Source organism: Erythranthe guttata, chromosome 4, assembly GCF_056151865.1.
Source record: "Erythranthe guttata isolate IM_541 chromosome 4, IM_541, whole genome shotgun sequence".
Taxonomy (NCBI): domain Eukaryota; kingdom Viridiplantae; phylum Streptophyta; class Magnoliopsida; order Lamiales; family Phrymaceae; genus Erythranthe; species Erythranthe guttata.
The window spans coordinates 7,598,453-7,670,541 of NC_142536.1; the positions used below are offsets into that span (position 1 = coordinate 7,598,453).

The 72,089-nt window shown below is 33.4% G+C and overlaps 5 protein-coding genes and 2 long non-coding RNA genes across 7 annotated transcripts; 6 read left to right on the top strand and 1 right to left on the bottom strand.

The window, feature by feature from the left end:
- Window positions 1–332: 332 nt before the first annotated feature.
- LOC105954278 (uncharacterized) lies at window positions 333–2,161 on the bottom strand. Its single transcript, XR_001172503.2, has 2 exons — window positions 1,566–2,161; window positions 333–636 (listed from the first exon to the last, which is right to left on the bottom strand). It is a non-coding gene; the product is annotated as an uncharacterized LOC105954278 (long non-coding RNA).
- A 5,896-nt stretch (window positions 2,162–8,057) lies between these two features.
- LOC105954703 (agamous-like MADS-box protein AGL29) lies at window positions 8,058–9,469 on the top strand. The gene is made up of 2 exons (XM_088817456.1): window positions 8,058–8,767; window positions 9,296–9,469. The coding sequence occupies exons 1-2, from the start codon at window positions 8,078–8,080 to the stop codon at window positions 9,467–9,469; spliced, it is 864 nt and encodes a 287-aa protein (XP_088673582.1). The 5' UTR covers window positions 8,058–8,077.
- Window positions 9,470–15,849: 6,380 nt separating this feature from the next.
- On the top strand, window positions 15,850–16,593 carry LOC105954701 (agamous-like MADS-box protein AGL61). The gene has a single exon (XM_088817648.1). It carries the CDS (start codon window positions 15,853–15,855, stop codon window positions 16,477–16,479), a length of 627 nt encoding a protein of 208 aa, XP_088673774.1. The 5' UTR covers window positions 15,850–15,852; the 3' UTR covers window positions 16,480–16,593.
- A 6,486-nt stretch (window positions 16,594–23,079) lies between these two features.
- On the top strand, window positions 23,080–24,202 carry LOC105954700 (agamous-like MADS-box protein AGL61). Its single transcript, XM_012978381.2, has 2 exons — window positions 23,080–23,622; window positions 24,104–24,202. The coding sequence occupies exons 1-2, from the start codon at window positions 23,080–23,082 to the stop codon at window positions 24,200–24,202; spliced, it is 642 nt and encodes a 213-aa protein (XP_012833835.2).
- Window positions 24,203–27,979: 3,777 nt separating this feature from the next.
- Window positions 27,980–31,491, top strand: LOC148771038 (uncharacterized). The gene is made up of 2 exons (XR_016030793.1): window positions 27,980–28,394; window positions 31,202–31,491. It is a non-coding gene; the product is annotated as an uncharacterized LOC148771038 (long non-coding RNA).
- A 13,604-nt stretch (window positions 31,492–45,095) lies between these two features.
- Window positions 45,096–45,725, top strand: LOC148771039 (uncharacterized). Its single transcript, XM_088817649.1, has 2 exons — window positions 45,096–45,299; window positions 45,390–45,725. The coding sequence occupies exons 1-2, from the start codon at window positions 45,153–45,155 to the stop codon at window positions 45,615–45,617; spliced, it is 375 nt and encodes a 124-aa protein (XP_088673775.1). The 5' UTR covers window positions 45,096–45,152; the 3' UTR covers window positions 45,618–45,725.
- Window positions 45,726–58,551: 12,826 nt separating this feature from the next.
- LOC105954724 (agamous-like MADS-box protein AGL61) lies at window positions 58,552–59,350 on the top strand. The gene has a single exon (XM_012978403.2). It carries the CDS (start codon window positions 58,598–58,600, stop codon window positions 59,219–59,221), a length of 624 nt encoding a protein of 207 aa, XP_012833857.2. The 5' UTR covers window positions 58,552–58,597; the 3' UTR covers window positions 59,222–59,350.
- Window positions 59,351–72,089: the final 12,739 nt, after the last annotated feature.

Sequence of the window (72,089 nt, forward strand, 5' to 3'; positions counted from 1 at the left end):
TACATCACTTGTCCGTGACAGACATTGTCACAAAAAAACGTCTGTCACAAATATTCCATCAGGAACATCGGTCACAAATAATTCATTCAAAACCTCCGTCACAAAATTCTGTCACAAGTATCCCGTCACAAATATGTTACAAATATTTAATTATCTTTCAGTCACAATTCCATCACTGGTTATTGATTCGGGAAGTTTCGCTATTCGCTATTCAAAGCTATTTTAGTTTTTTATATCTATTATAGAAATATTTGAAAACTTCATTCAACTTCAAAATTCTTGATAATCAACACACAGTCTACTACAAAACAAAACTAACAAACAGCAGAAGATATCAAGTAAATTCTCACAGAAAATTCTTAGAAGACCAAATTTACATATGATTCCACAATAGTCAAAAAATATAATACATAGACCGAAAGAAAACTCGAATGAGTTTTGCATTAAAATTGAAGGAAGCCACCTAATTTTTCAATTCGATACAAGCTAAAAATATATTTCTTCTGTAACAATGTTCGAGATCAATATCCTTCTCAGTTACGTGCTCGAGCTTGTTGATGCAGAAAGCTGGTTTCGATCAGACTGTTGCTGCATTGAGCCCTCAAATTTGAACTCGAACAAAATTTACACAAGACCCTGCGAGCAAAGAAATTTATTTAACAATCAGTAAATTCCAATGCGCAGTTCCTCTATACTTACTGATGCGTAATCTATCACAATAGGAAACAAAAGTACTCTTGTCGTCCACGATTATGCATGAGCCATGCAGAGTTTGTGATGAGTTCTTGTTGCTATTGGCATTTGAAAAACAAGAAATGCATGTTGCATCAATATTATTCAGAGGAAACATTATGATTAACCCCCAAAATCGTAAGCATTAGGTAAGGAACGGGGAAAATACAAAAATCCGACCACTAAGATCTTCAATCTAGCTCTTTACTAACAAAAAAATCCGAAAAAAAAAGACAAACTTTTATGCAAAATCATATTTGTCTGAACACTAGAAGCAAACCTGCAATCTTAACTTTTCAAGGACTTGTATGGACAAAGTTTTATTGAAACATTCATTTCAACTTAGTAAAAGATTAAATCTAATTTGAAAACTTGCAGTAGTATAACACCTTCGGCACATTAGTCTAGAAGCAATTGAATAATATTTGGATAGGGCATTGATATCTCAAGATCATTAGAAGAGAAAAATGAAAATTCTGCTAAATGTAAAATCTCAACTCAAATGCATTGGCCATCACTAAAACCAACCTTAAAATCAAATCTCACTACTTAGATGGAAAAAATTCCTAGACTGCTAAAGGCACAATACCTTAGAGCTAATTAGACTTGAAAACACTATTAAAAAAAATAACAACTACAGAAGATAAAAATACGTTAATCTCGAACAATAATTGTTTATATACGGCCTAACAGCAGATCTGGGGAATTAGTTATAACATTTCAATATACATTTGCATCCAAAACTCAGAATTCCTGTAGACACAGATATGTAGTAAAGTACAAAATCAGAAACTAGCCACTTAAATTGCCGGTAGAAGAAATTAGATAAGTACCTAAAATCACTGATGCCAAATCACAATAATTGATTCCCAGTCTACCGCCGTCGATGGTTTCATGTTTGAAACGGAGTTGGAGTTTGAAAAAAAAAACCGTAAATCCAGAAACCCTAACCTTTTCACCGGGTGTTTTGTTGATGTTTTCTGGTGCTTGTTGACAGTGTCCACGGTATTAATTTATACAAAACGTTGAGTCGGAGGCTGTTGGTGGCGGGATTTGGCCAGAGTTCGTCTGGGGTGGCCGGATCTTGGTGGAGTAGGCTGTGGGTTGCCGGAATTTGACGGATCTGGCCGTGGATTGCCGGAATCCGACTGGTTTGGTCGTGGGCTGCCGAACAGATGTGTGGCTGAATATGGATGGAGAAAAAAGGTGAATAAGAAGAAAACAAATTAGATAAGGAAGAGATAGAGAGGGAAGAAGAAAAAAAAATAGAAGTAACAATTAATTGTGAGTAAAAGAGAGGGGATAGGTGCTGAATTTCTTGGGAAAGAAACAGAAGATGAAGGGAAGGAGAAGCCGGCCGCAATGACGAGAGGAAAAGTTAGAGAGAAGAAAAGGGCATAAAAAATATAAAAAAAAAAATGGGTGTGGTGAATAAAATAAAGGTAAGAGTCTATAAAAAAAATAAAGGGGAAGAAAGTGTGAAGATTAAAAATAGTAAAATATTAACATATAATTGAAACAATGCATTTTTTATTATTTATTTTTAGGGTAAATTATGAAAATCCCCCATAAAAAAATACAATATGTTACATATGTAAGTTAATTAATCAATGAAGTTACTTATTAACAAAAATGGATCAAATTTCAAAATTGTGTATCTTACAAACTCGGTCGAAAGTAATTTAAAATCAAATAACAAATATTTTTTGAAGCAAAATAATAAACAAAATTAAACAATTTTCCGAACCAATCCGGTTCGACCGTGACCCGGCAATAAAGCGGTTTGGTCTGACTTTTGAAACCGAAAAAGTCGAAAACTGGGGTCAAATGACCAAAAACCGGTTCGATTGAGTAAAACTCGAGAACCGACGAGTCAGTCAAGGAACCCGGTTTTTTGCCAAAACGTCTCGAATCACCTCTGAGTTGGTTATTTATGGCTAGATTTGAGCGAACCTTCATAGAATTAGTAGTGGGTGGCCGAATTTAGTCATGAGTGGTCGAAGGATTGTCGGATATGATCATGGGTAATCGAATAGGAGTGGCCGATTGCCGCATTTGAAGAATAAGAAATGAAAAATATAGAGTATAACTTATAAGCAATAAAATATAGTAAAAGTAAGGTGAAGTAGATAAAAGTGAAAATAATAAGTAGGATATTAAAAATATAAAGAAAATAATATTTTTAAAACATTAAAATTAATAAAATAATAGCATATTAAAAGAAAATCAAAAACCCGGTTAAACCGGTTCGACCCTATAAACTCGTGACCCAAGTGGTCGTCCGGTTCTATAGTCGGTCCGGTTCTAAAAACATTGCTCCGAATTGTTGTGTTCCTAGATTATTTTAAGTGTTTTTTCTATCACCTGGGCCTAGCCAATAAATAATTAAAAAAAATATCTTAATAGTTAAAGGTTGAACTATTGTCCGTGCATTACAGAATTAAAGAGGAATAGTATGAATTTTGAACAATATTTAAAATATATTAACAGTATTAGCATTAGAATAGTTAATATTTGTTATATTATTATGTTTTTTTAATATATTATAATCAGTTTTAGTCACCATTAAATTATTTTACAAAGATCAAAATAAGTATAAATTAAATGATTAATAAATCAAAATCAAAATGTAATTATTTTTTATCAATAAATATATGTGTCGAATTTATGACCAGGATATCAAAAGTGATGAATTAATGACGAAACTTAAAATGTGACAGATTCGTTACTGAATTACATGTGACGGATTTGTGATTGAATAAAGATAGTGACAGATAAATGACAAAATTTAAAATATGACAGATTTATGACGGAGTTGTGTATGACAGATTTGTGACGGCAATGAAGTAACGACGGATCAATGACGAATTGTGACATGAGACGGATTTACGACTGAAATTTATGTGACAAATTTGAGATGGAAACGGGATTGTGACGAAGTGGTGACCAATACTAGTCAAATTGTTACTTCTTTAAAAATATTATGACCGATTTGTGACCACACTATTTTTTGTCATAAACTATGTCACTGATTTGTGACAAAACTAATTTCTGTCAAACAAGATGTGACTCAAATGTGACAAAAGTTTGGTTGTCACAAAATTCGTCGCAAAATTGGTCACGTACTCGTCACAATCAATTGCAGAGTTTTTGTAATGAAAGCAGTCACAAATTTGACACTAATTCGATCACTAATTGTGACAGATTTAGTGTGTCACAAGTTTTCCGTTACAAAAGCCATGTTTTTTGGTAGTGAAACTAAAAACCATAAAAAATTAATTGGTATCAGAACTATTTGTTGCATATTGTGTTAGCCGATTCTATAGATTCTCGAACACCGGCTAGTTTCTACATGTGGTTTTATTTATTGCAATTTACTGAATTCTTTTTTGGATGTTTGTGCATTTAAATATAAAATCCCGAAAAGGGGTGAAAACATGTGAAAGTTCCCATTATATTCGAATTTGGATTAAGAGATTATAAATTAGGGGTTATTTGAGATAGGCCCCTCACAATGTGGTATAAACCCAAGCCTTTTTATTTTTTGAAAAATCCATTAGTTCTAATTAAGTTTCATTTGATATAAACAAAAATAATAATCTTATACCATTTTCTACCCTTTCAAACCCTAATTAGTGTTTGATTTATTTTATTTTATTTTGATTATTATTAGTTTTATTATTTATGTAAAAAAAAAAAAGAATTCCACCGGTAACCTGGGTGGTTGGAACCCCGGTTAGCCGACTCATCATTAGTTATTAACTTCAATTAGTTGACATTCATTTTTTTTTCTTTTATTTTTTTTATTTTAATATTTTTTTTTCCAGCGGCGCGTCCTCGAAGATCCGGTTAGCTGACTCAACATTATTTAACTTCAATTAGTTGACATTCATTTTTTTCTTTTATCTGTTTTTTTTCTTTCCGGCGGCAGGTCGTCGGAGTTCCTATTACCTAACTCAACATTAGTTAACTTCAATTAGTTGACATTCATTTTACGCGGCGGATTGTCGGAGCTCTGGTTAGCTAACTCAACATTAGTTAACTTTAAACAATTTTTCATTAAGATATATATTAATCTTATTATGGTTCTTATAAATCTTACAACCTAATTAATTCAATACATTTTTCTTTTAACCATCATACAAATTAAATAGAAGAAATTGCAAATCATGAAAGTTGTAAATTTTTCCATGAGATTTTAATTCAACTTGAATTACCAAAATTAATTTGTGTATGAAAAAATTATGATCAAAATACCTGCTCACGTAAGTTTATTTTATTGTAATCTGTGACACCATGATTTATTTGAATCTAACAAATTACAAACATGAAGATTAATATAGCTCTCTTTCTCTATAAAAAAATGTAGTCCTCTTTGTATGTTACATTAAGATTAATATATGCAAAGAAATTTTGATATGATCTAAAATTTAATATTATAAATTGTGAAAGTATAAAAAAATTAATTTTTTATGGGCGTTTTTAATTTAATTTCTCATTAAGAATCTATTATTATGAGCTTTTCAACTGTCTGAGCGGTTGCAGATGTTGACGCGAAAACAACCATTCCACTTCCCGTGCACCCTAAAACTGTGCGGCCGAACCGAGCAAGTTTTTTTAATCAAAATATGTCTTAAAAATAGTTTATGGTGTATACCTGTGTACCACATAAATTTCAACTGCTTAACGTTCCCGCGTTCGGACACATTTCGTGTCGGATTCTCGAGGACGTCTGCCGGACACCTTATTGGCGATTTTGCAATTTCTAAAAAGTTAGAAACACATGTTTGAAACTTTGAATAGCAAATTTCAGATATTTTTTATGCTTCCCTAATTATATACACGATTTAAGAATCAATTGCAAATTGATAGTTAAGAGTTAAATGTATTTTGAATAAGTTTGTATAGTATGAAAATATATAAAAATATTTACACGTGAATATTTACATATTTATAAATATAGCTCTGTAATTTTAATATTTACACATTCCCAAGCTAAGCTCATGTATCCCCATTTGTCGTTTCCCCGTATCTGATTCCCCGTATCACCGTTTAAGTGCGAGCTAATTGCATAGACCCCCTTGTGAAATTTTGAATGGTTAAAAAACCTCTCATGTTAAAAATATTAGCATAGACTCCCCTATATTATTTTTGACAAAGCACACTGGCCCTTATTTCGAAATTATCAATTGACTTTTATGAAATGACTAAAGTAACCCTCATATTGTTTAATAATTTATGTTTCAATTAAATAAATAAAATGCAAAAAGATTAAAAAGAAAGAAAAAGAGCGTCTTCCTCCTGCAACCCAATTCTTCCATAAGCCCTCCGCTGCATCACCACCACCACGTCCGCACCACTGCCGCAACCCAATTCTTCCATCGAGCCCTCCGCCGCCGCATCACCACCACCATGGCCGCATCACCACCACCATGTCCGCACCACCGCCGCATCACCAACACCACGGCCGCACCACCGCCGCATCCCCACCTGCCTTCCCACCCCAAAAAAAAGATATGCTTTATGTTTGATGGGTTCTTTCATATCTTTTGTAAATCAAGATGTTGGATCGAAGTACGTTTTGTGCGTGTGTGTATTGTACTGGGAATTGTGTTTTTTGTGCTTGAAGTGCTTTTTTCTTCCGGCGGGTTTAGATGGAGGAAGCAGCGTTTGTTGTTTTTTCTTCTTTTGCAAATGGACTGGTTATGAAGATGAATCGGTGGTTTTTGTTTGTTTTATTTTTTTTTTATTTGGCGAGCAGCAGATGTGAAGGAGAGGGGAAGAAGATGATGAAGTTTTGAGATATTATGAAAATTGCAATTTGGTTCTATGCAATTTGGAGAGACGGCTTTTCTGAAAGGGCAAATTACCAAAACCCCCCTGAGGTAAGCCTAAATAACGAAAATTCCCCCCACGTTCTCGTAATTACGAAAACCCCCCTGAGGTATGCAGACATCTTACAAATCGCTCTAACGGTGTTAAACTCGATAGAATCTTTTTGATTCTCCCGAATATTCCTCCGATAATACCAATTTTGCCCTTGTACACGAAATTACCCTTAGGGGTAATTGTAAGCATTTTATTTAATGAGGGGGGTCATAATTCATAAATATATGCTCTTCATGAAATATATAAGTGTCTACAAAATACTTATTTTTCTTAAATTAAACCCAAATATAATCAATCATTATGAATGTACAATGTATTTTTATTGGATTAAAAAAATCAATGGATGAGATTTCAAAATTTAATTATTTTTTACATATAAAATTAAATATTTTACAATTCGAGAAATACAACCATGCATCATTCAAGCTAAAAGCCTAAATCCGTATGAATACTCCTTTGGATAAATAAAATCAATTAAAATATATAAATAAAAAAAATAAAAAAATTATAATATCAAATTATCAATACAAATTACAAAGTAATAAATAAATTTATAACAGCAATAAATCATCAAGTGAAAGGGATGTCAGGGGGGATTTTCGTTATTTAGGCTTACCTCAGGGGGGTTTTGGTAATTTGCCCTTTATTTTTTACATATTTAACAGAAGGATATAATAGACATTTCACGTTTTCGGTTAAAAAAATTCGGTCAACCGTTAGTCAAGGGGGGTTTTCGTAATTACGAGAACGTGAGGGGGATTTTCGTTATTTAGGCTTACCTCAGGGGGGTTTTGGTAATTTGCCCTTTCTGAAATTAGTGGGGATTGAATTGAAAATTCTGAAAACTTCATTTTGAGCTTATGAAAAATATTTTGGGTAAATTTATAAATTTCAAAAATTGATTTAAAGGGTATTTAAGTCTTTCTAGTTCCTAAACACGAGGCCCAGTCGCACAAAGCGCGAGTGTATAACACATCGAGCTCGTAGGGTCTTTTTTGGCTTTGACTATTTTTCACAGGGGGTTTTGTGCTAATATTTTTAACACGAGGGGTTTTTCAGCAATTCGAGATTACACATGGGTGGTTTTTGCAAAAAACCCTTTTAAGTGCTGCATAGTGTATAAGTACGTTTTTTTAGTTAAACACTTGTATGCAAGGGAAATTTTTGACGTTATTTGTTAGTCAAGGTTAAACAACAAACTATCACAATCTTTATTTTATTTTATTTGTTCTGTTTAGTAAAAGCATGAATAAGCATTTAATGCGAACTACATGAATGGAAAGTATATAGATGCTGATAGTGTGAACAGATCGATATATGTGTATTATATTAAATATGGTAAAAAAATCGCAACGGGTAAATTCGCCAGAGAAAATCTTCTATAAATCACGACCATCAGAACAAATTCACAATTGTAATTTTCCTTGTCTGAATAATTCTCATCCATCGATCAACCATGGAAAACAACAAAGTATTAACTATTTGCAAGAAAAAAACAATGGGTCGAAGGAAGATCGAAATAAAAAAAATTGAAAAGAAAAGCAGTCTGCAAGTTACATTCTCGAAGCGGAGAATAGGCCTGTTCCGAAAAGCCAGCGAACTCAGCGTTCTCTGCGGTGCGGAAATCGCAATTCTCGTGCAGTCTCCGGCGAATAAGATCTTCTCGTACGGCCACCCCTCCGTAGAAACTTTGATCCACCGCTACCAGACCGGCGGAGGAGGCGGAGGCAGCAGCGCAGCCTCGAGTATCATCCCTTACAGGGAAGACGGAAGGAGTAAGTACGACGAAGCTGTGAAGAAACTCGAGATCGTAAAGAGATCAATGAAGCAAGAGAGTAGCAGTAGTAGTAATACAAGATTCTGGTGGGATGAACCGTTAGATGGCATGGAACTGTACGAACTTGAGGAATATGCCGAAGCAATGGAAGCTTTGAAGGATAACGTCTCGCGCAGAGTCGAGGAGATGCAGAAGCAGAAATCGAACGCTGCTTCTGCTTCCACGTCGGATCTTGATCGTAGTATCCAGATTAATTATCAAGATTTCGATGTAAGTAACTTTCTTGATTTTTCTTTATGTTTTTTAGGGTTTCTAGGGTTTGTGAAGAAGTTTTTCAATTTTTTCAAGAATCAAATCATTAGTGCATATGTGTTCATTAAATTCAGACATTAACGTGAACTGAGTTTTTGATCATTACAAGTAATCTATTCATTAATATTTCTTGCCAGATTCTTAAAACAGTTTCTTTCAAAGTAATTGTTAGTACATATTTTTTTTTATTACTAATTCTTTTTTTCCTTTTATGCTTTAGGGTTTTTTAGGGTTTGAAGAAGCGAATCATGAATACGTATTTTTATAAAATTATGAAAAGTAACTGAAATCGAAGGTTCAATGAATTGATGTTTTATCATTTCATATCCCTTCAATATTTCTTGTCAGAAATTCAATCGCCTACATATATATACATTTGTTCTGTGAGTATATGTTTTTTTTTTTTTGAGTAATTCAAGTCATTACAAGGGGAAGTAGGGGTGGGGGGACTCGAACCCTAGACCTTTTACCCTATTGGTAAGGCTAGGTACATATATATACATTTGTTCTGTGAGTATATGTTGATTATGTTATTACATAAACATTAGTTGACTCGAATTTTTTTTCTACTTGTTAATTCGGCAGGGATGTAAGAGCGAGTTAGAAGAGATGTTGATCAAAGCGGAGGCTGGAGATGATATCAACGCACAGATGGAGAAAGGCGTCAGTGGTTCGATCGACGACAACGACGATGATGTTCTAGACATTGATGAACTATTTAATTTCACTCAAGATCCAACCATCTTTTTCGACCTCTGATCCCAAGCTTCATTCGATAATTGTTAACTATTATTCATAGTATAGGCTAACGATATTGTTCGATTTTTGTTTGGAGTCTGATCAATCAGCTGTGTATATATTCATATATTACATGGTTTCCCATTCAATGTACTTTGCTGAATGTGGAATTTTAATTCATTTTTTTTATACATTCTTGCTATGCAGTTACTGTTTTCAGGTTTATTGAATTAATTATTGTTTCATCCTCATAAGATATAGGAAATATTATATTCATATTTCAAGTATGCTAAAGTTTTTCTAATTTTACCTACTCATACAGTTTAGTACACAACGGTAGTTTTTTTTCATATCATTGGTATAAAAATAAACTAAATTAATTAAAGTACTCTTTAGAAGACATCACTATTTTTTTTTATTTGAACATCAAATAATTTACATTACTATTTCAAAATTAAAACAAATAAAAATAATGTCTTCGATTAGTTTAAATTGAATGAATAATTATTTTAAAATTAATAAAATTCAATAATTGTTTAACAAAATAAAAAGGAACCTCATTAGCTTTTGTTGAATTACACAAACCAAGTACAATTGTTTCATGTAATACAACACGAAATGGGAAAAAAAAACGGTTAATTACATAAAAATGAAAAAAAAAATTAACTTGGTTCATACATGCTGAATATATTGAATGGACCAAGTGAAATTTGCTCGTGCATTACAACCCGGGGGAAAAAAAACACAGTAGTTTGTGTTGAATTACACAAACCAACTGCGTTTGGTTCGTGTAATTCAACACGGACCACTTAAAACTAAAAAAAATTGAAATGTATATGTAACGTAAACGGGTAATATGGTATTTTTACTTCAAATCTATTGTTTTACGAACAATTTCAAGTTTCAACCGAGAGAATATATTTTTGTTGAAAGGGCTTTAAATATTATGTTAAAAAAGCCCCTGCAAATATTTACCCCTTAAAACTTCCACATGCAAGAATAATATATATAATAGATTGCTAAAATATGATCATTCCGTTGTGGACTTGCAGAAAACTGAAAAGAGAAAATAGTTTAGTCTAATTTTATATTATGATTGTGTTTGAATGAAAGCAAGCCAAGATTTACAAATGGAGATAAAAACAAATGCGATGTTAAGTGTCTTTTTTTTTCTTTTTCTTTTTTATAAGATAATGTAAATTTAAGATTATGCATAATATTCTTATACAATTATCAATTTAATTAGCTGATTTAAATTGGTATAGAAAGTCAATTCAACAGTCTACGACTTTAATGTTTTGAATTTTCTCATACTCGAATCAAAAAATGGCTAAAATTATGTTTTAAGTAGACTTATAGAGGGTTAATTAGGACAATATTCGTTCATTCATGAATATTTATATATCTCATCTGACATCCAATTTGATTCAAGTTAGGATTAGAAAGTTAATTCAAATGAATTGGTGCTTTTAGTTTTGACAAATTAGGGAAAATGGGACGAAATCACAGATGTAGTTAGAACAATACTAGTGAAATTGAAACGTAGCACCTCCAGTAAGAAATCAAGTTTATTTATTTTATAGACTGTAATCCCAGTGTCGCCAGACTAAATGTAGAACCTCAAATGTATTGAATCTATTTATGTAGATTCACATAATTTTATCAATGCATAGTAGTATAAATTAAAGATTCAAATATTTTGATGTTTGTGTGCGCATATATCTTATATATAAAAGAAAGATCCGCTACCTTAACGGGCCGTTGAGTTACCATGATTTACATTCCTCCATCAATCCTTGTCGGACCAAGGGATGGGGGCCCTGGGGGCGAGGGATTTCGCCTTTTGGTGCAAGAAACGCTATGCAACCCTAAAAAACCCTAATGGTATTTCTGTAATTATTTATTTTTAATATTTTTTCTTTACTAATTTCTAACTATAATTTTTAACAATTATTAATATCCTATTTTTCACTGATATATCTCAAATCTTAATAGATAAAGCTAGAAATTCGATTTGTTAAATCTTAGTAAATTTATTTGGATATAAATCTTAATTTGTAAGATTTAAAAAAAAACATGAATAGTACTATATTTTTAAATTTTACTTTATTAGTGTACTATATTTTCTTATCATGTATTAAATTTTTTTTTCCACTATTTAAATAATATCCCGTGCATTGCACGGGGGAAAAATGCTAGTATGAATAATAATATAGGAATATGGATTCGTTGATTATCAGTCGAATAAATGTTCTAGGCCACCTTTTATAGGTCGGGTACAATGGCAATCAACTACATTGTAGGTCTGAGAATTTGTATCATCGACCAACTAATATATTTAAAAAAATAATTAATCAATTTTATTATTGTATAATAAGGATTTTATTATATAATAACATTTTTTTCTTAATTATTATCTTTTTAATTTGTCTCAATTTTGAAATAATAATTTATGTTTATAATTCCGTTACTAATTTTATTATCATTTTAATAGAACTTTTATCATAAAATTTTAAATAGTTTGTGCATGGGTAATTATCGGTCAACCGAGTTTCAAAAATATATTGAAAATCACTAACGAACCCATATAGTATGGGTTAGTTGAAGTTACGAGACCAATTATAGTGGGTTGATGACTTCTTCAACCCTACACCCGGTGATAAACATTGGGTGGGTCTTCTGCTGCTACGTGTCCTTTTTTTTTTTTTTTTTTTTTTTTTTTCTTTTTATAATATATTCTCCTGCTAGGGTTTACCTTTACGGGTTTTAGAAAAGGAAAAAAAAAACAAAAAACATGTGGCAGCAGAAGACTCACCCAATGTTTATCACCGGATGTAGGGTCAAAGGAGACGTGGGTTGATAGACATTTAAGTATAGGACAATAAAAATAGATCAGATCGCTTGGTAGATAAAACCATCTAATTCCCAGCGCTATGGAATAATATAAAAATGACACCTACGTTAAGTATAGGCCAATAATTTTTTTTTTATCGAATGCCCATCGAGCAAGGGGTTAGGAAGACCCCAAACTGTTTATAATCTCAAATTATAACCTAATTAATCTAACGTTATTAATATTACAGCCTAATTAATTCGATAAAACTTTTCTTTTAACCATCATACAATTAAATAACAAAAATTGCAAAACGTGAAAATTATAAATTTTTCCATGAGCTTTCTAATATAACTTGAATAAAAAAAAATTGTATGAAAAAATAATTATCAAAATACTTGATCACATATGTTTATTTTATTGTGATTTATGACCAAGATTCAATTTTATTTTTTTTGAAAAAAATGAAATTTATTAGGCTAAACCAGCCAAATTAGAAGGAAGAGAATATCCTTCTGTACAATCCAAAACAATCCAAAATTGAAGAGGTAGCAATAGCATGAGCGAGTTGGTTGCAACCACGCTTTACAAATGAGAAAGAACAATTATGAAAGGTAATGGCAAGAATTTTAATGTTTTCTAGATAGGCTCCGTAAGAAGTGATGGAGCTCCCACCTTCCTGTATAGATTTGATAACCTGTAAATTGTCGCCTTCCACTATAATATCGAGCCATCCATGATTAGCCGCTTGTTGGATCGCTTGGAGCGCTGCGTGAGCTTCGCCATTGACCGGGCTCACTGTTCCCTGTACCCTAACCACACTTCACCACAAAACTTGACCGAGAGATTTCCTCGCTACCATCCCATCTTATAAAAGTCGCATTTTGGGGGTAGTGCAACGTCGAAGTTGACCTTAACAATACCTGTCATGGGAGGTTGCCAATGTGCTTGACTTTCCGAAATCATGGCAGGCAGATTAGGGCCAAGAGCCTGATGGAAGACTTCCAAATAACTCTCACTCCACGGCACCAGCTCACCCACTCCAACTCCGGGATTCCCATGCACATCATTATTTCTCACCTCCCACAACTTTCAGCAGACCACCATTGCCAAGAGAAATAAGTCGTCAGTTAATTCTCTGTGAAGAAAAAGATAACCATGCCAGGAAAGATTGAAGTCTCCGCACACATACAGGTTAAACGGCTCTACCATCCACACCTTCGAAATGTTTCTACAATGAACAAGAACATGCATAATCGTTTCTGGGTGGATCCCACAGTAGCCACAAAACGGAGAGCGAACAACATGTCGCCGAAAAAGTGCCGCGTAAGTAGGGAGGATGTCCGAGATTGCTTGCCAAAGAAAATGTTTGATCTTGGGAGGGATCGAGAGGTTCCAGAACAGTTTTCACTGCCTCTTCCGGTCTTCACAACTCGAGGAGGGACCGCTCCCTACTGTTGCCTTTGGAAAAGACCGATTGCTGTGGATTTGATGGTAGCATGATTTAATTCGGGTGAACAAACTATTTGTAGACAACTTCCACGCAAGGTGGTCTTTCGCATGAAAGTAGCCGATGGGGACTTCCAGAATCCGAGCTCGATCAATGGGCCAGAATGTATCATTGATGATAGTCAAGTTCCAAATTCGTGAATCCGGGTTAATCAAGTCTGCTACCGAATTTGGAAAGGCCGTGTGAGAAGTCCTTTTGGTGAAAATAACTCCACTGTCCCTCAACCACGGTGCACCCCAAATCGAGGTCGAGAGTCCGTCCCCAATTCGAAATTCGAAGTCCCATCTTCTCACAATAACGGCTGATAGCAAACTTCTCCATGTCGCCGAGGGACGAGTACCACCATCCGCTGTCCAGATATCACCCACGGGAAAGTAGCGGGCCTTTAATATTCTCGAGAGGAGCAAATCTGGATTGGTTATGATTCTCCACAATTGTTTTGCCAACGTGGCTAGGTTGAAGCTTCAGAGATCTCTGAAGCTTATTCCCCTGAATTCTTTGGACTTACAAAGGTGCTGCCACGAAGTCCAAGCCATGGATCTCGAGCGACCACTTCCCCACCAGAACTTCCGAATAGCCATCTCGATCTCTTCTACCAATCCATGTGGGAGAGAGAAGCATGCCATAACATATAACAAATTACAAAACATCAAGATTAATTGTAACTCTCTTTTTCTCTATAAAATATGTAGTTGTCGTTGTATGTTACATTAGGATTAATTAGGGGTGTAAATTGGAATGGAATTTGCAAATTCCGCCAATTTCGATTTGAAAATATTTGAATTTGAAACCATATTTGTAATTCCAATTTCCGATTCTTCCGAATTTATTTGGAATGGTATATAGAATTACCGGAAAATCTGATTTCCAATCCGATTTTAGTTTCACATACTTTTATGATTTTTCGAAATAGATAATATAATTTTATAATATAGTTTGTAATTTAATAATATAACTTATGTTATATTTTATATGAAAATTATAAATAACGAAGGGTCAAGTAAATTAAAACCTCATAAAAGATTAATTGGTATAAAAAGAATTATGTTACATTTTTTCTTATAAGAAAATTTATGTTTCAATTTGTTGTTCCTACATGTGTTTTTATTTATTGCGTTTTGTCGAACTCCTTTTTGTGAAGACCGCCATTTCAGTTCCTAGGCAACGTCACTATAAGTTCGCGACCGAAATGAACAATTTTTTTAATCAAATATGTCTTAAGAATATTTTATGGTGTCTACCTACACGTAGCATGAAAATTTCAACTTTTTAATATTTCTGCGTTCGGATACATTTTTGTCGGATACTTGAAGACACTTGCCGGACACCTTATGGGCCATTTTACAATTTCTAAAAAGTTACAAACATGTTTGAATAGCAAAGTTTCAGATATTTTTGTTGTTTCCCTACTTATTTATACTATTTAATGATCAATTGCAAATTGATAGTTGATACTAAAATTTATTTTGAATATGTTTGTATGAAAAATATATATAAAAATTAATTTATATATAAATAAAAACTTATATATATGTTTATATAACATATTTATAAATAAATCCCTATAATTTTAATATTCACGCATTTCCCTCAAGTTCATGTATCCCCATTTCTTGTTTCCCCATTTCTTGTTTCCCCGTATCTGATTCCCCGTATCAGCGTTTACATGCCCGTGCTGCATACTGTATACCTATTTTTTTAGTTAAACAATTGTATGCAAGGAAACTTTTTTAACGTTAATTGTTAGTCAAGGTTTAAACTATAAATCACAATCTTTTTATTTTATTTTATTTGTTCTGTTTAGGAAAACGACCATGAATAAGCATTTAATGCGAACTACAGTATACATGGAAAGTATATAGATGCTGCTAGTATATATATTAAATATGGTAAAAAAATCACAGCGGTTAAATTCGGCAGAGAAAATCTTCTATATATATTATCATGACCATCTGAAGATCGAACAACTTCACAATTGTAATTTTCCTTGTCTGAATAATTCTCATCGATCGTTCAGCCATGGAAAACAACGAAGTATTAAGTATTTGCAAGAAAAAAACAATGGGTCGAAGGAAGATCGAAATAAAAAAAATTGAAAAGAAAAGCAGTCTGCAAGTAACATTCTCGAAGCGGAGAACCGGCCTGTTTCGAAAAGCCAGCGAAATCAGCGTTCTCTGCGGTGCGGAAATCGCAATTCTCGTGCAGTCTCCGGCGAATAAGATCTACTCATACGGCCACCCTTCCGTCGAAACTTTGCTCCACCGCTACCAGACCGGGGGAGGTGGCGGAGCATCCTCGAGTATTATCCCTTACAGGGAAGATGGGAGGAGTAAGTACGATGAAGCTGTAAAGAAACTCGAGATCGTAAAGAGATCAATGAAGCAAGAGAGTAGCAGTTGTAGTAGTACAAGATTCTGGTGGGACGAACCGATGGAGGGCATGGAACTGTACGAACTTGAGGAATATGTCGATGCTATGGAAGCTTTGAAGGATAACGTCTCGCGCAGAGTCGAGGAGATGGAGAAGCAGAAATCGAACGCTGCTTCCGCTTCCACGTCGGATCTTGATCGTAGTTTCCAGATTAATTATCAAGATTTCGATGTAAGTAACTTTCTTGACTTTCCTGTGTTTTTTAGGGTTCCTTGGGTTTGTGAAGAAGTTCAATTTTTTCAAGAATCAAATCATTAGTGCATATGTGTTAATTAAATTCAGACATTCATATGAACTTAGTTTAGGATCATTACAAAGTAATTTATTCATTTATATTTCTTGTCATATTCTTAAAGTTTCGTTAAAAGTAATTGTTATCAATGATCTTTTTTCTCCTTTCTGCTTTAGGATTTTTAGGGTTACGAAGAAACGGATCATCAATACGTATCTTTTTTTTTTTTTTTAAATTCTGACAAGTAACTGAAATTCGAGGTTAAGTAAATTCAGACATTAACATGATGAACAGATGTTGTATTAGTACACGTATATAATTATAAGTTGATTATGTTATTATACGAACACTAGTAATTGACTCGATTTTTTTTTCTACTTGTTAATTCGGCAGGGATGTAAGAGCGAGTTAGAAGAGATGTTGAAAGGGGATGCTGGAGATGATATCAACGCACAGATGGATAAAGGCGTCAGTGGTTCGATTGACGATGACAACGACGTTCTAAACATTGATGAACTATTTAATTTCAATCAAGATCCAACCATCTTTTTCGACATCTGATCCCAATCTTCACTCGAGAATTGTTATTAAATATTATTTATAGTATAGGCTAACGATATTGTTGATTTTTGTTTGGAGTCTGATCAATCAGTTGTGTATATATTCATATATTACATGGTTTCCCATTCAGCTGGATGTGGAATTTTAATTGAGTCATTTTTATACATTCTTGCTCTGCAGTTATTGCTTTAAGGTTTATTGAATCAATTATTGTTTCATCATCAGAAGATATAGAAAATACTTTATTCATATTTCAAGAATGCTAATTTTTTTCTAACATTACCTTCTCATATATCATTGATATAAAAATAAACTAAATTAAAGTACTCTTTTAGAAGACATCAGTATTTTTTTTTATTAGATTTTTTATTTGAACATCAAATAATTTAGTGGATGTACATACATATTTCTCTAGTTAATTCGTAGTTTTTACATTAGTATTTCAAAATTAAACAAATAAAAATAATGTCTTCAATTAGTTTAAATTTAATGAATAATTATTTTAAAATTAATAAAATTCAATAATTGTTTAACAAAAAAAGGAACCTCGGCTTTTGTTGAATATAATTACACGAACCAAGTACAATTGTTTCATGCAATACAACACGAAATGGAAAAAAAACAACGGTTATATAAATAAAAATGAAAAAGAGAAAACCTTGGTTCATGTTGAATACAACATGGAGAAAAAAATAGTAGTTTGCGTTGAATTACACGAACCAACTGCGCTTGGTTAAACAGTAATTCAACATGGACCACTTAAACTTAAAAACAATTTCAAATATTTATATATATGGTTGTGTATGGATCGGTTTACCATCAACCAACTCATTTTCGACCCATTTAAGTTGGGTCGATAATGTCAACCAACTTATGTGTAGTTTTGTGGGTAATGGTTTATAATATGCTAAACAGTTGATTAATCGGGTAATATCGGCCAACCAATTTTATTTATTAATTTATTATTTATTAATTTTATTTAAAGTGTTTAATATTTTTAATTTCAAATTTCTATTTCATGTCACATTTATCAAATTTTCTAATATCGATCAAAATCCTAAAAACAATAAATCTAACCTAATTATCTAATTTGAACCATTTTAATTTTAAGACATGATATAGCCTAAAATATTTGGACGGTTATTAATTGTTCAATTATTTATGTTTAATTGCAATACATATGTCCCATAATGTTTTGAATCTTGTTTTTAAATATTATTGAACTAGTCATATATAATTATAAAAAGAATAGTGTTGTAACAACTTATAAAATATTAAAAAAAAATCGATGAATTACCCATCAACCAAACTATCAACTTATCCATTAAATTGGTTATCAATCACCACCCAACCCATGTCAATTAGGTCGATAACGGTTTTCAATGTTTACCAAAGTTAGTTAGATGGGTCGGGTTGGTTTCATGGCTAGTTTGTAACCAACCCAACCCAACCAATATAAATATATATATATATATATATATATATAACGTAAACAGGGTAAATATTGCATTTTTACTTCAAATATATTGTTTTACGAACAAAAATATTGATTTTTGGCTCTTTGCATCTTCGAATTTTTTTATAGCACTTTGCACCTTTGAAATACGGTAAATCATGTATAATGCACCCCGAATGAATTCTTAAAGTTAATAAAAGTAATTTAATATTTTTTGTGATCTTTTTTAGGATATCAAATGTCAAATCATTTTTTTTTATTTATCAATCCTTTCGAAACTACGAAGTGCAAAAAAAAAAAACATCTCATCAACATATTAATTATTTTTTTCCACAAAAAAATATTTTACAAAAAATAAAAAGAACAAAAAATAAAAAGAACAAAAAATATCCTTCAGCTATTTAGATATTAAGATATTTGAAAATTATATTTTCTTTCAAAGATTTCTACCAAATAATTTTACTAATATAAAAGTCCATCAATTGAATAATTTAGTGATTTTTTTTTTGGTACGAAAATAGAGGTTTACAGTAATTCTTTGTGATTTTTTTTTTCGTGTTTTGTACACTCGAAATCATGTAGCTGGTGGAAGAATAATAATTTTATTTTTTACACCCCACCCTGTAAATTAAAAAAAAAAGAAATCAATAAAAAATGAAAATACCCTCAATGAGTTTTTAATATTCCATTCATGGTGCATTGAAAATGATTTATTGTGTTTCGAGGGTGCAAGATGCTATTAATTTTTTTTAAGGTGCAATGTGCCAAAATACCACATTTTAAAGGTGCAAAGTGGGATTAAGCGAATTAGGATTGTGATTAAATGAAAGTGAGCCAACAATTACAAATGGAGAAAAAAACAAATGTGATGTTAAATGTCTTCTCTTTTTATTTTTTAAGGTAATGTAAATTTAAGATTATGCATAGTGTTCTTATGCAGTCATCAATTTAGCTGATTAAAATTAGAATAGAAAGTCAATTCAATAGTCCGTCACATTAATGTTTTGAATTTTCTCAGACTCGAATCATAAAATGGTTAAAGTTATGTTTTAAGTCGACTTATTGTGGGTTAGGATAATATTCGTTCATTCATGCATAATTATCTCATCTGACATCCAAATTCAAATTAGGATTATCAAGCTAATTCAAATGAAATTTGGTGCTTTGAGTTTGGACAAATTCGGGAAAAATGGGACAAAATCACATTTGTAGTTAGAACAATACTAGTGAAATTGAAAATTAGCTCCCGCCGTAAGAAATCAAGTTTTTTTTTTTTTTTAGCCCATAATCCCAGTTTCGCCGGACTAAATGTTGAACCTAAAATGTATTCATGAATATATTTTTGCATATCCAAATTCAATTTTATCAATACATTGAAATTAAAAATTCAAATATTTTGACGTTTGTGTGCGCATATATATGAATAATAGGGTAGGGAATATGGATCGGGTAAGTTGATTATCAGTCGAATAAATGTACTATTTAGAATTGTAGACTATACTTTGAGATCAACATATCAATATAAGAAGATCAAGTATGCCCAGTGACGAAATAAAATCCAATTAGTCGAGTTGATGCCTGAATAATGACCAATTTAAATTATTTATGCAAACCGTTTAACAAATATGATGTCCAATGTAGCCAATTCATCAGCGTCAATGAACATGAAAATTTTTGTAACGGAGAAGCGCAAGAGTGTCTCGAATCGAAATAAGGACAGATTGTAAGGTCCAATAACCAATGTTCAATACCATGTCGCCATTGGCGGAACATAGAAGGGGCTGGGGGGACTCTTGACCCCCCAAGATTAAAAAAAAAAAAATTGTTTAGGTATTTTGCCACTGTTTTTTTTCAATATTACTTTTAGCCCCCTAAATTTTTTGCAAATATGTATCTTAATCATTAATTTTTTTGTTTCCTATCCATATATATATATATATATATATATATATATATATATATATATATATATATATATATATATATATATATATATATATATATATATATATATTTCATATAAAAATATAAAATAAAATGGTGAAAACTTGTATAATTTGAAATAAAATTTATGAATATTTACATATTTTTGAATTTTTTTATCAATAACTCTAAAAATTAATATGAGATGATGCCATGAATCCCCAAAATATTAAGTACAATACATTATTAAAATAATTTGAATTAATTTAAATTTTTTTGTCATGCTAAATACGATAATATATATATATATATATATATATATATATATATATATATATATATATATATATATATATATATATATATATATATATATATATATATATATATATATATATATATATTTATATATATATATATATATATATATATATATATATATTTATATATATATATATATATATATGACATTTGAATTAAAACATATCTATACAAACTTATATTTGCAATGTCTTATGAACCTAAAACAAAATTTCGGGGCGCTGCCCCGAACCCCGAAATTTTGGCTAGCCCCCCTACATATTCATCCTGGTTCCGCCCCTGCATGTCGCAATTCAATTGCACGTGGTTCAAAATGTGGTACAACATTTGAATGTGAAAAAAATCGAAAATTGCATATTAACCACTTCAATGAAAGTTAATTATTTAACATAGGGTCTGTTTGGTTAAGCTTATTATAAACAGTTGATAAAGTCTTACATCCGATAAGATGTTTTAAGAGCTAATAAGCTGTAAAATCTTTTATTTTTATCATTAATTATTAAAGTGTTTGGATAAAAAGCTTATATGTAGTTTTACTCATTACAAGATTTTGGGTTAACTGCAAAAAAATCCCCTAAATTTTGGACCCTTTTGCGCTTTACCCCTGAACGGAAAAAAATTGCACGGGCATACCTAAACTCTATTGTTCTTAGCACCGACGAATGTCAATTTTTGGCCAAAATTGACCGGAATTGAAATCACGTGCCTTACGTGTGAATATAGCTTGGGTAAATTAGTCTTTTCCTTGTACACCCATTGTCTTCCTTTTATTTTTAATAAATATAAAAACATGAAAAAATGACGCCCTTTTTTGATCTTGCCCACTCTTTGGTTCCATTGCCGCTGCTCCAGCACTACTCACCCCCAGAGGATTCCCCAAACTCACACGCACACTACACACAGTAGCTATATCTTTGTTTTCTATTTTCTCCTCACTGTGTTGTGTGTTTACTTAGGGTGCATTTGGATGGTGTGGGAGGGATTTCAAATCCATAATAACAAATTCATTAAACTTGTTTGGATTGATGGATTTGAAGATGGATTTCAAATCCACATCCCTCATTTAATTTTTACTTGATTTTGGAGCGATAATAGTGGATTTCAAAAGACTCCAAATTAGAGTCAATTCAAATCCCTTCCCAAAATCAAATTCCCTACAAATTCCTCCATCCAAATGGACCCTTATTATTTTCGTTTTTCTCTTGGGATTTGAGTTGAGAGCAATGGCGACGGCGTTTGGAACAACAAATGCCTTGGCAACGGGGATTTAGGGCTCTGATTACCTGACTAAGCATTAACTTACACCAGACTGTTTTACTGTTGAAGTCAGGTAACCGTAGCTCCGATCATCAGCCATAAGAGGGAAGAAAAAAAAAGGTTGAATGTCAACTAATGTTGAAGTTAAGTAATGTTGAGATACCTTATTAATTGAAGATCCAACGACCTGCCGCCGGAAAAAAAAACAAGTTGTCAAATAATGTTAAAGTTAACTAATGTTGAGTCAGCTGACCGGAGCTTCGACCTACCAGCAGTATAAAATTGAAAGAAGAATAATAATAAAAGGAAAAAAAAATGAAATGTCAACTAGTGTTGAAGTTAAAAAATACGGAGTCAGCTGATCGGAGTTCCGACAGTCCAGGCCACTGCCGCTAAAAAAAAAGGTCGGGTCGGATCGGGTCGTACCGGGTTGGCGGGGTGAGTTGGGCTTATGTCAAAATAGAAATATGTAGAATTATTTGGAAATTTTTTTTTCGTAGAATTATTTAAAATGGAATTAAATAGTGTGTTTTTTTTTTGTTATCGGAAAATTTATTTTATTAAATAGCGCAAGGTGTGCAAAGTATCAATTTATATTACAAGCACACCACCTCACAAGTCGACAAACTCGCTATATTTTGAGCTTATATCACTCGTAACTCCTCTTATAGTTTTCCCAAACAATTGTTATGAGAGACACTCCATTTATGTGTCCGTGCTGCGTAGTGTATATGTGTAACTATATTTTTTTAGTTAAATACTTGTATGGAAGGATTTTTTTTTAACGTTAATTGTTAGTCAAGGTTAAACTATAAATCACAATCTTTATTTATTTTATTTATTCTGTTTAGGAAAACCATGAATAAGCAATTAATGCGAACTACAGTGTACATGGAAAGTATATAGATGCTACTAGTGCGTATCACTTAAAATATGGTAAAAAAATCACAACGGTTAAATTCCGCAGAGAAAATCTTCTATAAATCACGACCATCAGAGAAGATCGAACCACTTCACAATTGTTATTTTCCTTGTCTGAATAATTCTCATCCATCGATCAGCCATGGAAAACAACAACAAAGAATTAACTACTTGCAAGAAAAAAACAATGGGGCGAAGGAAGATCGAAATTAAAAAAATCGAAAAGAAAAGCAGTCTGCAAGTAACATTCTCGAAGCGGAGAACGGGCCTGTTTCGAAAAGCCAGCGAAATCAGCGTTCTCTGCGGTGCCGAAATCGCAATCCTTGTGCAGTCTCCGGCGAATAAGATCTACTCGTACGGCCACCCCTCCGTCGAAACTTTGCTCCACCGCTACCAGACCGGCGGTGGCGGAGGCGGCGGCGCAGCCTTGAATATTATCCCTTACAGGGAAGACCGCAGGGATAAGTACGATGAAGCTGTAAGGAAACTCGAGATCGTAAAGAGATCAGTGAAGCAAGAATGTAGTATTAGTAGTACAAGATTCTGGTGGGACGAACCGATGGAGGGCATGGAACTTTACGAACTTGAGGAATATGTCGATGCTATGGAAGCTTTGAAGGATAACGTCACGCGCAGAGTCGAGGAGATGGAGAAGCAGAAATCGAACGCTGGTTCCGCTTCCACGTCGGATCTTGATCGTAGTTTCCAGATTCATTATCAAGATTTCGATGTAAGTAACTTTCTTGACTCTCCTTTATGTTTTTAGGGTTTCTAGGGTTTGTGAAGAACTTCAATTTTTTTCAAGAATCAATCATTAGTGCATATATGTTCATTAAATTCAGACATTAACGTGAACTGAGTTTTTGATCATTACAAGTAATTTGTTCATTAATATTTCTTGCCAGATTCTTAAAAGTAATTAATTGTTAGAGCATATTTTTTTTATTAGTGATTTTTTTTGTCCTTTCGCTTTAGGGTTTTTAGGGTTTCAAAGAAGTGAATCATCAATACGTATATTCTTATAAAATTATGACAATAAATTGAGACAGTAACATGATGATCGAATTGATGTTTTATCATTACATATCCATTCATTGTTTCTTGCCAGATTCAATCGTCTACATATATATACTATTGTTCTGTATAAGTATAAGTTGATTATGTTATTATATTGACTCGATTTTTTTTCTTTCTAATTGTTAATTCGGCAGGGATGTAACAACGAGTTAGAAGAGATGTTGAAAGTGGAGGCTGGAGATGAAGTTTCTTACATGTTGAAAATCGGCAGAAAATGTGGAAACCTTTGTTAGCATGTGTCATATGATATGGAACTGTGGACTCTTAGGTTGTGTTTGGGAAGTACTTCTATTTTATGGTTACGGAAAGGAAATTAGATGCTATACCTGATTATTTACATTGGGTGAATTTGAATTGTAGATCTATACATAATTACACATACATCCACGTGTATTTGTACTGATTGGATAGTTATTTAATCTAATCTACGATTCAAATCTACCCGGTGTAAATAGCTAGATGTAGCATCTAACTTCCCGGAAAATTAGATGCTACATAAATGTTACATCAGGAGATACGTGTTACAAATACACTTTATAGGAAAGTGTTGCATATTGTTGTTATTTCTATTGACTTCCTAATATAATTCTATTGTACTCGCATTTTAGAATGTATGTAAAACATTTTATACATTTATGAATTTTTAGAAAGGCACTCTCAATCATAGTATTAATTCAATCACTATCATCAATTTGAAACGCGGATACATAGTATAAATATGAGTGTTATTTCATTTGTAAAGTCACGGTGCTTGCTAAAACTATAAAGAGCCACCATCTAAGATAACCTTTTATTTTCCTTTTGCAGAAATTAAAAAAATAAAAGGAAAATATAATAACATGACTATACATTAAGAATGGATTGCACAAATTAAAAAAATCAATAAAAAAGAAAGAACAAACCATGATAGATGATATCAACGCACAGATGGAGAAAGGCGTCAATGGTTCGATTGCGGATGACGACGATGTTCTAAACATTGATGAACTATTTAATTTCAATCAAGATCCAACCATCTTTTTCGACCTCTGATCCAAAGCTTCATTCGTGAATTATTATTAAATATTATTTTTAGTATAGGCTAACGTACGATATTGTTGATTTTTGTTTGGAGTCTGATCAATCAGTTGTGTACAACTGTATATATTCATATATTACATGATTTCCCATTCAGTATACTTTGCTGGATCTGGAATTTTAATTGATGTCTTTTTTCTGCATTCTTGTTCTGCAGTTACTGTTTAAGGTTTATTGAATTAAGGGTAAATTACACTAACACCTCTGAGGTATTCTAAAATAACTTTATGATTTTTTTGTGATAAAATAAGAAAATAGGATAAAAATGAACAAAAAAAGAGTTTTTTTTGCATTAATTTGAATTTTTTTATGAGCTAATTAATAATCATTTTTTGCTAATTTGAAATTTCACAAATTATTTAATTTTGACCCAAAAATTTTTTTTTCAATTTTTTTTGTTCAATAAAACTTTTTTTCCCGCCGGATCACGGCGTTGATCGGCGGTCGACGCCGGTCTCCGTCGTTGAATTTTTTGATTTTTTTTTTTTACTTTTCTTTCTTTCTATAACCTTTTTTTTCGTTTAAACAACAATATTGATGTGATTAACAGTAATATTAACTATGTTACTGTTAAACACAGTAAAATTAACTAAACTACAGTTTAACACAGTAATATTGCTATATTAATCTCCAGCACAGTAATATTAACACAACAAAACTCATTATTGTTGTGTAATAGAGTAATATTACTGTTGACCGTTCAACAAATCTAAACATAATAAAAAGGCAAAAGAATTAATATTACTGTGAGTGACAGTAATATTACTATAACAACAGTAATATTACCGTCAACCACAATAATATTACAATAATAGACAATAATATTATTATGTTACTCCGTGAATAACTCAAACAAACAAAAAAATTCAAACAAAATAATAATATTGATGTGGTTGACATCAATATTACTATAACAACAGTAATATTACCGTCAACCACAGTAATTATTGTGTTTAAAGTAATATTACAATAATAGACGATAATATTATTACGTTACTCCGTGAATAACTCAAACAAAACAAAAAACCCAAAAAAATAATAATATTGATATTGGTGACAGTAATATTATTGTGTTTACAGTTATTTTACTGTCAACAGCAGTAATATACTTACGTTAACTTGTCAACAAATCAAAAAAAATAAAAAAATAACAAAAAATAAAAAGTAATAATATTACGTTCATTTACTGTCAACGGCAGAACAATTACATAAATGTAATATCAACGGCAGTACAATTACGTTAATTAACTGTCATTGACAGTATAATTACATTAATTTACTGTCAGTGACAGCACATTAATTACGGTCAACGTTTAGCGGCGGACTAAAAAAAAAATTAAAAAAAAAACTAAAAAAGTCAATGCCGGAGATCGCCGGTCAACGCCGTAAACCGGCGAAAAAATCCGAAAGAAAAGAAAAGAAAAGAAAAGAAAAAAAAAATCAACGCCGGAGACCGGCGAAAAAATCTTAAAAAAAAAATCGAAAAGTCAACGCCGGAATCCGGCGGCAACAAAAATTTGAAAAAAAAGGTTTTTGAAAAGGGGCGTGCTAAATCCTACACTAAAAATTACGGAATCACGCACACAAATTACAAAAATTATCCCTCTATCCTAAAATATTTCTCACTCTAACCATTTTCTCTCTCACTTCTCTCTTACTTTATTTTCTCTCAAAATTATTCAAAATCCTTTTTTATTGACATAATAATCATATAAATCATTTTTACATAATTATCAGTTTATTTATAAATCAATTATTAAAAAGAATTATTATGTGCATTTATGCAGTTGGAAATTATTAAAAAGAATTATTATGTGCAATTATTTTGAAATATTTTGTGTGTGATTTTGTGGTAAAAGATGGGTAGGGATTTTTTGTGTAGGAAGATTTTAGAGAGAGAAAATATTTTAGTTGTGTGCGTGATAAGGTAATTTCCGTGCGTGATTTAGCATTTCAGTTTTGAAAAAACTAAGTCAAATTGAATTTTTGTGGACAAAATTGATTAAATTGAGGTTACAATTTAGAATTGGGAATAAATGGTTGGGGGTAATATTGACATATACATGAATGTTTCCTTTATTTATAATAAATATTAAAGGGATGGGCTTATTGGTGAAAGAAATATAGCCCTTAAACCTAGAATAATAAATATGCTTGGTTGGGGACTTATGCATAATCCCTAAATTTAATGATTAGAATGATTTTATTTCTCTTAAACTCTTATGTGTATAGTAGAATTTTCAAGACATGAATAAATTATTAAGTTTAAATTAAATTATCCTTAATTAACTCAAAAAATATATTATATTGTATATTATCATTATGTATAAAGTTCTCCCAAAATGTATAATAATATACAATGTTTAATATATATTTCAAATCAAAAATAAATTTTATTATAAAATAAAAGATTAGATAAATAGATAATATTAGGTTTAGCAAATTAATTGGATGATCCTAATTACTTTAATATAATACACTAAGGTCTCGTTTGGTTGTCAAGATAATATTAGCCAAGATAAGATAATTCTCCCAATAAAATAAGAGTGGTGTTATTTCCACCTCCGAAGTCTCTCAATTCACCACAAATATAAAATATCATAAATATCCCTCGAATTTCTAGTCAACCACCCTTTCTTATATTCGCTGAATCCTTATGTGTTCTAATTTATGTCTATTTTTTTTGGCAACTGAAATTGTAACACCCCACATTTTCATAAGCATATTATAGGGATTTATTGAATAAATTATCAATATGAACTTTTCTATACATACATTACCTTTCATGAATTAATTAGTAAATGCTATGCACCTTAGTTGCTTATATGCATTATTTTAATATTATATATAGGTACATATATATCTATAGATTTTGTGTGTGCATGTGCTTGAGTGTTGTAAAATAGCCGTGTGTATGTGTTGTGTGTGTTGGATTTGTGGTGTGCTTCCAAGTGTCCTAATTTCCCTAATTGCAATCTACACCCTCTTGTCTTCTATATTACAAGTAAGTCCCTCTACTCCCATATAAATTGACCCTTCCTCTTCACTATTTTCAGCATAAATACATCAGCCTAAAAATCAGCCCCAAAAGGAAGAATTCATCTTCCACTTCCAAACCTTCAAGATTCTTCATAAAAGTCTCTCTTTTCCTCTTCTAAAATCCTCTCAAAATGCCTCTCTCTCCCTAAATTCGAGATTCCCCAAATACACTCAAAGAAACAACCATATAATCTGTCAAAACTCATCTCCAAAGCAATCCAATACCACCCATGTCAAGCCCAAAGACTTCCAAGCTAAAACTCCATGGATCCTTGGTTTCTTCTCCTTCTTAGCCTTTGATTTTCATGGGTAAGGACCTCTTGGTCTTTACTGAAATAATAACCTAATTAATATCAATTTTATGTGTTTAAATAAATTATATGATTGTGGTTTTAATTTTGGGCTTTAGAAGATAAAAATCTTGATGAACACTAATTGAAATTCAGATTCGTAGCCTCTGTTTGTATTGCATGTCTCATCAGGTAATACTTAAGATAAAATTATGAAATTTTACGGTAGTCTGGATAATTGTGTTAGCTTCATTATGATATCAATTATGCCTTAATCAAATTTATATTGTGTGAGTTATGGATCGTTTTCTGAAACTGCACAGTTTCTGAGTCATTTATAAATTATGTGTTTAAAATGCCTTTATACTAATTTGAATTGCGTGATTTACTTGGATATGATTATAGACTTGTTAAATGTCTTCTCTGAAAAATCTCACAGAGTTTGGTTAAAGGTATGAATTAATTAGTATTTTTGAAGTTGATTGCTCTGTTCTGAAAAACTGACCGTGTCACTGAACTAAATTAATTATTTCTCTTAAATGGTTAAGTTTCTTGCTAAACTGTTTTAACAAGGTCTAATATACTTATAGGTGAACATCGTATGAAATTTTCAGGTGTTTTTAATATATTTTCTAATAGATATGAATTTTCAAAGTTGAAATACCAAAACTGTCCGATTTTCTAAAATAAACTATTTTGAACTAGAAAATATGTTTAGAAGTATGGTTTTAAATTCTTGATCCTTAGTTAATAGAATAACTAAGATAATGTTAAGCCAATAGGATAGAATGAACTATAGTTATGGTCATGGAGTATTCAATTAAGTCATTATGTGCTACTATCTATGTGTTTTGATTGATTTAGGTATGTTGGTTTGAGATTCATTATATGTGTGCCGTATGTGTGCAAGTAATGGAAATGGTTGGGATTACTTGTGGACTTATTGGTTAATTACACCGGTTAATGCTATATAGTATATACTATATGTCATACTTTATATATATAAACGAATATATATTTATATATCCTAGCCTGCGTGGTCGTAGGAATAATTCCCGATCCATGGCTTATATACGTATACTATACTATATTATATCTCTATAGCAACCTACGTGGTCGTCGAGTGAAAACTCCGATCCATGGTTTACGTAAATATAAAATATACTATTATAAATTATGTGGGGGTGTATACAGCTATATATGTGTGTGTGGATGAACAATAATCTTTACGTGATTTATGTTTATTGTGCCACACTTGATTGGATATCATTGTCGTGTGTGTGTACAGCCGTGTATGTATTTGTACCATATGTGTGATTTAATTAGTCTATGTGATAATATGTGGTTGGTAAATCTTTGTGTTATTTTATTGTGACATATTTGTGTGTTATTTGTGGTGTTTAAACGTTAATAGGATTATGGTCTAAGTGTTCATGTCCATGCATAACACGTGTTTTGAAAATTGGAAGATTAATGGAATACCGGGTAATAAACAACTCGGATATAGAGGGCCGGTATCCAACTAGGATGATGTGTTGTGGTTTGATTCCACTTAATGAAAACGGGCTCGTAACAGGTTTATTATCCAGGTACAAAAATTAATCTTTCACGGATCCGACAAAATGAAAAATGAATTTTAACACACATTGCATTCATGTGCATTTTGGTCTTAGCATTCATGTCCATGCATAGCACATATTTTTGAAAGTTTGGAAAATTAATGGAAGGCTTGAGTGAATAAACGGGATACGGTGGGCCGGTATCCAGATATTGTTAAAGAGTGGTTTGATCCCACTAAAGAAACGGGCTCGTAACAGTTTATTGGCCAGGTATGGAAATTAATTTTTCACGGATCCGGTAACCGAAAATGGATTTGTTTTTTTACGATTTTTAGGGAAAACGAAAATATGTTTTACACGATTCTTATGGTAAACGAGAAACATATTTTTTCATGATTTTATGGTAAACGAAAACGAGTTTTTAAACTATTGATTAAGGTCTCAAGTATAGCACGTATTCTCTTGAAAGTTTGAAAAATTAACGAAATATTTGGCAGAATAAACATCGGATACGGTGGGCCGGTATCCAATAAAAGTTCAAAATGAGTGGTTTGTTCCACAATAGAAACGGGCTCGAAACGCTTTATAGTTTATTGCTTGAGTACAAAAATTAATTTTCCGCGGATCCGATAAAGTGAAAATATTTTTCCATGCATTGCATTCACATGCATTTTGGTTATTATGCATAATAAAGTGAATTATGTGGGTATAGTGTGCTTTTATGACTTATGTGTAATAATGTGCTTTTGTGACCCGTGTGTTGTCGTATATTACCTAAATGTTTAGATGTCACGTTGGGGTTCTGATAAGGATCCGGTTGCGTTGCATTTATATGCGTAAAGTCTTAAATTGATACTTAAGGGACTTCATGTTCGTGAGCTATATAAAGATTTTATATCCGTATAATACGAAAGAGGACTATGTGTCCAATATACCAAGATTGAGGTAAACAATATTATATGTTTATATGTGGAGCTATATGTTAGACTATGTGTTATGATAATGTTCATACTTTTTTGTAATCGTATGTGATGTTATGTGCTTTCTCGTATGTGATTGAATGTCTTGGTCTAAACAAATAAATTGAATATAGAGGACATAGTAGAAGCTGCAGGATTATCCCTACACAAAAGAACATAGAGACGAGGAATTTAGGACCCTTATAGGACGTGAGTGACACGTTGAGAGAGACGTGAGTATCGTCAGGCTAATGTTCTTACTGAGCCAGTGGTTGAGCTCACGCTTTATGCGAATTTCCCCTTTTCAGGTTCTCGAAGTAATCAGAGTGCGCAGCGGAGCAGAGTTCGAGGAATCACGAACCTTGAGGCCTTGCACGTCTTACCCGGATTTCGTAAAAGATCCATGTTTTCACTTTCGTCTATAAAAGGGTCTTGTGTAAAAACGGATATTTTTATTTTACTTTGATTTTAGGAATCCAGTCTATTAAACGGGGGTATTTAAATCAAGTTTATTTTCCTTCCCGCTGTCTTACAAGTTTTCTTTTCAAACCCCGATGATGTTTAGGTAGCACTCTTTATGAAAATCGTAACTTTGATTTTGTGGGTTATATTTTAAGTAAAGGGAAATACTTTTAAAGTTCGAAATTGGGTTTCTCAAGTGTCAAATTGATCCGAAATTTTTAAAGTCCACTAAAATATTTCTTCTTTAACTAAAATTCATGGAGGGTGTTACAAAAATATTTATTACAAGATATTCAATCTTTCATATCGAATGACGTGCATATTATGTAACTTTTTTTAGGAAACGAAATTAGATTAAGCCGAACAGGCCAATTATCGAGAAGTTGAGGACCTTCGAGACAATCATAAAGTTCAGGGCCTTCCTTACAAGCATTCTTAATTTATTTCTTCAAGAGTATGAATTCCTGCTCTCTTTGATCATTTGAGATGTTTTTCTCTCACTAAAGTATTGTTCACTTAAGGCGGAGAGGGTGAGATTTTGCGGTAAAGATTCACGTGAAAATTGTGGGCTTTATTTATTTTTATTAATTAGTTTAGTAGACGATTTATGAATTTGTACATAATATAGTTGAAAGAAAAAGAAAGGGATAAAATAGGAAATGTATAAAATTTGGTGGTGAAGGGGCTATTTGACAAACACTCTTCATTTAATTTTGACGTCATGATAAATCCATTTTATTAATTGATATGTGACATAAGTCTATTTGACTCAAAATACCTGAAATGCCCCTCTCATACTCTTTCTCCAAAATAATTTCTCACAAATCTCGCGTTACTTCAGATTTTTTCTTCTTCTTTATTTCTCCCAGAAAAAATATGATTTTTTTTAATTTCAATTATAAAACAAAATATTACTTTTATTTTATTTCATTTTCTTTATTTAGGTTTTTATTTTTTCCATCAAGTTTAAAAAATATGATTTATAACGCCCAATTTTTTATTATATTTTTTTGTTTTTCTCTTTCAATCTGTTTTTATTTTTTCCACAAGGTTATGAAAATTATAATCCATTATATACTCATCGAAAACTACTATAAATTTATCGAAAACCAATGTAAAATTATCGTAATATAAAATTAACGTAATCCACTTTAATATTAAACATAATACACAACAAACTTAACGAAATCGACAAAAAACACACGTAATCCACTACTAACACAACTCAAAAAATAAATAACAAAAGAAAAAACGTAAATTCAATATTCGAAAATCCACTATTTGAAACGTAAACCACTAGTATTTTACACCACCACCAACAAGGCCGACGAGGGTCACAAAATCAATATGAACAAGAAAAAAAATAATTAGCAAATGAAAACCAATTTCCAAAAGTAACCTTGGTGTTACACCATCATTGTGTTGAGATAAATGCTTCGATGAATCATGATGATGAAAGATGGTTGATGTTTAATGATGAAATTGCTTGCTTTATCTTAATTGTGATTGAATTTTGGTGAGCTTTTGATTCAAAGTGTCGTAGGAAGGAGTCATTGTTAGGAATCACGAATTATGCCTTGCTTTGGTTGAAAGTTTTGTGTTTTAAAACGTGGAATAAATTTATGATATATCATATGTTGTTCGGTGTTAGAACTTGCCTTACGAATTTACAAAGTGAAAATATTAAATTGTTGAGCAATATGGGAAGTGATTTGGGCTATCTTTGAACCGTTTGAGCCTTTCAAGCCTACCTTTAAATTTTTATCATTCGAACCTTGATTGAGCCTTGGAGAAACGGTGTTCTTTCTTTTAGCCTTGAATAAATGGAGATTCTTGAAAAATTACCCTTTGGAGTTTGGTTGGAAAATTTTATAAGGTCCTTCTTCTTCCTCTAAAAAAAAAAAAAAAAAGAAAAAAAAGAAGAGAAGAAGAAAGAGAGAGAAGAAGAGACTAGAAGGGCGATGAAAGGACTAGTTGTTGAATTTTTTGTTTGAAAGTTCGATCCATTGTCTTAAGAGCAAAAGTGGAGACTTTTGAACTCTTAAAAATCGAGTATATTAAAAGTCCTTAGAGGTGAATTTATGGTTTCAAACGCTTATCTTTCAAAATTTGGCGTAATCACCTCAATTCAAGAAACATAGCCACATATACCCATATTTCCTACCTCGAACCAAAAAGCCCAACATTTGAAAGCCAAAAAGTCCCAATGATCCTAATAGCTCAATTATTTGATATTAGCCGAGTAGAGAAATTTGGTGAGTCTTTGGAGTTGAATATTATTATGTAAGTATAAATTTTCTCCATTTTTAATGTACAAATATGGGATACTTGAAGCGATAGCATGGTTTGTGGTTTTTAGCAATGGTGAGTGAATACGTATCTTTGAATCACGAGCTTGTAAATTTTTGAGAATTGTTATGATAATTGCAAGTTCTGAAAAAAATGAAAGTTGACCATTAATCTATGTGATGAGAGGCAGTTGTTGAGAGTGTTGCTGTGAAAGTTGCTAGTTTTTGCTTGAGGACAAACAAAATATCAAGTTTGGGGGTGTGTTAAGTGTATATTTTTACACTTTATCGTATCTTTTTATTTGAGCTTTTGGTGTGATTTAACGATACTTTGTGCTTAAAAAGTTGATTTATTGTATTTTAGGTAGAAATTGAAGAATTGGAAAAGTTTGGGGTCAAAACTGCAAGTTTGGAGAAAATATGGGCCAAAAGTGAAATAATAAAAAATCTGAAGAATTTGGCATGGGACGGTTGTCCCAGATTTAGACTTAAAACTGGGACGACCGTGCCAACAGCAGAACTGGGGCAGAAGGTTTTGGCGATTCTCGCGCGGCCGTGTGAGAATTACACTGATTTTCGCGCGGCCGTGCTTAAACACGCTGGAGACAATTTTGGACTTTGAATCACACAAGGAAATCTAAAATCATCTACCAAGTTGGGACATCTATTTAAGCCCAAACCAAGCACGAATTAGGAATTTTTTGACACAATCTTGGAGCGAGAGGAGCGAGAGAACGAAGAATCGAAGACGGAGAATTGACAACTCTTCATCACAATTCTTCTTTTATCTATCTTTTCTTAATCTATGTCTTTTAATATTTTTATTGTGTTTTTCGTAGAGAACATGAGTAGCTAAGTTTTTAATCTAGGATTTTGTTGGAACCTTATGTTGGGATGGTGAACTCGTTTTCTTGAGATTATGCAATTATGATTTTATGATTATTTCTTATACTTGTTATGATTGTTAGTGCATGAACCTGACCAATTTATGTGCTTTATCTGTGATTATTGGGATTGATTCGACAGAGCTATTTTGATAGTTAGACGGTAAGTATAAGAACCTTCGAGTAGTTTTCACCGGATGAGTGTGTCAATTGCATGTGGTGTCGTAGACATACATATATCACCTTAGGTAGCCATTTACGAGACTTGTTTGTTAATGCTTTATTCATAATTTGTTTACATAGACATATAGTGAACCGTTTATGAATAATAGACTCATAATACACGCGACAGCGGGTTGTGAGTAAATTAGTGTCTCGGGTTAATAATCATGAATCATATATTTCATAATTGAGGGATTTTGGGTGAGCAATTCTTGCATAGGGGGAAGATAAAATCCTAGGTCCGTTTTATTGATATTTTCTCGTGTTTATTTGCCTTCATAATTAGTTTAATTGTTTAATTGATTTTATTTGACAAACTTGCGTAGGCTGGATAAAAATCATAGTTGTTAAAATTTCGTACTTAGGATTAGATAATTTGAGTATTCCCTGTGGGATCGACATCCGACTCTCACGAGTCCACTTTTACTACTTGTTTGCGATACGTGCACTTGAGTGTTAGGTATTTAGCCCCAACAATTATCATAAACAAATTCTTTCTAACCTTGTAATATGCATAAATCTGTTGAAACGAAAAATGAATGAGGGAACAACAATAAAAACCACTATGTATAAACAACTATATAAACATGAAAATAACTCTGTATAAATTGCTATATAACATGAAAACCAATCAGTGTAAACAACTATATATACATGAAAACCACTCTGTATAAATAGCTATACAAAAAAATGAAAACCACTATATATACTTATCGAAATTCAGTATAAATTTACCGAAAATCACTATGTATACTTATCGAAATCCAATGTAAGATTTATGTTTTACTTTTTCAACAATACAACAGAAGAACAATACAACGAAAACAAACATATAAAATTTATGTTTTACTTTTTCAAAATTAATTCCAGTTCAACGAAAAGTTGTCAATATATTCACAGTACACAAGCAGCTAGCCTCAGCCTTCTGTACGAATTAAAGAAAAATAATTATACTAAGAATTGAAGAACATAATTCTAAGTTTCGTATGAACATTCCCAATTATCGAAGAAAATAAATTATTCAATTAAAAGTTGAAAGACTAAAAAAACAATTAAAGAAAATGAGCAAGAAAGAATCAAAATTCTCCAATTTTTCCATATTACCCATACATCTCATGGACCCACCGCTAAACATCGCCGCCTCTTCCTGTGCCGACTGGGAAGATGGAGATCACATACCTAGAGGACGAAGGAGCCACGGGGCTGACATGCTGGATGATGAGGAGGCAGAGGAGGCGGCCCATCATAGCGATGAAGATGGGGGATGGGGGAGGTAATGGAGTGGGAGGTCTCATCCTCGGCAAAGGAACCGAGCTTTGGTATAAGAGATCGATAATGTAGAGGAAGAGAGGGCAGGGCAGGGCGGCTACCTGTTAAAAGATGAGAATGGAGAAATCAGGAGAAAAAAAAAAGATTGAGAACGTGGGATGTATAGGGTTAGGTGAAGGGTATAATAATTAATTATTTATGGTAATTAAAAAATATTTTGGATTTATCTTAAAAGGGGAAAAATTTTTGGACCTCTCTTAATAAGACAATGTATATTCCTGGTGAAATAAAATATTTTGAGGGTGGATACAGGCGGGCTGTGCTTGGTTGGGTTGGTTAAAAACCAGCCATAAAACCAACCCATCCAACCAACATTGGTTAATGTTGGAAACCGTTATCGACCCAATTTACATAAGTTTTGTGATGGTTGAAAACCAATTTAGTGGGTCGGTTGGTGGTTTGGTTGACGGGTCATCCATCTAAATATGTTTTAATTTTATTTAATATTTTATTAGTTGTTACAACACTATATCTTTTATAAATTAAATGACTAGTTCAATAATATTCAAATAAAAAATTAAAAACGTTACGGGCCATATATATTGCAATTAAACATAAATAGTTCAACACATAATAATCATCCAAATGTTTGGCTATATGTCTTAAAATTAAAATAGTTCAAAATAGATAATTAGGTTAGATTTATTGCTTTTAGGATTTTGATCAATATTAAACAATTTAATCAATGTGATATAAAATAGAAATTTGAAATTAAAAATATTAAACATTTTAGATAAATTAATAAATAATAAATTAATAAATAAAGTTGGTTGACCGATATTACCCAACTAACCAACTTTATAGCATATTAGAAACCATTATCGACCCAACTATACATGGATTGGTTTAGATTGTCGACCCAACTTAAATGAGTCGGTTAATGGTTGATTTTCCGTTACAAATTATGGGTCAAAAATGAGTTAGTTGGTGGTTAAAACCGATCCATGCACAAACCTAGATACAGCATGCCTCTAAAATAATAGGCATATTATTTTTTAAGATGTTTGTTTTTCAAATTTTGAATATTTCATCTCCCCATAATTTAATAGTGTTTGATGTTTAATTTCCTTAACATCAATTCAATTATTTAAAAATGATTGAATTGCCCTTTCTTATTGTACAAAAAAAATTCTTCTTTTTAATATTTAGATTTGGTTATTTTATATTCTTTTGGAAAAAATATTTTTTTCTTCAGTTTCTCGGATATATTTATTTTGAAAATAAAAATATATATTATTTTATATTTTCTGAAAAAAAAATATTTAAAGAATTTGTTTTCCAATAAATTTTTTTTCCAATAAATTTTTTTTCGAAAAAACTATTTTTTATAATTTTTAGTTTTTTTTTCTGTAAAATATTTTCAAATTTCTTTTCCTTCAGTTTTTCCAATATTTATTTTATTTTTCGAATTTTTTTTTCGAAAACAATTTTTTTTTATTATTTTTTGACATTTATCAATATTTTTTTCTGTTTTTTTTTTCGAGTTTTTTTTCGATTTTTATTTTTTATATTTTTTTCGATTATTTTTGCCAAGTATTTTTTTTATTTTATACTAATTATTTAAAAAAAATAATTTAATTTGTCATTGCGATAAAGGAGGAAAACTAGAAGGACAATTTTGTCATTTGCGTATCTAATCATAGCACAATATTTTTATTAGACCCCTCAAGGTCCAATTAATTATCTCCTAATTAGCCAAGAAAAGTCATGACAAAATTATTTTGGCGGGTCAACCCTGAAAATGATAGGACTAACCAAACATCAAACTAAAAGTTACTATTTAATTAATGTGGCTAATCTCTCCAACCAAACGGGGTGTAAAGATTCAACAGTTAATTAACTTGATTTGATCATATTGGCAATCTTAATAATTTATAATTTAACATAATCAAGCATCATTTCAATAGCATATTTTAATAGCTTCTAAAATCATCAGACATATGACGACCAAAAAAATATCATCATACATATGTCTCATAAAGGAAAATAAAAGCAAAAAATACAATGTGGTTAGGGGTGGAAATCAGAATGGAATTTTGGAATTCTGCCGATTATGATCCGAAAATATCCGAACTAAGAACCGTATTTTTCATTTGGATTCCCGATTTTTCCAATTCTTTTTTAGCCAAAATTGGAATTGTATACAAAATTATTAGAAATTTCAATTTTCGATCCGATTTTAGTACTTTGATTGTTTTTCGAAATATATAATTTTATGATATATTTTTTCAATTCCATAATCTAATGTATGTTATTTTTTTATGAAACATATGAATAAGGGTCAAATAAATTAAAAACCATAAAAAAGATTAATTGGTATCAGAACTATTTGTTGCATTTTTTCTTATATTAGAAACTATGTGTTTCATATTGTGTTTTCTATATGTTGTTTTATTTATTGCAATTTATTGAATACTTTTTTGGATGTTCGTGCATTTTGCAATAAAATCCGAAAAAGTGTGAAAACATTGTGAAAATTTCCATTTTATCCGAATCTGACTCAGCACTAGTTGATATTTTATTTTCTTTGTCTTTTTTTTCCTTTTTTCTTTTCCATTTTTTCCGACAGCCGATCGTCGGAGCTCTGCTTATCTGACTCAGCATTAGTTAACTTCAACATTTGTTGACATTTGACATTCCATTTTTCTTTTCCTTTATCTTTTTTTTCCCATATCTTTTTTTTTTCTTTTTAATTTTTTCCGGTGGTGGATCGTCAGAGCTCCGGTTAACTGTCTCAACGTTAGTTAACTTCAATATTAGTTAATTTTAACATTTAACATTAGTTGACACCAATATTAAAATAAAAGATTGAACAAATTTAAAAAAAAATCTAAAAAAAAAGAAAAAAAAAAAGGGAAATCTACCAATGTCAAAGTTAACAAATGTTGATGTTAACTAATGTTGAGTCAGTTAATCGAAGCTCCGACAACCTACCACTGGAAAAAAAATAAAAGAAAAAAAATGGATTGTTTAAAGTTAACTAATCCGAAGTCAGCTAACTGAACCTCTGACGAGCCGCTGTCGGAAAAAAAATGTGAAAGTTAAATTTTTTTTCTAAAAAAAAACTGATTTCTATGAGAATTAAAGTTAACTAATGTTGAGTCAGCTAATTGGTGCTTCGACGGGCCATCATCGGAAAAAAATAAAAGAAAAAAATGGATTGTTTAAAGTTAACTAATGTTGAGTCAGTTAACTACAACTTCGGCAACCCGCGGCTAGAAAAAATAATAATAATAAAATAATTAAAAAAAAAGTCTGACCGGGTCAGACCGGATCAACCTAGTCGGCGGTGGGATGGGATGGGGGTAGGTTGGGCTTATCTCAAATAGAAATATGTAAGGCTATTTTGGGATTAATGTTTTTGTGGGTTTATTTGAAATGAAAGTTAAAGGGTTGGCATGTTTGTAGTGAAACTTGGATTTGTGGGTCTAAGTCAAATTCGCCGTATAAATTAATGCGATTTCTGAAATTTCTGAATTTCAGCCGATTTTGAGGCATTTCAAAATCAGAATGGATTTTTGACTTCCGATTTTTGGAACGGAAATTGAAACTCATTTTTAACTTATGAAAGAAATGGAATTTTTTGAAAAAGTCATTTTATATCCGTTCCATCCGATCCCCATCCCTAAATGCATGTGGTTCACACTTCACATTTCAAGAATTTGGACAACAATTTAATCACTGTATTGATGTTCCATGTAATTTAATCACTATCACTAGGCCAAAATGCAAGACTGACAATGTTTGTTTTCGCGACGGTTATGTGTTCGTTGCCTATTTGCGACGTTTCAGAGCTACAATCATCGCTGAAAGTGGAGAACTCAGATTTAGTTTAAAACCCTAGCGACGATTCCGCGTAATCGTCACTAGTTCGCGACGCAACATATATAAACGTCGCATGTATGAAAAAGAAAATTAAAAATAATTATATGGCGACGAAAACTACAATTCGTCGCAAGATTTACGTATTTTGGGATTTTATATTTCAATTCCGTTGCGACGAAATACGTAAACGTCGCAAATGTTGATTTATTATTTTAACCAGACCCTAATTCGATCTGTTTGTTTCTCTCTCCCAATTTCTCCCTCTCTCTCTCTTTCCTCCGATCTGCCCACCGCCGTCCGCCGCCCGCCGCCGCCGCCTGCTGCCCGCCTCCGTGATGCCCTAAATCGCCCCCAATCTCCGCCTCCGATCCCGACAGCCCTTTGCCGCCAGCCGTTGCCGTCGCCGACAGCCCTCCGCCGTCAGTCCTCTTTCGTCACTGCCAAACCGTCTGCCGCCATTCCTCCTCCGTCTGCCCTCCTCCGTCAAGAATTTGAAGGTAATTTTCCTTTTTTTTAAACCTTTGTTTTGTTAATAATTTTGCTTCTGGTTTTGTTTGTTTGTTTATGTTGACAATTTCGTATGTGTTTGATTACTGCGAACTGTTTTTGGGTTTTTTTTCGGAATTATATGTTTGTTTGTTTTATGTTGATTTGATGAGCCTGTGTTGCTCGTAATTATGTTGCTCGAAATTATGTGAACTGTTCTTGGGTTTTATCTTAGAGTTAATAATGTTAATCAGTAGGATGTATATCTTCATCTTATTAGCACATGAAATTCACATTTATTTATGTGCTTATTTATTTTCAAAACATAGAAGTATTATTATATGCCTATAATTCAGAACAAATATACAGATTCATAGTACATGTGAAGAGTGGAAGTAAAGAAAATGAAAACAAATTATTATCAAGTAAAAGGGTGTCCTAACTGTTATAATTATTATTGAGAGATAAAGAACAACTTGATAGAATGTTAAAACTACAGACTTGTATGACCTGTCTCTGAGAGAAACGGCTGCAGTGGTTCGTCACTACGGTTTTTCAGAATACAAATAATCACTAAATATAATAAAATTGAGTCTACATTTGCCAACTTTATTCATATAAGGTAAACCTCCGAATACAAATAATCAGTAAATATAATAAAATTAATGAACTAAACCAAACATCCAATTTAGCCCTAAAACTATTTTCCCTAAAATTGATCACGAAACATCTTGTGTCCGATTTAGTTAACGTATTAGGCTTACCAAATTCAAATTAAATTCAAAAACAATTTTAAAAATTGAAAGCTTTCATCAAATTGAAAATTGATTTCAATTAAAAATTGAAATAGTTTCTTGAATGTTGAGATTTTTTTCACCTTTTAAATGTGTGGTTTGTGTCCGATTTAGTTAACGTATGATAGGCTTACAAAATTCATATTAAATTCAAACACAACTTTAAAAATTGAAAGCTTTCACGTTGAAAATTGAAAATTGATGTCAATTAAAAATTGAAAGCTTTCTCGTTGAAAATTGAAAATTGATGTCAATTAAAAACTGAAAGCTTTCCCGTTGAAAATTGAAAATTGATGTCAATTAAAAATTGAAAGTTTCCCGTTGCGACTACCACCTTAATTTAGTTCTAGTTTATGAATGTAACTTTGACTTGATAGAATAATTGTGATTTTAATAATCGTGACCCTTCCCAATTTCTAGGTAATCTTGTTAATTAAAGCATGCCAAAAGATAGGAGTTGGGTTTTATTAGATGATCGTCGGTTAGAAGTATATCAAAATGGTTGTGTGGAATTTATGAAATTTGCTTTCGCTAAATGTGACGTTGATAATAAAATAAGATGCCCATGTAGAGACTGTAAGTGTCGTAAATGGGGGGATCGTGAATTCGTGCATAAACATTTACTTTGGAGGGGTTGGGATAAACTTTATGGGCAACGCCGATGGACTCTGCATCGAGAGTCCAAAGAAGAATACACTGGCGAGGAAATGAACAATACTAATCATACAGAAATTCCCGAAGTTGCAATTTTAAATGAACCTGTTGATGTACGTGATAACATGGAAGACTTACTGCATGCGTGTCTTCATCACGATCAAGAAGATCTGCACGAAGAACCCAACCGCGAAACTGATGATTTTCGTAAATTCATTGAAGAGTGGTGCATCCCCGTTTATGATGGATGCCGGGGATATACTAAACTTTCCTTTATCATGGAGTTCTACAAAATTAAGTCTCGTGGCAAAATGAGTGATTATACATTTACTGAAACCCTTCAGTTAATGAGAAAACTTGATTTTTTAAATATACCCGACTCTTTTTTTGAAGTTAAAAAGCTCATCGGTAAATTGGGGTGTGGTTACGTTAAGATTGATGCGTGTGAGAATGACTGCATGCTGTTTTGGAAGGATGACTTGAACTTAAATGCATGCAAAGTGTGTAATGCTTCAAGATGGAAGAATCCAGTGGACAACCAACCGAGTTCTGCAACCTCTCAGCGTAAAAGGGTACCGAAAAAAGTTTTGCCACACTTTCCATTGATTCCGAGGCTCAAGCGGCTATTTATATGTCGAAAATCAGCAATTATCATGAGATGGCACGCTGAGTCTCGATGTAACGATGGCGTTCTCAGGCACCCTGCTGATTCTGATGCTTGGAAAGAGTTTGACAAAAAGCACGGGTCATTCTCTTTGGACCCTCGAAATGTAAGGCTTGGCTTGGCTACTGACGGTTTTAATCCCTTTGGATCATTGAGCAGCAAGCATAGCACATGGCCTGTAATTCTAATGGTTTACAACTTACCACCAAATATAAGCATGCAACGCTCTAATATGATGATGTCATTGCTTATTTCTGGTCCTAAAGGCCCGAAAAATGGCATTGATGTTTATCTACAGCCGTTGATCGACGAGCTTAATGAGTTGTGGGGTTCTGGGATAACAAATTTTAATGCGTACACCAAGCAATATTTTAATATGCGAGCCGCACTTTTGTTGACTATTAATGACTTCCCTGCGCTTGGTAACTTGTCGGGATGGAGTACAAGTGGCTATCTTGCTTGCCCAAGTTGTGCCGAAAATACTGTGTCTGAACGTTTGTACAAGTCTAACAAACAGTGCTATATCGGTCATAGTCGTTTTTCTGAAGACGGGGATCCACCTCCGCCTTCAGGAGATGAGGTGTTATAAAAAACGGAGGGTATAAATGTTACATTTGGCGTAGGCCAAACAGTGCATCGAACTTCCCTATGGAGAAAACGGAGTATATTCTTTGAAATGCCGTACTGAAAAGATAATCTCATTCGGCACAATCTTGATGTCATGCATATTGAGAAAAATGTCGGTGAATTATTGCTTAGGTGGTTATTAAATATTCTTGGCAAAAATGATGGGTTTGACAATGCTAAGGAGGACATTGGAAAAATTAAAAAGCCACCGCCAGGCAAGCCTGGTCCTCGATTTCCCAATCTCGTTCCAAAATTAGGAAAGTATCACAAGTTGTCTTCCCAATCCAAGAAGCCCGTGTGATGTTATAGCAAATGTTAAGGTTCCTAACGGCTATGCATCTAATATAGCCCGTTGTTTTGGTGAAGACAAAATAGGGGGATTAAAAAGCCATGACTACCACGTACTAATGCAACAGTTGATTCCATTGGCAATCCGTAATGTGGACTTACCAAAAAAGTTGGCTAGTACCATAATCCAGTTGTGTAGTTTTTTTCGAGAATTGTGCTCCAAAACTAACTCAACTGAAGATTTTCGAAAACTGCACTCCGACATTGTGAAAATTTTGTGTGATCTTGAGAAATTGTTTCCTCCGGCATTCTTTGTTGTTATGATGCATTTGCCGGTTCATCTAGCTCATGAAGCAATGGTTGTTGGACCGGTGAATTATAGATGGATGTATCCGATAGAGAGGTACTTAATTTATTTAAAAATCTAATTTATTTACGTAAATTAATGAAATAGTTATATTTTTTATAATAAGTATTTATTTCAATCTCAGATACTTGGGTCACTTAAAGTCATTTGTCCGAAATAAAAAGTGCCCTGAGGGTTCAATTGTTGAATGCTACATCACTGAGGAGTGCTTAAACGTTTGCTCATTGTACACAGAAAGTTCATCTATGAACATTTCTGTCGATGATAGACAAGGCAATGAAGTGCGATCTAAGTATAGAACCCTTACTTATGATGAAATGGAAAAGGCGCACAACTATTGTCGTTTTAACTCTGGTGAAATTTAACCGTACATTGAGTAAGTTACTTATAAAATCTTTAAGCTACTACTATTTTCATTTGATTTTCATCCAATAAAAAGCACAAATTATTTTAGGGAGCACTTCGAGACCATTAAGAACAAAATCTCGACAAGGGACCCTGCTTACCAATGGCGCATTGAACAATTACAAGACTAAGAATTTCGTCATTGGTTCCAATCCTATGTTAGTGTTTGATTTAACGTGAACTTAGTTTGTAAATGTTTTTAAAACGTAAAAACGAATAATTGGTGACTGCATAGGTGCAAGGAAAGAGTGAACTGAGAGACGATATCAAAGCTTTAGCTTGTTCTCCTCAATTTAGAGTGAAGAATTTCAAGAGATTTGAAGTGCAAGGGTTTATGTTCCGCACAAAGTCATCTGAAGAGTCTCTTTCAACTCAAAACAGTGGTGTTTTTGTCAAAGCAAAGACAACTACTTTCGCGAACTCCAAGGATAAATCTCCGAAAGAAGAACAAGACGGACGGTTTGGGCTTTACACTTGTGAACTTAACAAAGCCAGATATAAAACCAAGTCCTTTTGTTCTGCCATGTCAAGTATTGCAAGCTTTTTACGTTGATGATCCACGTGATAGGCCATGGGTGGTTCCGATTGTTATTAAACCAAGAGACAACTTTGCTTTGACTCCTGATGATCTCAATGTAGTTGAAGATGAATGTTATGAGATACTTCCTATAAATAATGACATAAACGCTATAGATGATATGGAAGAGTGACTAATCTATTTGTTGTTCTAATATTTTTTTGAAGTCTTGTTAATTAGCTTGTTTAGATTGTAATCTACTTGTTTTAATGTTATCATTTTATTTGCCATAATTTATTATTGTTTTAAATTTATTTCTATATATATTTCTGTATATGTGTATCTTATTTTCTTTCTCAGGCGAGCAATGTCGGCGGAAGATATTTTTGTTGAGTCTATAGGTGATGAGTCTACAAGCCCGATATAATTGATTTGGAGTTTGACGATATGAGTATTCCCCTTGCACCCGGGAGGTACAAGTTGGCGGTGGCAATTAGTAACGAGGTTACACATTGGGACAATTTTGATCTGTCTATTTCATGGCCTAAGCACAAGAAAGAGGGTCGTGTCGAAGGATTGTGGAAAGCATTTAAGGTATTTGAAAGTTCAAATTATTTTATTTATTTCTGTTATTAAAATTAATTTGTTATCAATTAATTATGGATTTTTTTGTATGCCTTTTAGGGAACGTGGAAACTTCCTGAAAATGAGGCTACGAAGAAATGGTTCAACGAGATTGCCAATTGTCGTTGGAAAGATGCAAAAAATAAAAGATTGAAGGCGGTTTTTGATAAAGCGCATAACCTTGCAGCTGCTAAGGCAAATCGTCCGAATAGGATTAGCGCTCAAACATGGGAGAGGCTATGTGATCAGTTTCATTCTATTTCTACTCCGGGGATGATGGGAAGGTAAATTTTATGCTTTTAATTTATAATTATATTTTCATATATTTATGTGTATTAATTTGTGCAATATTTTTCACAGTCCAAGTCCACTAAATGCAAGGACTCGAGAAAGAAAGTGTCGACAAACCACCATTGGGGTCGAACAAGTATCAATAGTTGGTCCTATAAGTGGCTTAATCTATAATTTTAATTTATTTAAGTTTATATAAAATACCTACTTATTGTATAATATATTTTTTATTTTAAAAACTTTGGCAAAAATCCTACCATGTTTGATACGTATAAAAAAGCCTACATGGGCATTGAGAGGGAAACTGGACCATCTATAACGGGACAGCAACTCCTGAACAACTTCTCATTTCGGTAAGTAAAGTGTAATTATATTCTTCAATCGGTAGTATGTTAATTCTTTATATGTTTAGTTGGGATATATGGATATGGATGTAGTTTTTATCTACGAATATGGATATGCTGTTGTGGTTTATTATGTGGATATTTTAGTTTATCATGTTAATTGTTTGATATGTTAATTAAGTACGAAGTTTAGATGTGTGACCATCTATTATTTTTAATATGTCAAGTTGTTGTGTACTGGTAAGAATTTGTTTTTGGGTATGCTCGTATTTAGATGTTATGCTGTCGAATTTTCGGCTAAACTTTTGTACATAATAATTTTCAGGCTGATTTGGAGCGAGTTTATGAGGAAACACTGCTTGATGGAAGTGACGAAAGCACGGCCAACTCGACTGCAATTGAAAAGGTTTTGGGAAAGAGTAAAGGCCTTGGAATTAAAAGTTCAAGCACAAGGATTGGAAAGTCGAGATTTTCTTCAACACCATCAGACGTGGAGGTTCAAATGGAGATTCAAATGAAGGCAATGCAAGAACAAATGAAAATGAAAGACGAACAAGTGAATCGATTGGAACTACAATTGCAGGAAACCCGAGAAATAATGCAAGAACAAAATAAAGTTAAAGATGAAAAAGTTGATCGATTAGAAGAGCAATTGCAGGAAACCCGGGGTATTTTGAACACCTTGCTCGAGCGTTTTAATAGTGGAGTATAAAAACGAGATAAAATTAGTGTGCCTCTTGAACTAATACATTTATGGTTTCAAGTTTTTATGTAATTTTTGAATTGATGTTTGTGTTGTATTTTGATATTTAATTGGTAATCGTGGTTTTTAATATTTTTGAGTAAATATGGTTTTGGTTTTTTTTTTTGTTTTTTTTAACAGCTGATTTTATTTTGTAATAGAAAATAATTAAAATAAATAAATTAATTAAAAAAAAAGTTTGTGACGAAAAAAAAATCGCCACAAACAAAAATGAGTACTTGAGACGAAATATAATTCCGTTAACGTCGCCAAATTAATTAAAGTCGGGCGACGAAAAAACTATTTAGTCGCCAAAAGATTCAGTGAACTTGCGACGAAATATGCAATTTCGTACCAACAACTGGCTACGAATATGGATTATCCGTCGCGAACAATAAAAAAATATTTTTTTTCAGAAAATACGGTTTTAGCGACGAAGTTGTGTTTTCGTCGCCAAACTTGGCGTCGCAATTGTATGTTCGTCGTTGACTTTGCGACGGGGCGTTTGGCGTCGATTTTTGACTGATGTGGCGACTAAAAATAAAACGTCGCTAACCGTGATAAAATGTCGCTAGGAGATCGAATTCGTCGCGAATTTTTGTCGCCAATCTTGCGTTTTGGCCTAGTGTATATTGATGTTCCATATACATGAATCATCTAGATTATCTTAGTCAACATTAGTTAACAAAAACATTAGTTGAAATTCAATTTTATTTTATTTGTTTTATTTTTTTTTTTTCCGGCGAAGGGTCGTTGGAGTTCTGCTTAGCTGATTCAACGTTAGTTGACATTAATTTTTTTCTCTTTTATTTATCTTTAATTTAAATTTAATTTTTTTTTGCCGACGGGTTGTCGGAGCTCCAATTAGTTAACATGCATTAGTTGACTACATATTAGCTGACTTCTACATTAGTTGACGTCCAACTTTTCTCTTTTAACTTTCTTTTTCCGTCAACAGAACTTTGAAGCTCTAATTAGCTGACTATGCATTAGTTGAGTTCGCATTAGCTGACTTTGCATTAGTAAATATCCGACATTTTTTTTTTAAGTTTTTTTTTTCGGCGGCCGGTATTTAGGGCTCTGATTACCTTATTAAGCATTAGCTAGCACCTGGTTATTTTAGTGTTGAACTCTTAATCATAGCTCCGATGATCCGCCATAAGAGGAAAAAAATTTGTGAATGCCAACTAATGTTGAGTCAACCAATTAATCGGAGATCCAACGATTCGTCACCGGAAGAAAGGAAAAAAAAAACAAGATGTCAATTATTGTTGAAGTTAACTGATGTTGAGTTAGCTAACCGGAGCTCCGACGACCCACCACCAGTAAAAAAGATAAAAAGAAAAAAAAAATAGAAAATCAAATAAAAAAAAAAGGTCCGATCGGGTCGGACCAAGTGGGCGAGGGTGAGTTGGGTTTATCTCAAATAAAAATATGTAGAATTATTTTGATTTTTGAGAATTCAGATTTTTGTGGGATTATTTAATATGAAAATTAAATAGTGGGTTATTTTTAGTTATCCGAAATTTTATTTTATTAAATAGCACAAGGTGTGGAAAATGTCAATTTATATTATATGCACACCATCTTACAAGTCTAAAAACTCACTATATCATAAGGAAACTTTCTTAACGTTAATTGTTAGTCTTAGTCAAAGTTAAACAACAAACTACACTTAAACCTCTATAAATTAATATAGTTGAGACCATCAAAATTCTATTAATTTAGTGAAATAGTAACTTATCGATAAATTAATAATTATTAATTTATACATTTATTAACAACTTATTAATTTATGTGAAACACGTGGATTATTTCCACATTATGTTTTTAACTTTCTTATTTTTTAAACTAAATTTTAGTTATGGAATAAGTAGTGCTTAGTGGGTTAAGTATAGTGCTTAGTGGGTTAAGTATAGTGCTTAGTGGGCTAAGTAGTGCTTAGTGGATTTAATTGTGGATTTTATTCTAACTTCCTAACTAACCCACTAACCCATTTTCTTGAGTGCTCTTGTGGTTGGTTTTCTTGCAGATCATGGGCTGAGGAGTGGAAGCTTGAAATGTCTATAAATACCGATTTCAATACTCAATGTTTTTTATCGATTCTACGAAATAAAAAACCGAGAGCTGAAAAGAATACATGAGTGTTTTAGAGTGGTTTTAGAATCGGTCGTTTGTACTCTTCATGAGTATAATCTTTACGTACTCCTTATGAGTACATTCTTTACGTACTTCTCATAAGTACATTCTTTGTAGTCTAGATTGTACAGTATACATGTTTCTAGACTTGGTTGTAAGAATGATCAAGATAGTGATTCATTCATAAGTTCTTTACGTACTCCTCACGAGTACATCTTTGAAATCTAGAATTTTTAATATTTTTCTTTTAGTATCTAGATTTGATTGTAAGAATGATCTTGAAAAAGATTCATTCATAAGGAAGAAGTTTTCGCACCTCTTCTGTTTGTATTCTTGGAATACTGATTTTAATATATTTTTCCGTCCTGTAAAGGGCAAGTTCACAAGTCTTTACTTGTGAACATTTTTAATTCTGAGTATTGTTATTTTATCTTTATATTTCCGCTGCATGTTTGTTCAAGTGTCATAACACTTAAGATAACACCTCTGTATTAAACGAATTCGGGACCATAAATTCTTTCAATTGGCATCAAGAGCCAACACTTGACGTATACTAAGTGTTTGTTCCTATTTTTTCAGAAACGAATTCGTGATAGATACTCAGATGACTGCTTCTATGCGACCTCCTGTACTTGATGGCACAAACTACACCTACTGGAAATGGGCGTACATCAAAGCCATTGATGAGAAAGCCTGGAGATCTATTCTTACTGGATGGAAGCCACCAACTATCACAGATACGGATTGGGATGTATTTCCAACACCAGAATTACAGTGGACAGCAGACGATCTATCAAATGCACTCCAGGCAGAACTAGAAAAGGAAGAAGTTGCTATGGAATATGATGATGATGCAGATGAATGTCACAACAATGTGGCATTTCAAATTCAGAAATTCAATAGGGCGTTCAAACGAAGTGGAATCAAGCCCAGACAGTTATTTCCAGAAAGCTCTCCACAAAATCGACAAACTCAGCCTCGGAACAGATCTATTCCACAGAGAACATTTCCTCAAACATCTTCTCAAAACACTTCAAAAAATTCTTCATTTATTCGTTCAAATTCTGAACCACCTAACTTGGATCATATTAAATGCAGGGCATGTTCAGGATTTGGACATTATGCTAATGAATGTGCAAATACCTTGAGAAGAAGAGGAATGAGTCTGATTTGTGCAGTCAGTGATGAGGAGGAAGAGCAACCTGAACAGACAGAGGAACAACAATCCACTAAACAAGCCCTCTCAGTCAGATATATCACTGGAAATGCTTCTGAAACAGAATCACAAGGAGTCTCTCTGGATGCTGCAACACCTTCTGAAACACTTTCAGTAATTGAAATTTCTGAGTTAAATACTGATCATTATACATGTTTAAACTCTATTTCTTTGAATGCAGCAGAATCCATTAATGAAGCAGTTAGTGATGAGGAAGAAATGTACAAGAAATTGTTCAGTGACTTGGAGAAGAAGACTCATGCTCTAGATGCAGTCAACAAGGAAAATCCTTCTCTCAAAGAAACAATCACTCATTTGGAGGTTGGTATCACCAAGAAGGATCTTGAACTGGCAAAGGTGAAAGATGAACTCAAAGAAGCGACTCTAGCAATCAAGAGGATGAATACCGACACAACTAAACTCAAAGAGATTGTGTCACTGGAAAAGTACAACAAAAAGGAAGGTCTAGGGTTCAAGAAACAAGTGAAGAAACACAAGCCAGTGAAGAAGAAAGAAGTTGTCGTTGTCAAAGAGAAGAGTTCAGATGGCAAGGAATCCAGGAATTTCACAGTCACCACTTCAGAGTCCAGAATAAGGAGATGCATTTGTCATTATTGTTTCTCACCAGGACATATTCGTCCATTTTGTGAAAAACTCAGTAGTGACAAAATGTTGTACAGGATGAGTCACAACACTCCAGGGAACATCTCCAAGAAAAAGGTAGAATTTACCAAAAAGGAGTGTAGAATATGGACTCCTAAAGGTAAACTTATGTGCAAAGAAGTATACACTTCTTTAAATGCTAACATTTCAGGTTCATGGTACTTTGATAGTGGATGCTCTAGGTACATGCCTGGAACTAAAGAGTTTCTATCAAACTACTATACACTCAATGGAGGACGTGTAACCTATGGAGGAGGAGCTAAAGGCAAAGTGGTTGGACGTGGAACACTCAGTCTTGAGGGACTTCCAAAACTTTCAAATGTCTTACATGTTGAAGGATTGGGGTCAAATCTCACCAGTATTAGTAAATTGTGTGATGATGATCTGCGTGTTCAATTTGATAAATACTGTTGTTCTGTGTTTGATAATCAAAATCATTGTGTACTGACAGGTTCCAGATCAATGGAGAATTGTTATCAAACAGGTGACACCATCTCATGCAAGAGCTCAAGAGTAAGTGAAGTAGAGCTGTGGCACCAGAAACTTGGGCACACAAACTTCAAAAATCTGAAGCTGCTCAACAAGTACAAAGCCATAAGAGGAATTCCTGATCTCAAGATCAAGGACATTCCTATATGTGGAATGTGCCACAAGGGAAAGCAAACTAGAGTACCACACAAAGTGTTACAACCCGTTGGTACCACCATTTGTTTTGAACTTGTACATATGGATCTTATGCGTCCTATAGAGGTAGAAAGCCTAGGTGGTAAAAAATATGTATTTGTGTGTGTTGATGATTTTTCGAGATATACTTTGGTGTATTTTTTAAGAGAAAAATCTGATCTAGAATACATGCATGTGTTTGGATGTGTTTGCTATGTCCTCAATGATAGAGATCATCTAGCTAAATTTGATTCCAAAAGTGATTTGAGTTTATTTAAGGGATACTCTAATAACAGTCATGTTTATAGAGTATATAACTTAAGAACTCGAACCATTGTTGAATCTGTAAATGTGGTATTTGATGATTTTGCTGATCCCCGCAGTAAAACAGCTGAAGATGAAGTTGATGACCTGATTGCTGAAGGAGAAACAACTGAAGAAGACACTTCTGCCACAGATGGCCCAGATACAGACAGTCCAGCTTCAAGAGAAGAAGGTGCTGAGCCAAGTGTTACCACATCTGACTCAGTACATCCTCCAGAGTATACAGAGACTGAATTGCAGCCAACCTTTGATGTCTGCAGAGAGGAACCATCAAGTAGAATCCAGAAAAATCACCCATCTACTCAAGTAGTGGGAGATATCTTTGATGGAATAAGAACCAGAAGAAAAGAGAGAGTGAATTACAGAGATATGGTAAGATTTGCAAAGTTATCTTCTGAATGTGCACTAACTGGAACTACTTGCTTTGTGTCTTCAGTTGAACCAAGGAATATTGCAGAAGCTCTGAAGGATGAATTCTGGATCAATGCAATGCATGAAGAACTGAATCAGTTCATCAGAAATGATGTTTGGTACTTAGTTCCCAGACCAAGCCATGTAAATGTGATAGGAACTAAGTGGATTTTCAAAAACAAAACTGATGAAAAAGGTACAGTTGTTAGAAATAAGGCTAGGTTAGTAGCACAAGGTTATACTCATACTGAAGGTATAGATTTTGATGAAACCTTTGCTCCAGTAGCTAGAATTGAATCTATTAGGTTACTTCTTGCTATAGCCTGTTTTCTTAAAATCAAATTGTATCAGATGGATATCAAAAGTGCATTTCTAAATGGTTTTTTAAATGAAGTAGCATATGTAGAGCAGCCCAAGGGTTTTGAAGATTCTGCCAAACCTAATCATGTTTTCAAGCTTAAGAAGGCACTGTATGGTCTTAAACAAGCTCCTAGAGCTTGGTATCAAAGACTCACTGACTTCTTACTTGAAATACAGTTCAAAAGAGGGGAGGCAGACAGAACCTTGTTTGTTAGAAGAACTAATAATCATATCATTATTGTTCAGATATATGTTGATGACATTGTTTTTGGCTCTACTTGTGCTAACCTTTTGCAGTCTTTTGTAGATTCTATGTCTCACACTTTTGAAATGAGTATGGTAGGGGAGTTGAATTACTTCTTAGGACTCCAAATCAAACAAACAGGTGAAGGAATGTTTGTGAATCAAAAGAAGTATGCTCTCAATCTGGTCAAAAGGTTTGAGTTGGAATCAGCCAAGCACAAGAAAACTCCAATGGGTTCTAGCCAAAAACTGTCCAAGGATGATGTTGCAGAAGATGTTGACAGCACTCTATACAGAAGCATGATTGGAAGCCTTCTGTATCTAACAGCAAGCAGGCCTGACATTATGTTTAGTGTTTGTGTGTGTGCCAGGTATCAAGCTAATCCTAGAGTCACTCATCTTAAAGCTGTGAAGAGGATTATTAGGTATGTTGCAGGTACAGTAGATTTAGGGATTCATTTTTTCAAAGACACTAATACAAATTTGATAGGTTTTAGTGATTCTGATTGGGCTGGGGATATTAGTGACAGAAAAAGCACCTCAGGTGCAAGTTTCTTTTTGGGGAATAATCTGGTTTCTTGGTTTAGTAGAAAGCAAAATTGTGTATCTCTCTCAACAGCTGAATATGTAGCTGTTGGAGGATGTTGTGGTCAACTAATTTGGATGAAACAAATGTTGGGAGATTATGGGTTGACCAGTGATACCCTGACCATATATTGTGATAATTCAAGTGCTATTGACATTTCAAAAAATCCTGTTCAACACTCACGAACTAAACACATAGATATTAAACATCATTTTATTCGTGATATAGTTGAGAAAAATATTGTGTGCTTAAAGTACATTCCTACAGAAGATCAGCTGGCTGACATCTTTACAAAGGCATTAGATTATGAGAGGTTTTCAAAACTCAGAAAATCTCTCGGGATGTGTACTCAATAAACATGTCCTGAAACGTGTTGCAGCACCTCATCAAATATCTTAAGCTGCAACACAATTTACTGAAGCATTAGCTTCATTAAATAATGACTTCACTGTGATGTATTATTTTCTAAATCAGTAACTGGAAGTCTTTCACCTTGAAACGTGATCATGCTTCATGTAAACATTTAGCCAATAATTACACTCACATAAGTCAAACTCCTCTATTTTGATAGTCATATCTTAGTAACTGAGGAACCTTCAAACTGAACACTTGATCATGTTCCATGTGAATTGTTTGACTTGAAAATAAGAGTTTATATATATATATTAAAAAAAAAAAAAAAAAATAATAAATAAATAAAAAAATAAAAAATAAATAAAAAATAAAAAAAAAAAAAAAAATTATAAATAAATATATATATATATATATATATATATATATACATAATTGTATCTATGCCTGTCAGCAAATTTCTCTCACTATTATTCATTAATAAATGTGTTTTTCTATTTGTGTGAATATTTCATGAGTGCTACGGTTTTATTTTTATTTTTATTGAATTATCCCTATTTATATGGGTCATGGGGTACATGGGTTAGTCTTTTATTTCCCACTTAGTCCACTCCTTATTGTGCCACGTGTCACGTTTTGTTTTAAACTGCCACATAAACCTTTATTCTCCTTAATCACACTTTCTCCAAGAAAAACGTACACCACTTCTTCACCTTCTCCACTTCAATTTTTTCTGCAAATTGGGGCTTATAAATTTCGTGCTTCTTTTTTGAAAATTCACACTCAAAAATCAAAAGCACAAGAAGCAATTTTTATCTACTGTATCATGGCATCTCCTCCTAGAAATCCTCTTCCAGCTGTTGATGATGTCCACAACGATGCTGCAGCACCTGAATCAGCAGACCCAAATCTGGCCATCATCGTTCATCCTATCAACCTTGAAGCTATGCCGATCAGCTTTATTGAGCCCGGAGACGAGACGAATCCGATTGACCCAGACAACTTCCAGAACGTGGGTCCCTCTTCCAATGCAGGAAGGATTCTAACTCGCCGGTCCAAGCGCATGAATCCCTTCCCAGATCTGAATGCTACTGGATCACAACGCCGAAGGGGAAGACATTCTCCCAGCAGAGGCGGCAGAGGTAGAAGAAGAGGCAACAGAGTCGGTCGCACTCCAGTTAGGCCAAACCCATCAAGAGGCCTTCATTTGGTTGATGAAGAAACTGATGATGAAGAAGGAGATCCCACCTTTGCAGAACCAAGCCCAAGCTCTCTCCTCAAGTTTTACTGAGTCATCCTCCAACGACTCAATTCCATCAGCATCAACTTAGGGGGAGACACTTCAGCCTAACATGGCAGCAGCCTCTTCTCAAACATCCTGTTTCCGAAGATGTTGTTGCACATGTTCCTGAAAATGCTGTCGCACCTACTGTCTCAGACAATGCCCTTCAGAATGCTGCTGAGGATGCTGCTCCTTATCAAGATGAGGAAATGCCAGACTTTTCTGGGATGTCCTTTGCTGAGCATGTAGATATCACCACTGCTGATGCCGAGGACTTTGCCACCACAGAAGAATCTTCACTTCCTACACCCTCAGCTCCAAATGAAGATCCTCTGGAAACTCTGGCAGAGGCAGTTGTTCAAGTGAATGCACCACCTTTCCAGGCTGAAGAAGAAGAGAAAAGTGATGATAGCTGGGAAGTTCTCCTTGCCTCATTTCGCAAAAATTTGCCACCTTCAGAGTCAGACAGTGACTCGTCTGAGGAATTCTCTCAGATGCAGGAAAATGCTGCCCCACGTGTTGCATCACCTGAGCCAGCATACATCCCAGATGAACTTGAAGACTCAGAAGAAGAGGAATCTTCTGACGAAGAAGAGCTGAAATTGGATGGGAATGATCTGTCAACTTCTTTTGAGGTAAACAATGCTTTCAGTACAACCTTTTATTTTGAATCTGATTCAATTTTGAGTCCTCAAATCATGAATTGCCAATTCATTGAGGAGAAGAAAATTTCCAAGGATGAGTTTGATAGACATAGGATTACTGATTTTCTTGATCAAAGAAAAATCCTTAGTCTAGTTGAAATTTCCTGTCCTTATGATCCCTCTGTTGTGAAGGAATTTTATGCCAATTTACAAACTTCTTTTTTTAAAAAGAAAAATTCTCCAACTTTGGCAAAGTTTTTGTGCGAAATTTCATCTTCTCCCTTTTCTCCCAAAAATTATCAACTCTCATTTACAAACTCCTACTGTGATTGATGAGGATAATTATGGTGATTTTAATGAGGTTTGTAAGACTCTTTCTGGAAATCGTTTAAAATGTTGGCTTGCTCACCCCAGAAAATTCAAAGTTTCTCAACTCACTGCATTTTATTTTGTCTTGTTCAGACTCACAGTGATGAATTGGATTCCATCCAAAAATGTCTCTGTGGTTACTAAACCTCATGCAGTACTCATGTACAAATTGGGGATGAGATTACAAGTTGATGTTGGCAAACTTTTCTTTAATAATTTAGGTCATCTTGCCCAGAAAATTTCATCATCCACTCATCTTTCGTATCCTTCTCTCATCTACTCCATTCTGTTTTCTCAAAATTTGGGCCAAGATGAATCATAATATCTTCACACTCCACTTGGCATGATAACTGTTTCTCAAAATTTTCTCAAGGCTACTCATGTCCAAGATCTTCCCTGGAATGGAGATAATTTTCTCTCAACTGAATCAGGTCAAAATAATCTTGGTACTGAAGGTGTTGCTCCTCATGTTGACAACACCCCTGACAATCTTGTTTCTGTTCCTAGAGATCTCTTGTTACAACAGCTTACTCACTCTCTAGCTCAGATTACCTATCATCAGTCCATGGTGGAAATGCTCCGAAAAACTCTTTCTGATCAAAAAGGGGGAGAAAAAGCTAGTCATGAAGTTGAAGCAGGGACTTCTCATCATTTGGATGCCAGAGGCAGAGAACATGGAGATAGTCATGAAGTTGAAGCAGGGACTTCTCATCATTTGGATGCCAGAGGCAGAGAACATGGAGTTAATGAAGAAGAAGAAAAGAATGAGGGTGAAGCTGAAGGAGCAGAGGAAAGCAGCAGCAGCTGATACTAAGGACACTTTGGATATTCTGCTCTAAAGTTATTTTTATGAACAATATTTGTTTTTGTTCAGTTTGTTATTTTCCCTCTGATCTTTTATGCTAGGATTGCACTATTATTGTTATTTGCTATATTGGTTATCATATTCAGGGGGAGTTCAAGCAATGACTCAGGGGGAGTTAAGCTAAAATTTAGTTTTGATCAGAAAGTTAAAAAGGGGGAGTTTGAAACACGTGGATTATTTCCACATTATGTTTTTAACTTTCTTATTTTTTAAACTAAATTTTAGTTATGGAATAAGTAGTGCTTAGTGGGTTAAGTATAGTGCTTAGTGGGTTAAGTATAGTGCTTAGTGGGCTAAGTAGTGCTTAGTGGATTTAATTGTGGATTTTATTCTAACTTCCTAACTAACCCACTAACCCATTTTCTTGAGTGCTCTTGTGGTTGGTTTTCTTGCAGATCATGGGCTGAGGAGTGGAAGCTTGAAATGTCTATAAATACCGATTTCAATACTCAATGTTTTTTATCGATTTTACGAAATAAAAAACCGAGAGCTGAAAAGAATACATGAGTGTTTTAGAGTGGTTTTAGAATCGGTCGTTTGTACTCTTCATGAGTATAATCTTTACGTACTCCTTATGAGTACATTCTTTACGTACTTCTCATAAGTACATTCTTTGTAGTCTAGATTGTACAGTATACATGTTTCTAGACTTGGTTGTAAGAATGATCAAGATAGTGATTCATTCATAAGTTCTTTACGTACTCCTCACGAGTACATCTTTGAAATCTAGAATTTTTAATATTTTTCTTTGAGTATCTAGATTTGATTGTAAGAATGATCTTGAAAAAGATTCATTCATAAGGAAGAAGTTTTCGCACCTCTTCTGTTTGTATTCTTGGAATACTGATTTTAATATATTTTTCCGTCCTGTAAAGGGCAAGTTCACAAGTCTTTACTTGTGAACATTTTTAATTCTGAGTATTGTTATTTTATCTTTATATTTCCGCTGCATGTTTGTTCAAGTGTCATAACACTTAAGATAACACCTCTGTATTAAACGAATTCGGGACCATAAATTCTTTCATTATGAAATTATTTTTATTATTATTTTTAACAAGTACACATTTCTTTTGTTACGTAAATATAATTCATTGTAGCATTAGTTCAAACGTACTATAGAGTCCGTTTCTCGAACGAAAGCTCTATAAGCTGCAATGATTTTTAACAATTTTCTGTTGAGTTATGAAAAGACTATACCAGAAGTTCTAACCATATTAAGAAAGTGAGAAACGAGATTGATGGTGGTGTGAACTTCAACAATGAACAAATTAACGACAGTTAAATCATATTTTAGTAAGTCTTCATATATCTATAAAATATGTATTGTACTCTGTAATTAAAATTATTTTTATACATTATTAATTTATATATTATATGGGGCTTTTTAAAATTGTCGAATGTGTATTATGTTATAAATTTAGAGAACTATTAATTTAGCACATTGTTTCCGAGTCGGCACCGGAAAAAAATATTATTTAAGCGATGTTATTAATTTATCAAGATTCTAGTGTATCACAATCTATTATTTTATTTTTTTTATTATGTTTAGGAAAACCATCAAGAAGCAATTAATGCGAACTACAGGTGTACATGGAAAGTATATAGATGCTGCTGGTGTGAACAGAGCGATATATTTGTATTACATTAAATATGGTAAAAAAATCACAACGGTTAAATTCGGCAGAGAAAATCTTCTATAAATCACGACCATCAGAGAAGATCGAACAACTTCACAATTGTTATTTTCCTTGTCTGAATTTCTCATCCCATCAGCCATGGAAAACAACAACAAAGAATTAAGTATTTGCAAGAAAAAAACAATGGGGCGAAGAAAGATTGAAATTAAGAAAATAGAAAAGAAAAGCAGTCTGCAAGTAACATTCTCGAAGCGGAGAATAGGCCTGTTCCGAAAAGCCAGCGAACTCAGCGTTCTCTGCGGTGCGGAAATCGCAATCCTCGTGCAATCTCCGGCGAATAAGATCTACTCATACGGCCACCCTTCCGTCGAAACTTTGCTCGACCGCTACCAGACCGGCGGAGGTGGCGGAGCAGCCTCGAGTATTATCCCTTACAGGGAAGATGGGAGGAGTAAGTACGATGAAGCTGTAAAGAAACTCGAGATAGTAAAGAGATCAATGAAGCAAGAGAGTAGTAGTATTATTAGTACAAGATTCTGGTGGGATGAACCGATGGAGGGCATGGAACTTTACGAACTTGAGGAATATGCCGAAGCAATGGAAGCTTTGAAGGATAACGTCTTGCGCAGAGTGGACGAGATGGAGAAGCAGAAATCGATCGCTGCTTCCGCTTCCATGTGGGATCTTGATCCTACTTTCCAGATTAATTATCAAGATTTCGATGTAAGTTATAACTTTCTTGACTTTCCTTTGTGTTTTTAGGGTTTCTAGGGTTTGTCATGAAGAACTTCAATTTTTTCAAGAATCAAATCATGACTGCATATGCGTTCATTAAATTCAGACATTAACATGAACTGAGTTTTGGATCATTACAAGTAGTTTATTCATTAAAATTTCTTGTCAGATTCTTAAAAAGTTTCCTTAAAAGTAATTGTTAGTGCAGATTTTTGTTTGATTAGTTTTTTTTTTCCTTTCTGCCTTAGGGTTTTTATGGTTTCGAAGAAGCGAATCATCAATACGTTTATAAAATTTTGACAAGTAGCTGAAATCGGAGGTTCAATAAATTGATGTCTTATCATTACAAATCCATTTAACATTTCTTGCCAGATTCAATCGTCTACATATATAATTGTCTATAGTTTATAAGTTGATCATGTTATTAATAGACAATAGTTGACTCTTCGGCAGGGATTTGAGAGCGAGTTAGAAGAGATGTTGAAAGGGGAGGCCGGAGAAATTTTTTAAAGAGATTGTTGTTCAAGAAATTCTTTTCCCACTTTTTTCTCATAATTATATTACCTAGCATTTTATCTTGCAACCAACGTAAAAATCAATTTACCTAATAATTTCACCTTTTTAATCATTATTTTCCTTAAACCAAGCACTATAGTTTAGTGAATTAATTGTTGTTTCATCCTCAGAAAATATAAAAAAATACTTTATTCATATTCCAAGAATGCTCAAGTGTTTCTTTATATTCCTTTTCATACAGTACAATTTAGTAGACATCGGTGGATTTTCTTATTATTGGTATAAAAATGAACTAAAACACTCTTTAGAAAACATCAGCACTTTTTTTTAGAAGGCCCCTCACGATTAATCGTTGCAGCGGTGATTAATCGGCGATAAATCGGAAATAAATCAGTTTTGTAAATTTAATGTAATATAATTATAAATACTCAAAACATATATAAAAAGATATTTAAACGTAATTTTATCCCATCAATTATATATCATAATTACACAATAAAATTTTAATAATAATAAACTCATAATATAATAAAAATTCTTACAAATAAAAATATAATGAAAATCCTGTGCGTCCAAAATTATGTTTGAACATTGTAAGCATATATCATTAGGTCCTTTAAAAATAAAAATTAACATAAAAAAATTAAAACAATGCATAAAATCATTTTTGACCGACTTTTGACCACCTTAAACTGCCTAATAGGCAAAAACCGAATTTTCAAACCTTTACAAAGAAATCATAAAGGTATTAAACCGCCCCTACCTCCGCCTCGGAGATCGACCGATTAATTGGCCGTCTCGACCGAGTTTTAGAACACTGTTATTTACTATATCATATATACTAAATAACTACATATTATAAGATACCGGGAAAAGTTTCAAATCCTATATCTTTTAGCACCTAAATGAATAAATAATTCACACTTTATTTGTTCATTGACTCAATTGCATGAAACCACCGCAGTGTTTGTAAAAATCGAAATAAAATCTATTTTTCAATTGACTTTCTAATGTAAATTAAATAAATGATTAAATATACAAAAGCCGTTTTATAGATGCTACACATGATGAAATACATTGGATGATCTTGAACTATTGATTTACACATAGTAACACATTATGATTAGTGAGTAGTTATTTGAGTTAATTACACAGAATCCTTTGTGTAATCTCGAATGGCTAAAGAAATCCTAGTGTTTAACAAAATTGACACATACCCCTTATATTATTTTTGACAAAGCACATTGCCCCTTAACACGAAATGGATTGTGGCCTTGCCGGAAATGACTAACTTACCCCTAATTGCAAATAAAGCAAAACTCTCCCACAACGAGAAAATATAACAACAAAATACTCCCCAAACCCAAATTGTATCAAAATATTATAAATGTTGTGGTAAAATGGCCTATTTATCTAGCTCTTTAGTTTGTTTTTGTGGAAATACATAAAAATGTAAATAACAACACAAAGAGAGAAAGAGAGAATGCAAAGAACAACAATCTGTATAGAGAATATTGTGTGTTTAGGGGAGGGGAGATTCTCATTTATATAGGTGTAATCCACCGGAAGTTACAAAGGAGTTACAACCACTACAATGTGTGGGGATAATGGGGCTAGTGGGAAGTTGAGAATTTAAAGTGGAATATGGAGGTTACAACCTCTCATTGTTAGGATAGGAAGACCCATTTTTCCATATTATTTACAACACTCCCCCTTGGGGATTCCTATCAAAAAACTACTGTGCTTTTCATGTTGCCTCGTTAAAACATTCCGAGTAATAAAAACCCAGTGGGAAAAAAAAAACCTCGATTAGGAAAAATAGTACAACGTACAATCTTTCCAATCAGCATGTGTTGCCTCGTTAAAACCTTGGCGAGTAACGAAAACCCCATAGGAAAAATAAACCTCGCACAAAGGAAAAAGAGTACAACATGGCACCCGAGTATCTTCTGGATATTGAGTACCTACACGGTACTCCCCCTCAAGTTAACCCCCCCGATATGTACAAGGGAGTGAGTTCGGATTATCTACTCAAGTCAATAGCCTTAACATGTTTTCAAAAGTTGACTTTAGGAAAATCTTATTCTTAAAGTTGGAGCAGTTATCTCAAATTTTGATATGCGGGATCATTATTTGTTTAGGCTATTGTTGTTGCTGATTGAAGAAAACTTCAAAGATATGTACATGGAGTTGTCACTTTAATGAAGCTCATCTTCATTTGCTCAATGCATACTGTATTACAGTCAAATACAATCCCATAGGATCTTCTGTGTTAGTCAATTCCCAGGAATCTTGAATATGCCTAATCATGGCTTCAGGCCATGTGCATTCACTCACTATCTCGTGAAGCAAACAACATGCATGATTTGATCTAGTGACAACTAAGGTACATTTCATAGAACCCCAAGACATAGCTATTTTCCCTATATTAAACCATTGATTGTGAACGAGCTTTCTATGGATATGACTTCCAGTTAATGCCAATATAAACCACAAGTTTCGCCTCATTCATTGATGCATAGGGCGTGACGGTAAGTTGAGATAATTATATCTAATAAATTTACCGAAAACGCTAAATCATATCGAGGACATGGATTCAAGCATAATAATGCATATTTGCATTACATATGGCATTTCTGGTGCTAACACTTCCTTGGCCTTCTCCATGGGACGGAATGAATCATTGGACGTATTCCACTGTCAAACTCCCATAGGTGTTACTCGAACATTTCTCTCTATCCATAATATCTTCTCCATGTAATTCGATTAATGGACAAAAATATAATTGACATGATAAATTTTAAGTTGGTTGAGACAACAAATTAGTCTCATTTAGATCTTTGATCTTGAACTCAAATTTTCAACAATTGAGTTTCTCTTACTTGATTTCTTCAGGAGTCCAGATCAAGTTCATGTCCTTAACATAAATTGTAGTAATGGGAACAATAAAAACAAATTATTGTTCACATATTCTCTTCTGGAGCATTTACTCACTTATAATATTATCATATTCTTCCGAAATATTTGAAGCCTCGATTTAAGTGAACGTCTCAGCCTAACTGAGTTTATGTTCCGTGGTCTGGAACTAATTGGTTCAAAGAAACATAGTCTTTTAAGGACTTTTATATAAATATTTGTATATAGATCCCCGTAAGATACTTTCTGGCCACGAATTTAATAACATTCACCATGAAAGAGTATAACTCTTTAAAATCAATCTCAGGTTGCTGAGGAAATCCTTAAACTATGAGATGAGTCTTCGAGCTCCCAATCTCTTTTGCCCATAAATCATTGTACTATGAGATGAGTCTTCTGGCTCCAAATCTCGTTCGAGCTATGAGATGAGTATTCTGGCTCCTAATCTTGTTTAATCTATGAGATGAATCTTCTGGTTCCCAATCTCATTTGAGCTATGAGATAAATCTTCTGGTCCCCAATCTCATTTCATTGATTGAGCTATGAGATGGCTCCCAATCTCGTGAACTATGAGATGAATCTTCTGGTTCCCAATCTCATTTCGTTCCTTGAGCTATGATATGAGTCTCCGGGCTCCCAATCTCGTTTGAGCTATGAGATGAATTTTCTGGTTCCCAATCTCATTCCATTCCTTGAGCTATGAGATGAATCTTCTAGTTCCCAATCTCACCCTTTTTACTTTGTGAGTACTCACTTATATCCTATGGGTGAAATTCAAGGAGTTGTAGGAATTACTGGTCTCTACACTTTTCGTTTTATCAAGAAATCAAATTCAGCTCGAGTTGTTTTTTCTTATTTAGGCCCATCATCCCATTGTTTATACTTATCAATTGACCGGCGTCTTATCTCTTCACTCGATATAAGTTCAGGAGCTATTGTGTAAGTAAATATGTCATCGATGATCATTTCAGTCTGATACCACATCTCATTCATGCATGAATAACTAATCGAGATGTTTCTATTCTCAGGAATGGATATTATTGTCGAGGCGTCCCTCAACTTCGTCTGCAGGACGAATCCATAGTTTAGAATTATTTTATGAGATGGATCAGGTGAGATCCCATTTGTACTAGTGTTAACCAGATACAATTATTGGGCATTTATCCACTTCCAGGGATGAGAGTTCTTTTATCCCGTTTATCTCCCCCTCTTCTGGGCAGGGATGCAAGACTGGTTAGCAGGGATTGATGGCCTACTCGTATTTCGTCCTTTTTAGGACATCCATCCTTGCAGGCATATTTGATGGCCTACCCGTATTTCGTCATTTTTAGGACATCTATCCTTGTAGGCATATTTGATATCTTGTCGCCTTTTCTAAATAGAGAATGAGTCAGGCATTATTCGTTCTACACGACTTCATATTGTTCTTTACGAATATTAGTATGGACATTCTTTGCAGATTTCTAAGTCGTCCCATACGACTTGACGCCGTTCTTCGGGAATGTTACTATAGACATTTCTTGCAAATCTATATTGTCATCCGACACGACTTCACGTCGCTCTTCAAGAACGTTAGTATGGATGATCTATTAATCTATGTATCAATTCTCTTATGTAGGGGATCTTGATGAGACACGGTGGGGTCGTCTCACACGACTTCACGCCGTTCTCCATGAACGTTAGCGTGGACGTTCTTTCCTCCCCTTAACGGCGGGAAGACAGTCTCATCAAAGTGACAGTCCGCATTTGAGCGGGTAAGAGATCGTCTGTCTAAGGTTCTAAATTTAAGTTATAGATGTTGATACATATTTCACATATATCTTCTTGGACTACTTCCAAGAAAGAAATTGAATCATTACAGGTATGTGCGTGTGCTGACATATAATCAAATTACTTGATTTCGAGCAATCGACAACTTATGCTTCTGGCATTCAAATTGTGCTTCTACATAACTGTGTCGAAAATTCCTCTAATTTTCCCTATATACGCTTCTGGTCGTACACGTTAGAGATGATGCACATATACTCGATTTCTTGTCTCCAATGGTTTCAACAAAATAACCATTAGCTCAAATATTTTTAAAGTTTAATAATGTTCTACTGGAACGTCGAGAAAAATTGAGCTACTTCAATGGGCAATATTGTGCCATTAGATAATATAATGTGGACATAACCATAACCATCTATCAAAACTACATTTGCCTCATTTAGTTATCAAAGAGTTCTTGCTACAAATAGACATGAAAATAATAAATTACGACTTATCTCTCAGGATAGTATGTGTTGTCGCACTATCTGCCAGACATTTATTCCCACATGTCTGTCTACATAGTTATATAAATCTAATCATATATATTATGTACTTCAGGTACTAAGTAAATTCATCAAGCAAACACCACTGAATAACATAATAATTAACTTAGAACATATAGTGACATAAATATATGATCCAGAGCATAATCTAAACATAATGAAAATACGAATATGGTTCATAACATGAGCAAATAAAATAAGATGATTGTAATTCAATAAACTAATAAGCACGAGTAATAAAATAAACATAATGCATGAAATCAACAGTTCATTCATTTCCCAACATGGGTTATTTGGTCAGATGTGCCCAAGTATGGAAGCAGAGTGACGAGCTATACATTGAAAACATTTACCTTTACCAACTTAGTCTCTGTTGATGCATTATTATTTGCATCTTCAGCCCCAACGTTCCTCACACTTCAGGTGTGCGACCAATGCTTAGATCCACCATATAGAAAACATATATCTATGTTGAGCTCTATTCGGATTTTAAAATTCATATACAAATCGTTCATGAATTCATTTGTTCCTTGCTTCAGGCAAGTGTATTGTCTTTTGGTAATCGAAACGACTAGCCAGAGTATCCCATTCTTTATGGGGACCCTCGTTTGATGAATAGCCCAAACGAAGGACTTCATCTAATTATCTCGTAATCAGAAACATAGTCTCAGCTTTCTGGGCTTTACCTAATATATTATCCTTGAAAACAATCATTCTCTATTGCTCACTAAGCGTATGGATCTTAACATCCATTCTCCAACCAACAAAACTTTCACCAAATACATTAAGTTGGGTAAACTTGAGTTTGCTCATGTGTTTTATCTCAAATCAAATAGAATAAGGAATATTATTTTTTTATGGGAACGTAACCTCCCTAAACAATTTCATGAATATTAACTTATTAGAACATCGGTCTAATAATTCATATACTACATGTTCATACACATTCATGGATTTCATAAGATAAACTATAACGACGAACGAAATATTGCTTTGCCATTTTTGTATCACAAAAATACATATGGCAGATAAATAATGAATCAATTGAATGGAATTCTCCATTAGAGATGGACCAAATTCTTCATGCAATTAAGACAATAAAAATTTGCCAAACATCAAAGACATATAGCATGCTCTAATATTGGTATAAAAGGAAACCAAAACCGTATAACTTGCCATGATATAAATCATAATTAGCATGTATATACATCTCATACAAATTCCACGAACTAATTTAAAATTATTGAGATAGTTAATTACCAATTACCTAAAGATATCCATAATGTAAAATTCATACAATCGGATCGGGCATAAGTGATAATACATAAAGAGCACGAGACAAAAGAATATATCACGAGATTTCATCACTTTAAATCTCAAACATTTATATCATCATATATAGCAAAATACATAGAATCATATAGCATGATTGAGACGACAAAATTTATGACAATATTCATACTTGAACATGCAATACTTTTGTTGAATAATAAGATAGCATTTCACATGCTCAGAACAATTATTATATGAAATAAGAAGACATTTTAATCACATTATAGAATAAAGATCACCAACTAGATCATATATTCAAATTATCCACGGTATAAATGAAGTAATGACTTGAACATAAAGTTTATTCTATATTTCATGCCATTAAATAGATCTATCATGCATCTCTTACGAAATTAAAATTGCAAGAAGATTAAAGTTTATTTAAAACGCTTAAATCCAAACATTACGAAGGATATTAATATATTCTTTCGAGATTACCGTTTCACATATAAACTTGGATCACATGTTCTCCAAATAATCTTGTTCGACGAACAATTACCTTTCTACGAGCACCTCGAATTCTTCGAGTATCCTAACGATTGTTTTTCCACGATAACGGCGAGCACTTCGTGCTGACAACGTGTTGTAAAATGGCCTATTTATCTATCTCTTTGGTTTGTGCTTGTGGAAATACATAAGAATGTAAATAACAACACAAAGAGACGAAAAGCAAATGCAATGAACAACAATCCGTAGTGAGAAAATTGTGTGTTTAAGGGAGGGGAGATTCTCATTTATATAGGTGTAATCCACCAGAAGTTACAAAGGAGTTACATAGGAGTTGCAACCACTACAATGTGTGGGGATAATGGCGGTAGTGGGAAGTTGAGAATCTATAGTGGAATATGGAGGTTACAACCTCTCATGTGCTAGGATAGGAAGACCCATTTTACCATATTATTTACACCAAATATTATTTTTTACTTTGTTATTTGTAAATATATTATCTAATTAAATTGATTGCATCAATCTCTATCTAAATATTTCATAATTACTTGGATATTTATAATTAATACAATGAATAGTTTAGCATTACGACTTAATTGTCTAATGAGAATTATCTCTAATGGGTATTATGATATTTTAAACCCTAAAAGACACAAAATTATTTTTAGATATAAAATAGATATAAAATATAAATTTGTTACCATGATTTATGGTTGATATTAAGGACAATGAAATCATCCAATCGTCCAAAATTGTAAAAAAAAATGGATGATTTAAATTGAAAATTTGTTAATTTACGAGGATATATAATAGTCATATGTATTAGCCAAAATTTTAAAAAAATAAGTTATTTTAAAGTATATATGTGAACTAAATATTCTTCTAAAATACTAAATAATATTCGCATAAAAGTAAAATGATATTATTCTTCGAAAAAGATACGTAGATTTTGGGACCAAAAAATCTGGATACTTCATTAACGTATTTATTAAACTTGATTATATTAAATAAAATAAAATAAAAAGAAGTAATTAAATAAACAAATGACAATTATAACTATCAAATGAGCGGCAAACATTTCCTAAAGTTTACCAGGACCAACCTTACTTTTATTAATAAGATATATAAGGATTTATTAAACTTGATTATATTAAATGAAAGTAAAAAAAAAAAGTTTAAATAAATAACAAACATAACTATCAAATGATTGGAAAAAATTTCCAAGGATTTACATTAATAAGGTAGAACCAAATGTTTTACTAAGTTATTAAATAATCTCATAAAAATAATATTAAATAAATGAGGGATAATTTTAGTACCTGATAGAATCGAGAAGAGGAGATCGAGAGGATTATTGCCGACTATTTTGAGCATATTTTCCGATCCACTAATCCGAGCGAGAATGAAATGGATGAGGTGTTGGAACAGTTGGAACCGAGGGCGACAAGCGAGGCGGCCCAAATACTTTATACCCCTTTTTCTAGCGGCCGAGGTAAAACAAGCCACTAGTGGCATGGCCCCTCTTAAATCTTCTGGCCCGGGCGGCCTTCCTATTCTATTTTTCACCAAATACTGGCTCATCCTAGGATCTAGTGTCACATCTTGTGTGCTAGACTTCTTAAATAAAAAAAATATTGCCCCTAGCTCTTCACTTCACTTTTATAGTCTTAATTCCCAAAATTTAATAACCCAGAAAAAATCACAGATTATAGACCCATTAGCCTTTGTAATGTTATTTATAAAATTGGTTCCAAAGTTATTGCAAACAGGCTTAAGCGTATTCTAAATGATATTATTTCTCCTACATAGTCAGCCTTTGTTCCTAAACGCCTTATTACTGACAACGTTCTAGTTGCATACGAAGTGAATCATTTTATTAAAACGAATACTAGTAGTCGGCTGAACTTTATGGTGGTTAAACTTGATATTAGCAAAGAATACGATCGGATTGAATGATTTTTTTAGAGAAAAGTTCTTACCCGTCTTGGTTTCTTACCTGATTTATTGATCTTATTTTGCTTTGTATTTCGTTCTGTCTCTTATTTTTTTTTGTTTAATGGTTCGCAGTTTGGCTCTTTGTCTCCTTCTAGGGGTCTTCGACAAGGCGGTCCTCTTTATCCATATTTATTTATTTGTTGTGCAGAGGTCTTGAATGTCCTGATCCAATGAGCGGTGGAAAGATGAGAATCACAGGGTGTTAAAATTGCTCCGACGGCACTCCCTATTTCAAATCTTTGTTTCGCCGATGACACCCTCATTTTTTGCCGGGCTAGTGAAGGTGATTCAACCACGCTAAAAAGAATTTTGGATCAATATGAAAGAAAATCCGGCCAAGAGATCAACTACGAGAAGACTACTATGTGTTTCAGCCCGAACACACATTTGGTTACAAAATAGTCTATACACAATCTATTGGGGTTTCCGGTGGTGGATCGACATGAGAAATATCTGGGCATGCCGGCTTCTTTGGGGAAGTCACGGAAGGACATATTTCAATTCCTCCGAGACCGTCTATGGACTAAGATCAACGGTTGGGGGGAAAAGAAATTATCTCAAGTAGGCAAAGAAGTGTTGATCAAAGCGGTACTTCAAGCCATTCCCTCATACATGATGAGTTGTTTTGCTCTGCCAATGGGTCTCATTAGGGAACTAGAGTCAGCTAGTCGAAGTTTTTGGTGGGGGGTGATGCAAACAAAAAAATGGCTTGGATGTCGTGGAAAAGGTTATATTTACCTAAATCGCAAGGAGGAATGGGATTTCGGGACTTAAGAAGCTTCAATCATGCATTACTTGCCAAACAAGTGTGGAGAGTCTTGACAGAGTCACACCTTCTCCTTTCCAAAATCCTCAAGGCTAGGTCCTTCCCTAATTGTGATGTCCTACGAGCGGCAACTGGCACGCGCCCATCGGCTTCATGGTGAAGCATGCTCAAAGCTCGTTTGTATCTTATGCAGGGACTCCGCCCACGCATTGGAGATGGTACGGACACGTCTATTTGGTTCCATCCTTGGATTTGTGAAGACGGAAATTTTAAAGTACTGACTAAACGATCGGTGATGACCAACTTTCCTGATAGGGTGTCGGACCTCGTTGACAAAGATACCCGATCATGGAAAGTTGAGCTCATTGATGAAGTGTTCTGGCAGGTTGATCGAGAGAGGATTTTGGCAGTTCTAGTCGGAAGTCGAAGAGCGGAAGACAGGTGGATTTGGCACTACTCCAACAAGGGATGGTTTACGGTGCGATCATGTTACCAAAATATTGTCGCACGCACCTACTCCGTTAGCGAGAACTATGGAAACGGTGGAGGGGAGTATAGTGGGAAGTTAACATGGAAATGGAATACAATTTGGGAGCTTCCAATTCAGCCAAGAATTTGAATATCTTTGTGGCGAGTGTCCTCAGAGATCCTCCCAACGGGCGCTGAACTTTTCCGTCGGAAGATCGCCTCTTCTCCAACCTGTTTGAGATGTCAGCAGTGGAAACCATTTTGTATGTTGTTCAGACCTGTTGCAACATGGATAGTGTTTGGAGCTCGACGGCCTTCAATCTCGGGCCACTGTATCAAGTTTGCTCAATTGTGGAGGTGGATGGAGAATGCGCGCTGTAAGTTGAGTGAGGAGAAGTTTTCGCTGGCTAGGACGATTGTATGGAAGACTTGGGAATCCCGAAACAACATGTTGCACGACGAGGTGGGGCTACAGGCCGAAGATCTAATTAGCTGGAGAAAAATCCATCTTAATGAATTCCGACAAACACGCTTGCGAGAGACAACCATCACGAGGAATCATTTTCCGGTTCAATGGAAACCTCCAACAGAAAGTTCAATCAAGGTAAATTTCAATGTGGCATTACCCTACGGAGAGAACTATCATGTAGTTTCAATTATTGCATGGGATTGGAAGGGAGAATGTCGAGGTTGGGCAGTTCGAAAGTTTTCGGGTCAACCACACGCGGTAGACTGTGAAGCACAAGCGGCGCCTGAAGCTATCTCGTGGACGAGATTAAAAGGCTGGAGTTCGATTATATTGGAAGGGGATTGCTTGTAAGTTATTAACGCACTTAATGATGGAGCATCCATACCCTCGTCGTTTGGAGCTTATGTTGAGGACTGCTTGACTTTAGCTAGATCTTTTGATTTTTGTATTTTTTCTTTTGTCAAGCGTAGTGGTAATCTGATGGCACACACTCTTGCCACAAAGCTTGGAATAATCTGTAATGGAGGAATTTTCATTGCTCTAGCCAATTTGGCCTAATAAATCTTTCTGCCTCAACAAAAAAAAAAGTAATTCACAATTTTAATGGAAAAGATACATATTTTATTTATGGGGCTATTTCACAAACCCATCCACCAACACCACCACCACTGATATGATCCAGAGATGCTCCATGACGAAGAATTGGCAGACGCGAAAGCGTACGAGTTTAAAGATATTATTCGAGCTGTCCTTGGAGAGTAAAGGGTTAAATAATACCATTGAAGAGTTAATGGTTTGGAATTGGAAGAAAAGGAAAAGGAAATTCGTTGGACAAGTCGAATTTCATGCATCCCGAAAGTTTCGTATGATTCTGGCAGAGTTTACCATTCGGGTTATAACTCTCACATATGACGTCCAATTTAGGTGATTCAAATTGCTACATAATTGAGCATCAAGTTCATCACGTGCACAGCTAATTGTCTACGCGAGTTTAGAATTGTGATCAATAAGTCGACTTGATGTTTGGAGTTTATGTTTTATTTAATTACGTTTTTAATTAGGATTTACATTATTTTGGTATTTTAGAGTTCTTAATGGTTAGGATTTTCTGATTTATTTATTTCCTTATTATAGTTTAGGTAGGAGTCATTTTCCTTGTGAAAAATGAGTCTTTTTAGATCTTATAAATAGGTTGCCAATTTAACCTATTTTATTGGACGAATTTTAAATAAAATTATGAGATTATTCTCTTTGGTTCTTTAAGAACTCTTCGAACATATCGGTGGATTCCGTTTGTTCACCCCGACTTATCAATCGATCTTTCACAATCGATTGTGGCGTCTTCACATGCCAAGGTTCTTGCCTCTTTATAGGCAACGGGTCGCGGTTCCACCCTTTTGAATCTTTGTTTTTAGATGTTTCGATCTTGCTTCCGCGTAAAGTATTAGGGTCTCGTAACAAGTTCTACGAGGTTCGTATCAGTTGGTAATCAGAGCCAACATCCAAAACAGGTTTCACCTATCTTTATTTTTTTTTTTGTGTCTTCTAGTATATCTCATCTTTTCGTCTTGAGTTGTGTTATTTAGAGTCTTCGTCAAAAAAACAATATACAAAAAAAACATCGAATTTTTATTTTTTTGTTTAGATTTATTTTTTTGCCAAGTTAGGGTTTAT

Bases quoted from the DNA above. Each gene is read 5' to 3' on its own strand.
- LOC105954701 (XM_088817648.1), top strand. From the start codon at position 15,853: ATGGGTCGAAGGAAGATCGAAATAAAAAAAATTGAAAAGAAAAGCAGT.
- LOC105954724 (XM_012978403.2), top strand. From the start codon at position 58,598: ATGGAAAACAACAACAAAGAATTAAGTATTTGCAAGAAAAAAACAATG.
- LOC148771039 (XM_088817649.1), top strand. From the start codon at position 45,153: ATGAGTATTCCCCTTGCACCCGGGAGGTACAAGTTGGCGGTGGCAATT. The intron at 45,300-45,389 runs GTATTTGAAAGT...TATGCCTTTTAG, and splicing joins GATTGTGGAAAGCATTTAAG to GGAACGTGGAAACTTCCTGA.
- LOC105954703 (XM_088817456.1), top strand. From the start codon at position 8,078: ATGGAAAACAACAAAGTATTAACTATTTGCAAGAAAAAAACAATGGGT. The intron at 8,768-9,295 runs GTGTTCATTAAA...TTAATTCGGCAG, and splicing joins ATCAAATCATTAGTGCATAT to GGATGTAAGAGCGAGTTAGA.
- LOC105954700 (XM_012978381.2), top strand. From the start codon at position 23,080: ATGGGGCGAAGGAAGATCGAAATTAAAAAAATCGAAAAGAAAAGCAGT. The intron at 23,623-24,103 runs GTAAGTAACTTT...TTAATTCGGCAG, and splicing joins TTCATTATCAAGATTTCGAT to GGATGTAACAACGAGTTAGA.